General features: G+C 43.1%; 1 protein-coding gene and 2 pseudogenes across 1 annotated transcript; 1 reads left to right on the top strand and 2 right to left on the bottom strand.

Annotated features, from left to right (window-relative positions):
* Positions 1–7,969: 7,969 nt before the first annotated feature.
* LOC147451397 (uncharacterized) lies at positions 7,970–8,485 on the bottom strand (annotated as a pseudogene).
* Positions 8,486–8,527: 42 nt separating this feature from the next.
* On the bottom strand, positions 8,528–10,484 carry LOC147451396 (uncharacterized; annotated as a pseudogene).
* Positions 10,485–20,681: 10,197 nt separating this feature from the next.
* Positions 20,682–63,402, top strand: LOC147451395 (pyruvate kinase, cytosolic isozyme-like). The gene is made up of 3 exons (XM_086520319.1): positions 20,682–21,036; positions 61,070–61,531; positions 62,202–63,402. The coding sequence occupies exons 1-3, from the start codon at positions 20,791–20,793 to the stop codon at positions 63,012–63,014; spliced, it is 1,521 nt and encodes a 506-aa protein (XP_086376445.1). The 5' UTR covers positions 20,682–20,790; the 3' UTR covers positions 63,015–63,402.
* The last annotated feature ends 8,687 nt before the right edge of the window (positions 63,403–72,089 follow it).

The following is a 72,089-nucleotide window of genomic DNA, read 5'->3' as shown; positions in this document are numbered from 1 at the left end:
CACCATGGCGAGCTGTTTGGCAATACGACAAGCCATAAAGCTTGCCCACAATGCATATGCATTGTAAGCAAGATCTATGGCTTGTCGTATTGCCAAAAGGCTTGCCGTTGTGTTGTTTTTAGGGCCGCTTAGCTATTTTAGGATTTGAAAATTGCTTGCAGACATATAGAAAACACAATGGCGAGCCGTTTGGCAATACGTCAAGCCATAGAGCTTGCCCACAAATTGTGGGCAAGCTCTATGTCTTGCCGTATTGTCAAACGGCTCGCCATGGTGTTATTTTTAGGGCCTTTTAGCTATTTTAGGACTTGAAAACCACTCGCAGACATATAAACAACACAATGGCGAGCCGTTGGCAATACAGAAAGCCACAGATCTTGCCCACAATGCATATGCATTATGGGTAAGTTTTATGGCTTGCCATATTGACGAACGGATCGCCATTGTGTTGTTTTTAATATGCACTATGGGTAAGCTCTATGGCTTGCCGTATTGTCGAATGTAGCTTAACCTAACCTAACCTAACGTAGGTTAACTTAACCTAACCCAACGTATAAGATAACCTTACTTAACGTAGCTTAACCTAACACAACCTAACCTAACGTAGCTTAACTTAATCTAACATAACCTATAAGATAGCATAACCTAACATAACCTAACCTAATGTAGCTTAACTTACCGTAACCTAATGTATAAGATAACCTAACCTAATCTAACTTAACTTATAACCTAAACTTAACCTAAAACATAAACCCCATCAATTGCATAATTTCAAAAGGACATAATTCAAAACGAAATTTCTTCAAAACAAGATTTTTTCATAAACCAAAACAATTTTTTTTCATAATTTAAAATGAAATTACACATCATAAACCATAATTTCTTTTGAAGCATTCAAAGTTTAAAGCATGAAATTTTCTTTTATTAATATACAAATTAATTTTAATAAATTTAATATGCATTTAAAGGTTCGCGCACTCACATTCGTCCTATTTGAGCAATGAAAGTTGTTGTAAAAGTCTTGGAACCTGCAAAAACGCACACACAAACACAAAGTTAAACCCTAAACCCTACATCTACAAGTAAACATGAAAACAATCTCACGTTAGTGTTATGGGCTAACCCACAAGCAACATTAGCACGTCCGACAGCTTGTTTCACACCAGATCTATGAGAGATGAGGAAGAAGAGAGCTTGAGAAAACGCGCAAAAAGAAGAGAAATGCGTAGAGAAAGCCCGCAGTTTCGTTTTTTGCAGGTGCCGTCGGTACAAAAGTCAACTTAGGCATTGGAACAGCTGTCGAAGAAAGCGTCGAAAAGTGTATGCGCGTTGACGTCGGAATAGGTGCCGGAACAGGCGTCGAAAATTTGAAAATCAAATATTTTTTAAAACTTTATCTCCCTCCATGCATACACACACATATACCGGCACCCGTCAATGACGCCGGTAATGTGGCGCCAGAATTTAAGTGACCTCTTGTAGTGGCTCCAATGGTACTCCCAATCCCTGAGCTCTGATACTAGTTGAAGTGCGTGTATGGGAGCGTGTGTGAGTGTGTGCAATGATGGAGAAGAGAGGAGAAGAGGAGACCTTGTGTTTGCAGGGGCTAAAACTCAATCTCTACATGTGAGCCCCCTTATTCTATTATGTACATAATGAATAAGTATAGTGGGCGGGCACCTGGCCTAACCAGCCACATTGGGCTTTACCCCAACACTAAATCAAGGAGTTTCTTCTTGTTTTGTGCAAAGCTCACAATGGTGAGTGGGTTATATTGTCAAGAGCAAAACATACAACATTATGCCATAATTGTGCCGAACCATGACATCTTTAAAAGATAATAGTTAAACCGGCTAAAAGGGGTGCCACCCCATGACAAAGACAGGGCCTACAGCCTTGCATAGAAGGGTCAGTCATTGCTGTGCCACAAGCCCTATTCCACTCATTAGTGTTCATCTGTTTGCCAATGGCAATTATCGCCCCCAGCTTTCTTGATTTATCTCTATGAACTTGGCTATTTACATGATATTTTCAAAGACTAGACAATTTTTTGCCTTCCAGACAAGTTTGAAATAGCAAAATCTAACAATTTGAGTTACAATAAGAATCTCTTGGCTCTTTAGCACCTTCCTTCCCAAGAAAAGATTGTTTTTAAAGCTTCCTATCTTCCATGTCTTTTGACCCATATGAAAATCTTTCCCGCTAGGCCATAATAAAAAGGAATACAAGTTTTATTATAAACCCAGTATAGCTCTTGTTATATCATTAGTTTAGTGAGAACCTAGAAAGATGCTAAAGGTAAAGCAAGTGAAAAGTTAAAAGTGAAGCAAATGAAGAGGGAGAGGATTGAACGAGTCCAAAATGAGGTGTCAGTGATCAAGGAGGAAGGAACAATGGCACGGGGTTGATGTTTGAAAGGTAGCAAACAGATCAACGAGGAAGGAAAATGGCATGGGGTTGATGCTTGGAAGGTAGCAAACAGTGCAACGAAGCACAAGAGGTACATGTACAATTTTTTGTGTGTTGATTTAATCATGTGATTGAAAAGTGGCAACACAATTGACGCAGGCAAGCTTTGTTCGTACTCTATTTTCGAGAGCTATGAACTCATCATCTATTTCCTCTAAATTGGTATAAATATGTGTGTTCTTTTGTTTGCACATATGCTTATACATTTCAACAAAGCAATCAATAGTGCTATACTTCTAGCAATATTAAGTTATATTTTGCTCGATAGATTTGTAAGTAATTGTGTCCACTGTGCATGCACATTTCTTATCGACCAACATAAGATGGCAATCTAGTGATGCCAATCTGTGATTCAGAGTTGGACTGGAATGCCTGGAAATGGCCCAGAAGCAGTCTCTTGTGGAAACCCCATACTAAAAGCATCTATCAGATAATGATGAAAAAGAAGAATTGGTCTAGCCCCCTTAACAAGATATGGAAAAAGCAATGGCCAGAGGAAAGGTGGAAGCATGTAATGGAGAACATATGGAAGCCAAAGGTTCCGCAGTACATGCAGGTTTTCTTATGGAAGGTTATTTGGGGTGCTCTACCAACGGGGGTGAAGTTTCAGGAGAGAGGGATTGGGTCAGATCGATGCTTGGGGTGCAGGGTAGCCTGTGAAGATCTCGCCCACCTATTCATGGACTGCCCAGCTATCAAAGGCCTTGCAGGGAAAGTATGCAAGTGGGTCCAGAGAACATGGAAAATTATTTTTTTCAAGATTGACCTATTCCTTGGAGGTAAAAATTCAAGTAGTCTTGCACTCTTCGTCAACACTCAGATCGTCAGATACTTCTTCTTTCATAATGTATGGCAGACAAGGAACCGCCGCGTTTTTGAAGGAGGTTTTGAGGTGGCAAGCTTCACAGAAATTATACAAGAAAGCAAAGTGCTAATATGGGCACTCGGGCACAAGCATCACTCAGAGGATTGATCTAGGACTACTTGTGCCTTGTTGACAGCAGATGGAATGCCTAGGATGGGGGCAAATATTGGCCATTGGTAAATAAAAGCTTCAACTACAGGAGAAGCCCGAGTCAAATGTTGCAATTGCCACTGCAAAAGAAGCCAAATGTAGTAGGAGAAAGCTTCTTGAAGTAGAAGGGGCTGGTTCAGGGTCTACATCCAAGTGAACAACGGCCAGAACCTCGCAAGCATTGAGCGTCGGTCCTGTGAGTGCCTCTCTGACCCAGGTCTACATTTAGTCTCGGGCATGCCCAGGTTTATATTTGGGTTAACAAGGGTTGCCTACCATTTCTAAAGTTATGCAGGTATGTTCTTTTATACAGGTGCGAAGAGCAAGTTCATTGAAGTCATCCCGGCCATATGTAGAGCTTTATGTTGATAAGAAGCTCGTCCAGATGTGCCAAGCAGATCCGGCTTGCCCAAGTAGAAAAACATAGATGGACAAGCAACAACATATGGTGGACCACCTTCGTAAGCAACATGGGCTGAGGGTAGAGATTCCACATAGAGTGGGAGGGAGGGTGATTGGTGCTTCTTTAAACCCCATTCCAAAGTCTACGCAAAGAGATAGGTTATGTGCGTCAGAGCAATTTGAAGACATGGACCGCAAGTACGAGTTGAGTCACAAGGCTATTCAAGCAAGGACCCTCATTAGGGGCTTGGAAGCCTAGGATTGTATCAACAAGAAGAAAGTACGATGCACAAAAGATGACTTTCTCCTCGACTTCATGGCGGCTCGTATGCAAAAGGCTGATGTTGTGCAAGAGATGAAGAAAGATGCTATAATGAAGAAGACACGGGAAGGCTACGAATGCCATGTGAGTCTCTCTCTCTCTCTCTCTCTCTCTCTCTCTCTCTCTCTCTCTCTCTCTCTCTCTCTCTTTGTTGCCCATTAATGTCTGGGTCTACACTATCTCACATTGCATGGGTTTACATAACCTATTTGTGCAACAGCGGCGTGTTAGGAGCTTGAGTCCCATAAGTGAGGATGAAGAGATAGGGGAGGAAGATGATACCAATGATGGTGATGGTGGGGATGATGAAGAAGTTGATGATGACGAAGGGAGTGACGAAGAAGGTCAAGAGGATCATGAAGAAGGGGGAGATGGGGACGGGGTGACGAAGGGACTGAGGGCAGTGGGAATTATGGAGATAGTGCCGGGAGTGAGAGTGGTAAAAGCGACGATGATGGCGGGGATTATGGGGAGGATAGCAGGATGATGGAGACAGTGTAGATGGAAGTGATGAAGGGGATACTACTTGTGCTCAAGGCGAGGATGCATCAATGGATGGGGATATGCAAGGCGAGGCGAGAAGGTGTCAATGGATGAGGACTTGACATCACACCTGAGTGGAGATGGTGGCACCTCTGGGGCAGCAGTTGTCCTTGCATTGTTGAGGTCAGTTTAGGCCCGATGCATTGATGGAGCTTTTTTGTATTACATCTCTCAACTTATTGCTATGTAAATTTTGGATGACATGAGTGTTGCCATGTTTTGAATTTTAATGCCTTTGCCCCAATGTTGTACCTAACTATGTTGAAACTTCTAGCCAGCTAAGGAGTTTTTGTTAATGGATTTGGGTAAATCTCTCTCTCTCTCTCTCTCTCTCTCTCTCTCTCTCTCTCTCTCTCTCTCTCTCTCTCTCTCTCTCTCTCTCTCTCTCTCTCTCTCTAATGCCAGAAAATACTCTTGCCCAAAATTGCCTTGGTTTACACTATGCTAAACAATGCCTTAGAGCACACTTGCTCATGGTATACAAGGTCTCTCTCTCTCTCTCTCTCTCTCTCTCTCTCTCTCTCTCTCTCTCTCTCTCTCTCTCTCTCTCTCTCTCTCTCTCTCTCTCTCTCTCTCTCTCTCTCTCTCTCTCTCTCTCTCTCTCACACACACACACACACACATAACATGTCTTGGGTTCAACACTCCTCACCGAATAGATACTTAAGGTCGATTGGGATAGTGTCCTACGATGTTAAAACCCTCTTCTTCTTATACTACTACTTCTTTTTCTTCTTCTTCTTCTTCTTCTTCTTCTTCTTCTTCTTCTTCTCCTCTCTCTCTCTCTCTCTCTCTCTCTCTCTCTCTCTCTCTCTCTCTCTAAGATTGATAGGCAATGTTCTATAAATTTCAAGTTTAAATACTTCTTAGTTATGCTTGACAAGAGTGGCAAGATGTGTATTGCCCGCCTTTGTTTTATTTGTGCCCCCTTCTTCAAGACGGCATATAGCTAGCTTTTATATGAAAACTCGACAAGGTTTGTGGCAATGCCATTCTTCCCGATGTCCCAATGCTACCGAACATAGCTACTAGCTCTTGGCCTTGCATCTCCCTTTTCTTGCCCATCTATGAACATTCGAGATGAACTCTTTTCTAAGAACCTGGAAATGTACACACGGGCAGTAAATGAGAGGTAAATTGACCATATTTGAATTCTTTGGCACCAAATCTCTCTCTCTCTCTCTCTCTCTCTCTCTCTCTCTCTCTCTCTCTCTCTCTCTCTCTCTCTCTCTCTCTCTCTCTCTCCACCACCACCACTAATGCTTGGGTTTACTATTTCCCTTAACCACCTGGGCTTACAATAGGTTGTCTATGCCTTGGTTTACACTTGGATATGGTATACAAACTCTCTCTCTCTCTCTCTCTCTCTCTCTCTCTCTCTCTCTCTCTTTGCACATGTAGAAATGCCTTCATGAAAGGGAAAGTTCCAGCAGAAACATTTGTGCATGTAAACTTGAAGAAACTTTACATCTCTCAATTTTAGAAAATTGGGAGTTGTCCGACGGAACAAAACACCTAAACACAAAAAACCTAATTTTTAGAGAGAAGAATAGAGTAAAACTTGGGCTGATTCACATAAACTCGTGCTCCTTGTCGTGAAGCTAGTGGCAACAGTGCTTGGCACGTTTGGCACGAGTCCACACTCTTGGTCCACCAACAATCTACTGCCCCTTTGATGCTTCTTCCAAAGCATGCCCATTTTTGTCTAGGGTTAAGGCCTTCCAACAACAATGAATATGGTGAATCCAATGAAGTATAAACCTAGGCCTTGGCAGGCAAGACATAAACCTGGACACGAGCAAACCAGTTCACATTTCAATACAAAAGATATAAACTCAGGGACACAAAGCCTTATTAGGATAATCTCTCTCTCTCTCTCTCTCTCTCTCTCTCTCTCTCTCTCTCTCTCTCTCTCTCTCTCTCTCTCTCTCTCTCTCTCTCTCTCTCTCTCTCTCTCTCTCTCTGTGTGTTGGCATATGTACAATTGTTCACACAAAAGGGAAAGTTAAGGAAAAAACAAAAGTTTTTGGAAACATGGGTAACATTGCATCTTTTGGTTTCAAAAATCTACAATGTTTGTTTGAAAATTTACAAAAAACTTTAAAAATACCAATATTTAGATAAAATCACAGAGTGAAACTCGAGAAAGTTTAGAGTTTTTCACAAAAGTACAACGTGATGCCTTGATGCCCACACATTCTCAATGCTATGTCCAGTGGTGGCCAAGGTTAGTGTGAAAGCACGCTCTTCGTCCTTGTTTGAGCCGCGCTTTCGACCCCTTTGATGTTTCTTCCTAAGCTTGCCCGTTCCTCTCGAGGGTTGAATAGGCACCATTGCGATTGTCTCGTCATTTACAACTCTCTGTTGTCCATGCCCGAGTCCGTTGTCACATGACCTTGAACTTGTGAAATGCTTCCCTTTTGTGGCAATTCGATCTCCTTGGGAGCCCTTTCATATGTCAATGATTCTACTTGCACCTCATCACAAGATGGGATACGTTTCTCAATCTCATTTAACACACTCTTCAAATCTTTAATGCATTGGTTGAGGATATGCAATGAAAGGGATCGTTGCATGACCATGTCATTGAGAGGCTTATCGGGCCCTTCAATTATGGAGCCAATGTCCTCTTGTGTATTTCCATCGCCATTTCCCTAGCTGTGTCAATGATTAGGAGAATATGGCACGGATGAGGAAAGAAGTCTCTTACTACTAGTTGCATTCCATACAGGTGCTTGCACATGCTTGCCCAATCTGCACAATCACAATAAGAGGATTGCAAGCTGACATAATAGCACATCTTGTGGCATGACATACTCAACACCTTGAAAAGGAGGCCCACTTCCTCAATCACTTCAACGGTTGATGGGTCACTTACATATCTGCAAATCATTTGTTCTCCACCCGACAAGTGTTTCGTTTGTCCCTTGTCGTTCCCATACATGTTGTGTTTACATGAGTCAACTACAAAAGGAAAGGTAGTATAAAGACTCAGTTACTCGGGCTATAAACCCATGCAAGGACATAAACCAAAGACACAGTTACCTAGAATGCATGATAAAAATACTACTCAAAATGTAAACCCAGTCAAGGAACCAAACCAAGGACACAGTTACTCAAAATGCAGTATAAGGATACAGTTACTCAGAGTGTAAACCCAAACAAGGACGTAGACCAAAGACACAGATCCTCAAATTGTAGTATAAAGACACAGTTACTCAAAATGTAAACCCAGGCACATTCAAAAAAAGGACACAATTGCTCAGATTGCAGTATAAAGACACTATTACTCCAAATGTAAACCCAGGCAAAGGCAAAAGGTAAACCGTGGCATACAAAAAACAAAGGGGTATTACCTATCTCCTGTTTTTGTTTGAAGAACTCCACAGCAGTACCACCCATCCGGGTCCCTGTGATTGAATCGCCAATAAGGGCATGCAACAATTCCAAGGTTGATCAATTGATCCATGCATCCAACAAGGTGTACTTTATGTACTTCCAAAGTCTCTCCACCAAGTTCGTGGTGTCAACATGCCCATGAGGGAAGAGCCGACCAAACTTTGGCCAAAATCGACGCCAAGTGCATGTCTTTGCAGCCCATCCATTGCTAATGTATCTTAGAATGTTATCATGCTCCAAGCATTCCCGAGTGCGTTCTCTGTTCTTGAGTCAAATTCTTTCTCTGTCGAGCATTGCATCATACTCTCCATTGCCCCATACACATGGTCCTTCATTTCTTTGGGGACCTGCAAGAACATGTAAGGAGGAGGAGGAAATCATAAGCATGGAAAATGGAGAGGTGAAGAAACATAAGCAAGCCTTTGTCGCACCTGTGGAAGTAAATGCTCCACCCAAGCCTTCTTTGTGTGGAACCAGCATACTAGCACAATGCATGCAACTTGGGTGATACTACCATTTTCACCCACTTCCCAGCAAAATGAATCGGCATCAACCACTTTCTTGATGGCTTGTAGTGAAGTGATACACCAATCACCAACGCCTTTGGGCCCTTTGAGCGGATGTTGTTCATTGTTTGAAGGACTAGTTTCAAAGTAACCTTCAAGGCCACTTTTCCTGGATAGTTCCTACATCACATGTGCATAACATGAACCACACAGTTAAGCCAACACCATGCTAATTTTGTACCACCGCTGCATACAGGGGCATGCCAAATACATTTGTCTTAAAGGTTGAGTCTATTGCCCAGGAACTATTGCTTGAGAAACGCATACACATGCGAAGCGTCCAATCATCTTGGATAACTAGAATGAAGGGTCGGCCTCAGCCTGTCTCCTCAAGTGCATCAGGGTTATAGGACTGACATTGTAGCACCTTGTTCTGCTCTTTCAACTTAAGAGCCTCCCTGTATATTGATGACCAGTCATCACTTCCAAGCCTTCCTACAGTAATGAATATGGTTAACATAGGTAAGTGTAAACCCAGGCATGCAACATATAAACCCGGTCAAGTGTAAAACCAATTGCATTTCAGTTCACAAAAATTAAAACCACAAAAAGGTCACTACCTTCAACGCACAATTTGTAGGACATCATCTAGATTTCCTTTGGAATCATGAAGAATCTATAGGATACTTGCTCTACAAGAGATGCCATGTTGATGTGGACGGCTTCTTTAGATACACTCATCCTTGCAACATCAAACAAATCCTCCATGCATTGCTTCTTCACCATAGGATGCACAGGAAGATGATATAGGTCACTCCTCGACCCTGGAACATGCCCTTTGTGACCTCCAAATACCCGTATGGTGACCTTCTCTGTGTCATGTCTTCGAAAAACCACAAAAACCATGAAGGGGCATCCACACTTCTTGGATGTGCGGAGTTGCCGACGCTCCTCACCGTTTCTTCGCGCATTGCCCCATCGATGGCACACAAATTTTCATTTTGTTTGTACCGTCCAATTTAGTCTAACCAATCTCGCTTTGTGGTTGACAACTACACTATCTAATGTTTTTTGGACATCAACAAAGCCCACTATGAGCTGCTCAATACACACGTCACTCTTGCTAGCACTCTCACCCCTGTCTTGTAAACCCAGGCACTATGTCACATCTCGCGTCTACGGATGTCCATCCTCCAAAGTTGAAACTGTAGCACAAGAACAATGGTCAAGGACCTCCTTTCCAAATTCAAGTGAAATACCATGCATCTTAATGTTGGTGCACCATGTTTCTGCCATTGTTGTCCTGGTTGCGGTCCAATCCAGATGTTCACTTGTGTGGCATGAAAACACAATCCTTTCCCAATCCTCTATGCATGGAATCCTCTTTCGAGTGCTATTGACAAGATACATATCACCTTCGTCATCGGTGACCATGTGTAATGATGATTGGATTCTTCCCCATTTTCTCAAGTCCAAGAGGCCTCGTTTGTCCAACCACTACTTTGAGAGAATCTATGGTTGGTCCTTGCCCTTTTTGTATGGAAGAAATCATCAAGCTGTATGCTTGTCTATCAAAGGAAAAATACCGATTAGATGTAAATGCAAAAGCATCTAGGCATGGTTGTTGAGCCATTTCAAACAAATCTTGCATTTCATGGCTATCACTAGAGTCTCGCCCATCCATCTCCTTATCAGAGGTGCTATAAATTTGATACATATCAAGAGGACATTGTCGCTCAAGCATCAGGTTTGAAGAGTCTATCCACTGTGGCTGTTGCTTAATGGCTGGGAGTTCATTCAAATCCTAATGACAAGCCATCCCTTCCATTGTCGCCCTTATTCTTTGTCTTGCCCGGGTTTACAAAGACTTTTCCACCTCTCCCCAACTATCCAATCATGAAGCCATGGCAAGAAGATCCTCTGTCCTATTGATAGCATCAAATTTCTCCCATTTTTGCATTGCAATACCCACGGTATTGACATGATTGGTGTTGTTGGTACTCTTAACAAAAGGTACAAAGCAGAGTCAGCTATGGAGTGTATGTGTGCCATCTCATCAGCATCGTGAATTTTCTTCACGAGATGAGTCAACCCGATGAATGTGAGTTTGGCTATACCTACCTTCGATGGAGATCTGACATTATTGCGAGCCCCAATTTTTTTGACTCAGACAGTTGAGTTCGTGGTGCGCCAATGCAACCTCCAGTCCGCTCTTCTCTTCACATCTAGTTAAACATCTCCACAGTTTCGCTTTAATTAAGCTCTTGAAAAATGTTTAGTAAAATTTCACCCACTTACTTTGATACAAAAAGAAATTAAGTGAAAACTATACTCTTGTCTTTAGTCCATGTTCTTGCATGCACACACACCCCTTCCTTCCGTCCCCGGTCTTGCAAGCAAGCCCCTCCTATTTGTGACAACGATCCCCTCTAGCATGCTACACTCTTATCCCCTGCAAACAAATAAGAGGGAGAGAAACATGCATGGCCCCCCTTCCCTCTGGAGCAGGGGATGCCCATGCTTAGACGAGCAATGCCTGTTGCAGAAGAGGGTGCCTTCTTCCCCAAGTTTTTCTCTCCCCCTTTTTTATCCGGTGGTCCCCATGTTGTACACAAGCCGGCTCCACACAAGAACTCCCCTACAGACCAACAAGAGGTGTAGAGAAAAACATCCTGTGTGCCTACACCTACGAGCACGAATGTTCTTTTAATGTTGGGTTTAATAGATCTAATCTCTAAGGTCGTGTTTAAGTCATCGACAACTCTAGCCATTGCAAACCTCGGCGCCAACAGAAGGCCATGGGAAGCCGTGGAGATGACACCACGACAAAATGGTATTGGGAATGCATCGATAGGACATCAACAGCGTGGAGCAGTCTTGCCATGCCTCACCTTCCCTTTTGTATAAGAGTGTGTGGACGAAAAAAGAGTCCATTGGTTTGCACACACACAGAGCGATCGCGATACACGACACACAGAGCGATCGCAATCCATCTCTTCTCGCCACCTCCTCAACAATTAATCCATTGCGCACGCCATGTTTCGCCTTGCTTCCCTTGCCTTTTCTCTTCTATACCATATATAATGCAGCTTAAATTTTTCAAGGAAGGAAAGGGCCTCCATGTATCACTCATTAGTTCACTTCACATAAAACCTTACAAGACATCTAATCTAAAATGCAAAAGGGAGATTAAGATTGTAAGAAATAACAAACAACAGCTTTTGTCATAATATAAACACAAAAATCTTTTGTCAAAATGTAAAGTCAAAAGAATTTTCTTTTTTTTTAGTAGTAAGAACAAATGTATTGGTTTAAATGCACATAACAATAAAGAGATATATTCAATGGAGATTTTATTATTTAATGAGAATTTATTTTTTTAATATATATTTGGGTTTATCTTTTCAAGACGTTTTTTCAAAACCAATATTGACATTTTTTATAAAAAATTAAAAGTTTGTAGTTCTTTAAAGAGATTGAAAAAAATAAAAAAGCTCGTGTCGTATCGACTTGGGGTTGTTTCGCTTTGAGAAAATGCATGCAAATGAAGGAGTTGTTATCCATGTTATTGACCATGTGAGAGAGAGAGAGAGAGAGAGAGAGAGAGAGATTTTACTATTGAGCTTATAGGACTCAGTCTCACCAAGGACAACCTTCAAGCCCTTCAGATTTCCAAGAGATTATGGTTTTCTTGGAGCTACAATGTATTTTCAAAAGGGTAGCTAACTCTTTTCACCCATAGAGAATAAATAAGATGCCCAACAAAAATCAACCCTCACATTGGTTCCCCAAATTGGGAGAGAGATCACCCAGTTGACATACTTTTACCCGTTCTTAGATATTTTTTCCTTTTCATTTTTAAGACTTAAATTGTGGGCCGAGCTTAAAAGTCAATAAGTTCTCTAAATTTTGATAGGAAAAGGCTTCCATCAAAAATCAACCACACACACAACACACACACACACACACAAAGGAAATTTTTTTAGCGCCCAACAAATGATGCACCAAGGAGAAGGGAGAAGAGAGAACAAAATGTTTACGGGTGAAGGAACAATCTAAAAAGATGTTAAAATTACATAAGTCTATAACACTTGAATATCAATGGGAAGGGGGGGGGGGGGGGGGGGGGGGGGGGGGGGGGGGGCAGGAGAGAGAGAGAGAGAGAGAGGGGGGGGGGGGGAGAAGGAGCAGAAGAAGAAGAAAATTTGTAATCCCATAGGAACAATCCCAAAAGATATATCCGTCGACAGCTTGGGTGTGAATAAAGTTATTTTTGTTTCATCTTCTAGTTCTCTCTCTCTCTCTCTCTCTCTCTCTCTCTCTCTCTCTCTCTCTCTACGTCTTGAAAAAATAAGAATTTAAAATGTTGTAGGAGCGATCCAATGAGATCTCTCAAGTCCAAGACCTGAGAGAGAGAGAGAGAGAGAGAGAGAGAGAGAGATACCAATCATAGTCATCTATACTTTTCTTTAAAGATATTGAGAAAAAGGAGTTTGCTCATCCTTTTCACGCGTTGACTTGGGGTCATCACTTCAACCGCAACGCCAATTTGTCAACTACTATACAACAATGACAAGTCGTATGTGTATGCATACATGAGCTCCATGCAAACTGCTATCCACCTAACACGTGTGTGAATGTGTATATATATACTAATACACAGACACATACACACACACACACACACACACATATATATATATGTACGTATGTACTCGAGTAGGGTATGATACTCATACTCTCAAATTTTCAAGGAACCTAATGTGTACACAAAATGAGGTTGTCATGCACTGCCTCAATGTCCAATCTCACATTTAAGAGAGCAACAACTAGGTCAAATGGTTGGTATGGTGTAGATTGTGCGCAAGGAAACAGGCTCGAGCATGTAAATAGTTGAATACAATCTGCTCCCTCAAAGAGGAACATGCTTTTGTAATTAGAGGATAGAGGGAGATAAAGATCAATGACATGCATGATTATAGGTCACATCCTCAATTTTACTCCATGTCCTTCAGTTCAGCATAATGGCCAAACTCCTACAAAAATAAACAATTGAGCAACCTTATTTTGCTTTCATTTCTATCACATTTTAAGGTGCAAATGATGTGAAAGTGTACATGAACAAATAGTGTCCACCTTATCATGCTAAGCTACTTATGCATTGTTGTGATTAGGTAATGATGTAAACCATTACCATGCTTGTGAACATAGATAGAGATGCAAGTGAAGCATCTAGAGAGCAGTATATATGCAAGGGTCAATCACATTCTTAATATCAAAAGAAAGTCAACTGATCTCTTTGAAACTTGAGCTTTCTTGGTACATTGGAATATAACTCTACTTTTAGACATGAAAAGTTTTATAATTACATAGTGTAGCAATTATAAGCCTTCATCTTTAAAAACTCTCTCTCTTACCAAGTTTGTACTTCACAACTTGGTAGCATCTTTTTCAACCCTAGGTAGACCAAGGCAAATATTTTCTTCTTGCTATATAGGAGGTTATGATGGACACTTCTACCATGTCTTGCTCATAAGAAAGATGCAAGGATAGAAGCAAGTAAGAGAGTGGAGTAGAAACATTGAATCCAATTGTGCTCCTATTGTTGAAACCAATTCTAGAACCCACTCCATTTTCAAAAAAACTTTATCGTTACATTGATTTTAGTCGGCTTTCATCTCTCCACACCATGTTAATGACCTAATTTGTATAATCAACATTGGTAGCATTGCTAGACCAAGATACACAAGAAGGAGGACTCTCTCTCTCTCTCTCTCTCTCTCTCTCTCTCTCTCTCTCTACCAGAACAGAAGTAGAGCACTCCTAAGTTTGTTGAACAAGGGCTAGCGCCTCACGAAATCCAATGTCTATGAGAGGCTCCCAAGCTTGGTATCAAAGAATGCTTTGCAGCATCCGGCATATATTTATGTTTGTTAGAATCTTCAAGAGCTTTGTGTAGTGCATCACTTTTAGAAATGCAATATAATATACATGTAGGAAGAGAGTATTGATAGTGTTTCACTTGGAAGAGAAGATAGCCCTGCAAGAATAGAAGCGATGTTTCTTTGGCCGCAGCAAGCGGGTCACATACTAGTACCTCTTTAATTAAGCTTATGAGGACAGGCCTCTTGATTTTTTCATTTGTTCTCTTAAAATTTGTAAGTTATTTTCAAATTTGAAAAAATAGTCTCCTTGTGTATATATATTTTTGTGACTTTCAAGAACTTTAAATACCCTTCCGTTGAACTCACGTGATAGATTGCATTTTTCTTAGGTGACCTTCCCGACGCACCATACCCCCATTAGGAGATTTTGGAGGTCTTTTGGAGGGCTTTTTAGAAAAGAGAGGAAAAAGCGCTCCTCCAATGAAAGAAGAGCCTACGTTACATGGAAAAATAGATCGATATTAAGAAAAATATAAAGAAGGTGTCAGTGGCCCTTGAAAACGGTCGCCTTTTCATTCAATGCGAATGTCTTTCTCATGAGGTAGGCGACGCTCGTTTAATATGGCTTTCGTCATCATTGAAATTTAAAAAAATCACAAAACTATCAATTGGTGTTGGAATTTGAAGCTTTTGACACCACCAATGCGTTTAAAACGTCTAAAAACCTTAAAAATGCCTATCTACTTGCCTCAATCTGACACTCGGAGAGGGAGAAATCGCCAAAAATCCCCTAAAAAGGGGGATTTTGGATCATGGCGCGCGAGGGACCATTTGGAGAATTCTAGATGACCCTCTACGTGCCGTGATCCAACTTTTTTATTTTTTGCTTCACAGCGTGCGGAGGGCCATTTGGAATTTTCCAGATGCCCCCCCGCGCGCTGTGAGGCAAAATCTCCTTTTTAGGGGTATTTTGACAATTTCTCCCTCTCTGGGTGTCAGATTGAGACAAGTAGATAGACGTTTTTAAAGTTTTTGATCATTTTGGACGCATCTGCGGTGTCAAAAAATTTAAATTCTAACATCAACTGATAATTTTGTGATTTTTTAAATTTCAATGATGACGAAAGCTATATTGAATGAGCATCGTGTACTTCATGAAAACGACACACCTATTGAATGAAAAAGTGACCGTCTTCAAGGATTTTTGAAAAGTTAGGTTCACTTTTGAGAGTGTCCAATTGTCCTTTTGGACGTACACAACAAGTGTGTCATAATAATCAATATCTAATTCTCCTAAATGATTTTCTCATGTTAAACTGATCAATTAATATGGAAAGTGCCAGGGGAGAAAAAGCTAGAATATTGGTTAAGCTAGCAGACCGGCCAGAGTAGGGATCCAAAGAAGGGAAAATAGGGATCCAGAGGGGGGGCCATCTGAAAAAGAACAATGTAAAACAATGGGCTTAAAAGACCCTAAAGTTCATCCCATTAAGACTTCCAAAATGCTAAGGTTCCAAAATTCAAAGGTTGTGTCTTAAGGTCAAAAGCCTAGGGAAATTGGATGCTTTGTGTGTATCCCAAAAGTCTTTCTCAAGGCCTACAAAGGAGGGGGCGAGCCCAAGAAGTAGAGGATGAGAGAGAAACTCACACACACACACACACACAAGCTTCCTTTGTACACAAGGGGAAAGAGGGAAACATGTCAGCTTCCTAGCCCAGATGCCCACAAGGTGTATTCAAATCCTATCGGATGGCCTTGGAGGTGGACCAATGAGAATTAGGCTAGAGTAAATCTAGTTTAATCAATTTAAAAACACTTAATAAAAGAACAAATAAGAATTAAGCTCTCTAGAAGACTATTGGACAGTCTCCCAAGGGGTCAAATGAGCATTCAACAGCCCAATGGCTTGTCTAATTCCTATTGGCCAGGAGACAAAGGGGTCCAATGAGAGTTTAGTTGCATTAATTATTAGCAAAATCTCTCACAAAAGGGGAAAGGGGGACACATGTCAGAAGGCTATCACTTATGCTCTTGAAATCCTATTGGCTAAGCCTAGGGAGGTCCAATGGGGTGTCTGCATGAGCAAATAGCAAGAGGGGTCGACCAAGAGAGAGAGGGGGTTGATTTTTCAAAGGCATTATTGACTTACACACTCACACAATCTATGTGTGAAGCAAGAAGACTCTCTCTCTCCTTCTCAAGCTTTAATGGAAAGCTTATCACCTACTCCAAGCTTGTGAGAAGAGAGGCCTACACCAACAACTCTTGGCTTTGTGATGCAAATCCAACCAAGAGCCAAGCTTCAATGCATGATCATCTCCTCTACCATGCTAATTACTAAGCTAAGCTATGCTAATATGAGTGATTATGTGAGGAGATGTACATCTTTCTCGTAAGACTACTCCTCCTTCCTCTCAATCTACTCTCATACCTCACTAGCTCTCACCATCTTCGAAGGTGTGTAAGGTCTTGGGTCTGAGACCATGAGGGAATTGATGTTGTGTTTGATAAGTGTATTGCTTAGTGCTTGAAGTTTCCATCTTCATTGCACTAGCTAGTATTGAAGGAACACAAAGAATTGTATTGTAAAATGTCTCTCTTGATGGGAGAAACCATAATACAAAGCCTTTTGGAGGGGGGACCGGCTCCATGCAAATCCGGTCCTCAACTGTTGTCAATTGCTTAATTTCTCTCTCTTTTGAAGTATTGTTCATGCTATCTAACTAGGTGTTATGCTTTTTGTTGCTCTCTCCACCCAAGCACTCTTGTTATTCTCATTAAGAATCTATTCAAATGAAATGCTCACTATGTTCATGCTATTTTCCGCTACACACAAGTTACTAGACCATTAAATGTTACAAGTTCAAGTATATTTTAAGAACATTTTTTAGAGAGAGATAGAATTTCTTAGAAGGCCCTCCAAATGACCTCCGAAATCTCCTAATTCCTACTAGCACATTCTCCCTACTGGTAGCTCTTTATGTTTATTCCTTTCCCTTGCAAATTCCTCTTTGCACCTGCTAGCTTGAGGTCGTTGTCCTAAACACATTTCAAAATCAAGGATAGAGATTTGAACTCTTCCTATTCAACCTCATAGACCTGAGTCGACACTAAACTAGTACCACAAACACTCACGATGTCACATGCACTCCTCTGCAAACCCTCATCACCCCTACATACGCCTTCTCGTTCTCCTTACTCCCTACTCGACAACGATGACAACCTCGCTTTTTCTCCAAGCGACGAGGCTACAAGTTGATAAAAATAACAATGCCCACACCTCTGCCCCACCTCTTTCGCTTCTTGTTTGTGCACCCCCCCCCCCCCCCCCCCCCCCCCAAATAACTGGCACGCCCAAAAGTGAAGGGATCAACGACGGAGGTTTAATCCGATGTTGATGGACTTCCGTTGAATAAAAAATCAGGGTTCCATCGCATCGCAAATGCCCATTGAACCCCCAACCTCCCACTCCGCAGAGCAACACCCTATCCAACCCATCTAGCACACGTCGTTGCAAAGAATACGAGGCCTGAGATATAAAAACCTGCCCTCCTTGTGCATGGCGATCCCACGGTCCACATCGCCCACGTACTGTCGATAAAATAACGATCATTGATCCCTCCTCCCAGCTCTGTGATCTCGTGTTACTTATAAACTAGCGCCCCCCCCCCCCGCCTCTCAAACGCCAGCATCTCCTTTGGATTCTTCCGTTTTCCAATTATCCCTACTCGCACATACTCCCTACTTGAAGCACTTTATGTTTATTTCTTTCCCATGCAAATTCCTCTTTGCACCTACTAGCTTGAGATCTCTATCCTGAACACATTACAAAAGCAAGGATAGGGATTCGAACTCTTCCCATTCAGACTCACGGACCTGAGCGACACCTAAACTCCTTCTCCTTAATCCCTGCTCGACGACGCCATCGGCCTTGTTGTTTTTCTTCAAGCGATGAGGTTGCGAGTTGATTAAAAATAACAATGCTTGCACCACGCCTCCGCCTCACCTCTTTCACTTCCTGTTTGTGCGACCCTCCCGCCCCAATAAATGGCACATCCAAAAGTGAAGGGATCAATGGCGGAGGTTTAATTTGCCGTTGATGAACTTTCGTTGAATAAAAAAAATCAAGGTTCCATCACGTTGCAGATGCCCATTGAACCCCCGACCTCCCATTTTGCAGAGTAGAGCCTATCCAACCCAGCTAGCACGCATTGCTGCAGAGAATACGATGCCGGAGATATAAAAACCTGCTCTCCCTTTGCATGGTTATCCCACAGTCCACATCATCCGTGCCCCGCCGATAAATTGCCGCCATTGATCCCTCCTCTCAGCTCTGTGATCTCGTGTCACTTATACACTAGCCCCCCGCCCCCCCAAGGAAACGCCAACATCTCCTTTGGATTCTTCCCTTTTCCAGTTCCACCATACCCCCTACTAGCTCATACTCCCTACTGGCAGCTCTTTATGTTTATTCCTTTCACATGCAAATTCCCCTTTGCACCTACTAGCTTGAGGTTGCTGTCCTAAACACATTACAAAAGCAAGGAAAGAAATTTGAACTATTCCCATTCAAACCTACCCTCCCTTTGTGTGGCGATCCCATGGTCCACATCATTCGTGCCTCGTCGACAAATTGCTGCCGTTGATTCCTCCTCTCAGCTCTATGATCTCGTGTCTTTATTTAAGAGGGGGGGGGGGGGACAAAGCAGAAGGTAGAGGCGGACTAGGACGAAATAGGAGGTTGAGCGGTGGATGGTGGAGGAGGTAGTCTAGGGTGTCGGAGTGTGGGAGGAAACAACATCGTTGTTGATTCTCCTCTTTATTTCTTATTTTTAAATCATTGCCACACACTTTCCCATCAGTCACCCCCTACATACTACTGGGTCACCTTCAAATAAAATACAATATTTCCCCATACAAAAAAAATAAATACGCCTGCACCTTTGCTCATCTCCTTTGTCTGGCGCGCCCTCCCTCATGCAATAGTTCTCTGCTGTGCTCCACCATGCCCATACTGATGCACAAGAGCATGCATGATGGATTGTAGGAAAATAAAAATCCCCCCCCCCCCCCCCTCCTCACCCCCCGCTTAAAACACACACACACACACACACGTCTCCATACATATCGACCATAGTACCGCCAAGCATGATGCTTTCTCTAGGAGGCCTCGACTAGCAAATCATCTCCCTCCAATTTCCTCATGTAGTGAGCTCCTCTCTCCTCCAGTTCCCTACGTATACTGTTACTTCCTCCTTCTCCAACTTCCTCAACATGCAAGTGGAGAGAGAGAGAGAGAGAGAGAGAGAGAGAGAGAGAGAGAGTTCTCTTGCAAATGATAGATCTTCGTAGATTTCCACTATTTTTTAATTTTCTATCAGTTGATACCCCTAGGCGCGCTTTTGATCCCTCCGCCTTGCAACGCGTGGAGGACTTTGCCCTATTTCACCAACTATCGCATTGCATTTATCCTTGACTGTGTGCAACATGTCCGTTTTCAATTGCTACCAAGAAGATATCACCTGAGATTTTTATTTTTTTTTGGCTTTCTAAAAGAAGCCTGAGAAGAGTTGAGTTAGGCATACTTTCAATGTTTTCAGTGAAGATTGAGATCTACCTTAAATATTATTTTGGTTTTAAAATATTAATGGATGTTTTTATTTCATCTTTAATTTCAAATCCTCACATGGCTTGACTTTTAAAATATTAATCTATGTTTTTATTTCATCTTTCATTTCAAATCCTCACATGGCTTGACTTCTTTGGCATTCTATTGTTTTAGAATGCTAAAGTAAAGCTTGACTTTGCATAATTCTAATAAATTCTATACATACACACATGTATTTAAATATATAATTAATTTATATATACACATACATATATAAAAAATCTTGTAAATTTCAAAAAATTTGCTAGTACTTTTGATTTTCTTCTTTGCACCTTCTATAGACTAGTTAAACTCAATTAATGATTTTATCACTTTCTTATTGTTTTAGAAAGCCGCCGTGACCATTTTACTTATTTTTTTCGATTTCCCCCTAGCTAGTACCCCTACTTTCGCGTGTCTCTAAAAAAATAACCAAACTATTGGTGTGGGTGCCTGCTTTTCCACGAGTGGCCCACTTGCCCCTAAGGCCTAAGCGTTGAATTATTGGTGGCAGCTCCCGAGACACAGGCAAAGGTCAGCAACACCTTCGGTCCTTCGTTGAGCGCTCGCGAGAGAGAGAGAGAGAGAGAGAACGACAGAGATGGACGAGCTGCTCCACAGAGCGACCAAGAGCGATGGCGGCATACCCAAAACCAAAATTGTGTGCACCCTTGGCCCAAAGTCGCGTGATGTGGGTATTATCGAGCGTCTTTTGCGCGCCGGGATGAACATCGCCCGCTTCAACTTTTCCCATGGCTCGCACGAGTACCACCAGGAAACTCTCGACAATCTACACATAGCCCAGCAAAACACTCAAATCATGTGCGCTGTCATGCTTGACACAAAGGTACTCCCGGTGCTGTGTGTGTGTGTGTGTATGAATGAGAGAGAGAGAGAGAGAGAGAGAGAGAGAGAGAGCTGGCTCTTCTACAGTCGATGCATGTGTGTGTGTGGGTGTGTCAATTGAGAGTGTCATGAAATTCATGATTATTTCAGTCGGTAGGACTAAATTCTGTATTTGTTATTCTGACACAACTCATTAACATAAATGTGAGAGCTTGTCTGGTTAGGGTCCTAAAAGATGGAAGTCTTGAATGTAGCTGCTTGACATCGGTGTCGGTGTTTTGTTATCCATTGTTCAGAGCCTTTGAAGTGCAACAGTTAATTGTCTCAGGACACTTAAATGTCTTCATAATCTACACTCTCACAGTTCTTTAACATAGACTAGTTCTTTAACATAGACTATAGTTGCGTTCATCATTTCTATTCCAAGTTTGCAAGTACACCTTGCTCAAAAAACCCGTTGCTGGTTTAATTCTACAAGGCTGGCCTTTAGTGGAATGTTGATCATTAACGTGTCTGCTGCAACAATCAAGTTATCAAATGATAGTATACGCACATATATAGGAGTCACCAGGTAGAGTACCTTCAGTTTAGTACCTCCAAAGATGTGGAGGACATAATCTGTTGACTATTCTCAATGTGTGTTGGTTTGTGACAAGGGAGTGGAGTGAGTCTCCTTGTGCAACAGGCTCTACACTGGATCGGCGCACTCTTGGAGAGGTCGCTAACATAAAGGTCAATAGAAAGCCATTAGTAATATGCGCTGTATAGGCAATGAAAGAAGTGGTAACTTGTCACGGATCCTTGTTAGCCTTAAATGTGTGAGCATGTGTACATTAGAAAATTTATATATACACACACACACTTATATATATGTAACAAACTTGGACACCCCAAGTCAATTAAAACAGTTCACAAAAGACGACACGACCCGGCGTAGTTATGTGCCTAGAGGTATTGGCCCCAAAGTTTGGTGCCCCTTTCGGTATTTCTTTTTATATTAATCTGTGTGCAAAGTACAAGCGAGTCCTTCGGAACTCACACTCAGGCTGTCACAAGACGGGCACCACGTGCCAATAGAAAAGAACAGACTGTACAGACTTTAGCACTTCAATAACGACTGAACTGAAAGAGAGACGACACACGACACGGAGTGGCGGAATTCCACCCAAGAGAGTGGCCCCAAACCTTGGCGCCCCTTTCTTTATATTGCATCAACACAGTACAAGCCGGTACTCCAGACTCTGCACCTGCTTTATTTTAATCCTTTATGTCTCTTGGGCCCCATCGGACGGGGTTCCATAAGTTGGTAGGACTTCTTCTTCTGTTGTTGCTTGTTCTTCTTAGGGTTTAGGCCCCTCGGCCGTGATCTGCAGGTTGGCTCTGCTCTTTACTTGACACGTCAGCAGTTTGTGACACAGACTCTGCGTCCAGATGCTCTGAGCAATGAGGCCCAAAAGACCCTAGAGCCCCAAAAATATAAACTCAAAAGCTTATTAACACAAAAGCAATTATCCCCAAAAGCTTTGCTCAAAAATCGTTCGGACTGCCACGTGCCAGCCTGTCAGTGTGATTTCCAGCGAGTTTTTTGCTGCTGCCTGTCGACGCATTTCTCTGTGTCCGGGTGCCTGCCATCACACCAGTTTGTGACATAAGAATTGTAATCGCTCTCGATTACGCTTGCAAAACAAAGAGAGGCCATAAACTGTCTTAGTAAACATTGGTTGTTAGTACCGACGCACTAGACACGACACATCTAGCACTTGTACAAATTGACAATCGCATCACCGGACATCACATGACATCACATGACAAATCACATATAAATTCATTCCAAATCGTAGACCATGATTAATCGGCAACGTATTCAGTAATTGCATCTAGATCCAGTCTGGACCTCACAGATACCCGATTAACTAATCCTTATTGCAATCATGTCTATAGAGATTTATGAGACTGAAATGCCGCAGTCATTTCGTCTTTCAGTTCATGCACTCAAATAAGTCAAGTACAAATCAATCATGTTTATTTTCGGGAACTCCAGTTCATAAAGTCATATAGCATAATATTGTCAGTCCATCAGTATCCCTGAAACTCAAAGGGGGACCTCAGTGACTCTATTTAAAATCGGGGTAATTCGTTCACAAAGGAGTGGAGTGACTCCCCTCTTGTGCAAACCTGCTGCACTAGATTCACCCATGCTGAAATCGGGGTTTTATCGGAGTAGACTTTGCTAAACCGAATGCTTCAAGGTAAAGTTCCAAAATCTGAGGAGTATCTGCTAGGTCCTCCTCCTCCATCCACTTCGCATCCAATGCAGGATAGTTCTTGAACTTTACCAAGAACCGCCTAATCACTTTACCTTTAATCTTTCTGTCCTTGTGTGCCAATATGTGTTCTAGAACGATTATCTCCTTGCTTTCCGGTTGCTCATATGGCTCCCCATCATCGAGCACATCGCCTTTAAAAGGCTTCAATAGACTCACATGAAAAGCATTGTAAATCTTCCAAGTATCGGGCAACTTCAGTCTAAAGGAGACATCATTTATCTTTTCTTTTATCTGAAAAGGGCCATAATATCTCATGCTAATCTTCGGATAAAGTCGCTTCTTCCCCTTTTTCTTTCTTAGGTGTGCCTTCTCAAAATGTAAGAGCACCCAATCGTCTTCCTTTAATTTCAAATCGCGACGATGTCGATCTGCTGCCTTCTTGTGTCGTTCCTGAGATTTTGCTAAAGCCTCCCGGACCTTGGCAAATGTAGTGTCTAAGTCCCTTGTGTACTGGTCGGCTTCAAAAATCTTATCTTTCGTGCTAAGGAACGGTGGAACCTTTGGAGCACCTTCAATGATCTCAAATGGTGCCTTCCCCGTCGAAGAGTGTATCGTGTTATTGTAGGCAAATTCCACCAAGGGCAATTTTTTTTTCCATTGAGTCTTCTGATCAGAAATGTAAGACTTCAATAAATGTAAGACTTCAATAAATCCAGTACGACTGAATTTGCAATCTCAGATTGCCCATCTGTCTGTCTGTGGGTGGAATGATGACGAGAACTGCAACCCTGTGCCAATGTTCACCCAAATAGCCTTCCAAAACAAACTCGTGAATCGGGGATCTCTGTCAGAGACTATTGTCTCAGGCATGCCATGTAATCTGAAAATCTGTGCAATCACTAAATGATGCGGCTTGATTGTTTTCTTCATTGGAATGAAGTGAGCTTGCTTGCTAAATCTGTCGATGACAGTCCAAATGCCATCATGCCCGCACTGTGTCTTTGGGAGATCAAAAATGAAATCCATAGCAGTACTTTCCCAGGGGCGGGTGGGAATGGGTAAAGGCTGTAACAATTTCTGTGCTTTATGTCTGTCAAACTTGACCTTTTGGCATACCAAGCAACTGCATACAAAGTCGTCGACATCCTTCTTGAGTCTCGGCCAAAAGAAGTAACGCTCCACACCCTTCAAGGTGGTGTCGATGCCGCAATAACCCGTAAAAGGTGGACAATGGCATTCAGTCAGAACCTTTTCCCTCAACGGCTGTGTAACGCACAACATCGTTTTCTTCATTAAGTAGCCATTTCGTATGGAATATCCCGCTACTACCTCTTCATTCTGTATTCGAGTGAATACATCTGATGTCATGTGACACATCCAACCCTATGTGTCAATGGACAAGCTACAACATGATCAGGGTTCAGTCCAATCAGTCTAGATTTAGCAGTGATCTGGCATTTTTGTGAGTCTATTCGTAGACTGTGCATGCCCAGTCACTTAGCATAGATGCATATCCTCCGGTTGCACACAGCATGATCATCAGTATTCGCTTCAGAATCCATCAGATTCAGTTAGGGGAATTTTCCAGTGCATTTAGCCTATTTTCCCTATTTTTCACTTATTATTTTGAAGTGACTTTCCAACAAAAGTAGGTAGGGCAATTTTGCCAAGTTAATATATAAGCAAACCCAAGTTAGCACTTTCTGGCAGAAGAGGCAGCAGGAGCACATGCTCAACACGCACCTTCTCAGCAGAACCCCCGCAGAACCTCCAAGTGACCTAGCGTTTTTGCTCCCAAGCAACAGCCTAGCGTTTTTGGATCAGACCACCGTAGATCAGCCAGCGTTTTGCATTTGCAGAGCCACGGCGACAAGACCACAACAGATCAGCCTAGCGTTTTTGCATCTGTAGAATCCCAGTGACAGAAACACCAGAATTCAGCCCAAGCGTTTTTGGTTGGAGATCAGCCCTAGAGTTTTGCACCTTCATCGCGACGGAAAGTCAAGAACCACCAGCGTTTTCAGTATTCAGCCTTTAGACATCGCAGATCAAGTCCCGAACCTCGCAGATCTCACCTTCCCGCAGCAGTTCCTCGCCGCACGGTCAGTTTCCGCAAGGTTTACAGTTTCAGCCCAGAAAACGCAGATTTCAGCATCTGCATTTTCAGCCCGTCGTCATCGCATCATTGTCATCGACATAGAGTCAGAAGTCAGCAGATAGGACATTCGCAGATTTCAGCCCATAGCGTTTTTGGACAGCAGTAGAAAGATTGCAGATTTCAGCCATTAGGTCGACTTCGTCATCACTGTCGTCATCGTTGACATAGCCTAGACTTGCATCAGTCTCATGCATACCATTTGTACCAGATTGTGCAATCACAAGTAGACCATTCTCACCGACGAGAGTGGGGCCTTCGGAGGAGGGTTTTACAACATCTCTGGTGTCGTATCTCTCTTCTCTCTCTATCTCTCAGTCTCACACACTTGCACGCACAGTGTCCATTCGCTTTGTTTGTGATCATTGCACTTTCCATCAAGAACGGAAGGCTCTCCCTTCCATAAGAACTAAAAGGAACCTTGAGCACAGTTCGGAGCACTCATATAAAAGCAAAGCGCAAACAATCATTCCGCTGCACCTAACATCTGAAAAATCCGGATCTGTGGCGTACTGATCAACCATGTCCTCGAAGCTTCTATAATGAATCGCGGAAATAGCCAAGACTAGCAGCTTGTGAGACAAAGCATTTGCCACCAAGTTCTTCTGTCCATGAACATGGACAATCTGGAAGTGAAACTGTAACAAGATGTTAGCCCACCGTATCTGCTTTTTCGAAAGCTGCTTCTCTGACGAGAAGGAGCGTAAACTTTGATGATCAGTGAAAACTGTAAAATCGCCTCCGAGTAAGTAATGTCGCCACTGAGTAAGAGCATGGATCACTGCCAAAAGCTCTTTCTCATATATCTGTGCTGTCAATTCTGGCCTTGAAAACAATCGGCTTTTATAGGCAATCACATGGCCTTCTTGTATTAAGACGGCTCCCACACTACGACCACAAGCATCACAATATACTTCGAACGACTTTTGCAAATCCGGCAAACTCAATACTGGTCCAATAGTCAATTTCTCTTTCATTTTCTGAAAGGCTGTCACCTCTGTGGGTCCCCACGAGAAAGGGACTCCTTTCTGTGTCAGAATGTGCAAAGGGGAAACTTTCCAATGAACGGTCGGTAGTAAGAACATAAGCCCAAGAAGCTTCTAACTTCATGAACATTCTTCAAATCGGGCCAATCACGTATAGTCTCAATCTTGGCTGGGTCCATGTGTACTCCTGCTGTTGAGAGGATGTGTCCCAAAAAGTGTATCTCCCGCAAGAAAAATTGTCTCGTTTTGGCATTGATAACTAACTTGTGATCTCACAATGCTTGAGAGACGTGTAGCAGATGGTGTCCATGTTCTGCTTAATCCTTGGAGAAGACTATAATGTCATCAAAGAAAGTGCCGACAAATGATCTATACTCTCCGAAAATCCTATCCTTTATTTGGTTGAAAGTCGCTGGAGCATTGATAAGGCCAAAAGGCATCACCAAAAACTCATATAAACCAAAGCTCGTTCAAAAGGGTGTCTTGTAGACATCTCCCGGCTCGATTCGGATCTGATGATATCCGCTTTTCAAATCAATCCTGTTGAAACAAGAGGATCCCTGTAGTTGGTCAAGAATATCATCGATCCTTAAAATCAGAAATGTGTTCTTGATGGTGATTTTATTGAGAGCTCTGTAATCAACGCACATTCTCCAAGATCCGTCTTTCTTTAAAACCAACAACACCGGAGAGCAGTAGGGTGAAGTACTCGGCTGGATAAGACCCTTTTCTAGAAGGTCTTTCACTTAGTTCATAATCTCTTCATTCTGGGCTCGGCTAACACGGTAAGGTGCCGGTTTGGTGGTGTGCTTCCAGGTATCAGATCAATGGTATGATCCTCATGTCGAGATGAAGGCAAGTCGCCTGGCAGGCCCTCAGAGAAGCAATCGGCATGAGTGTGGAGAAAATCTTGGCTTTCTCTATCAAGTTCAAACATGTCCGTTCTGTGGTCATCATTTAACTCTTTCAAGTAGATCGAGTAAACAAAGAGGCTGGATTTCATTAATTTGGAAATGGCGGAAGCCGCCCTTCAGTTTTACATCAAGTACAATTTTTCGGCTCTTTTCATTTGTCAAAGTCACTTTCTTTGCCCGCTAGAATTGACCACGATGTTGTTCTTATGGTACCAAGGGACTCCTAGGAGGACGTCATAACCTTCCAAGGGCATTATGTAAAAGTCCTCGTGTCCCAATACCCCTGACAATGCAACCGAAATTTGCCAATGACAAGTGTAATGGCTATGTCCCATCCGGGTGCCGCTAGAATTGCCTCTGTTGGTGGTCCCATCCTATTGAGTGTAATCTCAAGCCGTGCCGCCAATTCGGGTGAAATGAAGTTGGCCTTGGCTCCTCCATCGAAGAAAATCAGGGCTTCTTGATCTTTCACTTTGCCCCAAGCTCGTCAAAGTTATGTACTTTCATCAATCAGGCTTGGGTCAATACCCATGCAATCTGGAACCAGTCCTGCTTTCATCTGGCCTGTCTTCATTTTGTTCTGCTGTGCCTTTTTGGGACACTTTGCGGAGACGTGCACATGTTCCCCGCAACCAAAACACTTCCCTTCTTTGATGTAATGGGCCCTCTCTTGAAGAGTGAGCGAGGGTCGTGTATCCTTATCTTTCTTTTCTTGGGAATTCTTTCTGGAACCAGTCCTACTTTCATCTGGCCTTGGCTCCTCCATCGAAGAAAATCAGGGCTTCTTGATCTTTCACTTTGCCCCAAGCTCGTCAAAGTTATGTACTTTCATCAATCAGGCTTGGGTCAATACCCATGCAATTTGGAACCAGTCCTGCTTTCTCTGGCCTGTCTTCATTTTGTTCTGCTGTGCCTTTTTGGGACACTTTGCGGAGACGCGCACATGTTCCCCGCAACCAAAACACTTCCCTTCTTTGATGTAATGGGCCCTCTCTCGAAGAGTGAGCGAGGGTCGTGTATCCTTATCTTTCTTTTCTTGGGAATTCTTTCTCTTTCTACTTTCATTGTTAGAGGTTTGTTGGGTTCTCTGAGTCAAGATCTCATTAGTGGGGTAAGTCAAATTTCCCGAATATATCGCAAAACCCCGCTTCGCATGACCCATCAATTCTTGAATAGAATTCGAGTTTTGTTCTAGGCAGTAGTCTCGGATCTCTGTAGGGAGTCCGCAGCAAAACCGCTCAATCTGTTCATTAAAAGAGACCTTCTGTCACGAGGACGTGGCAATTGCTAACCTTAGTTGGTTTCTTTCCAATGATTTTTGTTTAATTTTTGAGACCCTCTTTTTGAAGTTGCAAATGGTTGGACATTGTATGGCAGTGTGAACGGTAGTTTCACCCGTAGACGGGAAGTTGGTCGACATTGGAATTCGTATAGTAAGGGGATGTCTGGGCTCAGTTCAAGATCATGTAGGTCCCCTCTTGCACTTAGCAAGTTGGTGGATACTAGGAAGTGAACTCAATAAAGGCATAAAGTCAAGGTGGGGTCACCCAGAGAAAATCACCCGAGAACTGGGCTACATTGCATTTTTGGACGTGGTCCCAATGGTGAAAGATGGTCAGATGACCAGTGAGTCCAATGGAAGCATTCTCTAAAATTTAGGGAACTGCTATTTTGGGCCATGAAATCTATTCGCGTCATTAGCTTCAGAATGACAAGGGGAACATTTTATTACTTTGTTGCAAAGTCAACTGATGCACCAGTTGAGAGATTTTTAAGCAGGAAGCCCAATGCGGAGAAATTGCATGCATGAGTGCCCAGTGGTACTTTTTGGCCAATTTACCAAGTTTGGTAGAAGAGAACTCGTAACTGACTTTTTGGAGTAGTTTTTGGAGGCTGATTACTCTGATTTCCAGCCATTTCTCTCCATTTTTGAGCTTCCCATGACTTTACCTAGGACCGAGGAGCTCATTTTCAACATTGGAAGGCATCAGATGCGTGTATACATGGCTGTTTTGCTGCGTTTTCAGCGATTCGCAGGTTTTGGTAGCCATGGAAATCTTCCCCTTTTGCATCTATTTGTTCACAGATGCATTACAGGTCAAGCACAGAAGAGGGGACACTCGATTTATGCTGGGGGGATGCTTCATTGAGAACCTGTCAAGGTTAAGAGCTATGAAGTGCTTTCTTTCCCTCTCATGTATAGTGTGGTGCTAGGAGTGATGCCCTGCACACTACACACTGCTGTCTCTCTCCCCTACGTGTAGTTATGTGATGCCCCACAAGAGGGCTCTTCATGTGACTGATGTACAGCTGTGTGGTTTCATGCTTTTGTGCTGAGGCAAGAGCCTCCTTGAGCAGGAACAGGGGACTAACTGCTACTCCAAAGCAAGCACTGGTGAGGGTCATAACCTCACCGTACAGGTGCGTTTTCAGTGCTGTGTATGCACTGTTTTTGGACTGTTTTGCAGCTGCCATGGTGTCGGAATCATTGGGGACCGTGCCCCACTGTTAGACAACAGTTCGGGGACTGTTTAGGGTTGAAAACAGGGCAAAAACCAGTAAATACAGCGTGCTGAATTTACTGTTTTTGGGCAAGAATCAGAGGGTTTATGCCAGTGGAAGTGAGTTCTAGCAGGCGTATGCTCGGAGCACTCTAGCTTCTAGGTCGTGTGTGTGCTTAAATGTTAATTCCGGTTGCAGGTTTCCTTTGCACGTTCTCTGTGTGTGTGTGTCTAAAGTAAAGAATTCTGGGTGAAAGCCAAAGCCTACCGCCCTATGGGCTGGTTTCAAGGTTCCATCGCTGGGATATCAATCACTTTTTCCTCAAGAAGTGAGCTTCGATTGTTTTGGGTAAAGACAGAGAGTACAGGAACGCGGAAGTATACTATGGCCGACAATATGGAAGAGGGTTCCTCTTCACAGGACAGACAAGAAATTCCGCATGTTTGCCCTGCCAAAAAGTGGTCAAATTAGGGCCGATTTTTTGCTGCGTTTATTGGGTTTGCAAGTATGAACCAAGGTGAGATAGGGAGAGGTCTCACGGTGGTAGATTGGCCACTAGATCTCCTGCGGGAGTGATGTTGGCTTGCCAGGTGGCACGCTGCTCGCCGATTCTCTGAGGCGATTGCTTGGATTCTTTGACGCATTGGTAAATCATCTTGAAATTTGAGCCTACTTGGTCGTGGGTAGTACGTTACAGTGTTGTGGAATTATACTCGTTTGCAGAGGCAAGAGCCTCTTGCACATGTAAAAGTTAAGGGACAGGTTGCAAGATGCTATGTGGTGAAGTTCAAGAACTATCCACCTATGGATGGAAAGTGGATGGAAGAGCATGAACTGTCAGAGTCACCAAATGTATTGCAGCTTTACCTTGAGGCCTTTGGGTTACAACCTACTTATGCCCCAACCCAACATGTGCAAAGGAGGGGTAATGATAGAGCTAGCATATTATATGTACATATGAATTCAGTGTAATAGATGGAAATGACAAAAGTATGAAGGTCTCATTAAGTCATTTGTATATAAAAGAGTGCTAACAACACAAGATCATCAGTGGCATGTATTGTCACAAGACGGGCACCACATGCCAATAGAAAAGAACAGACTTTTAACACTTCAATAACAACTGAACTGAAAGAGAGAGACCACATGCGATACGGAGTGGCGGAATTCCACTCCAAAGAGTATTGGCCCCAAACCTTGGCGCCCCTTTTGGTATTTCTTTATATTGCATCAACACAGTACAAGCTGGTACCCTAGACTTTACACCTTCTCTAGGAAGCATGCCAGAGAATGAGCCCTAACCTCATATTTAAAGGCCCTTGGCTTGAAAAGCAGTTACAGTAAAAAGCCTTTAAAACTCAAAAGCTTCTGGTTCAAAAAGCAATGCCAAGAGCTGCCAGCGTAATTTACGAAAATCCGTACAGCTTGCCACATCATCAGCCAGCGCAAAACGCGGAATTTCGTACAGCTTGCCACGTCATCATGTTAGCGCAATTTTCGAAAATCTGCCACGTCATCAATTTGCGCAGTCTTGAGAGTCTAGCTTTATTTAAATCCTTTATGTCACTCGGGGCCCCATCGGACGGGGTCCCCATAAGTTGGTAGGACTTCTTCTTCTGTTACTTGTTCTTCTTAGGGTTTAGGCCCCTGGCCGACATCTGCAAGTTGGCTCCAATCTTCAGGGTTTTGACACGTCAGTAGTTTGTTACATGTATTTATGGTATGCAATCGAGGACGTTTGCGATTTCAAGGGGGGGGGTATGTCACGAGGATGTGGCAACTGCTAACCTTAGTTGTTGGTTTCTTTCCAATGATTTTTGTTTAATTTTTGAGACCCTCTTTTTGAAGTTGCAAATGGTTGGACATTGTATGGCAGTGTGAACGGTAGTTTCACCCGTAGACGGAAAGTTGGTTGTGTCACCAGGAGGTGTAATTTTCCTGTTGCCTTCCGTAAATAAGTACTAGATATTTTTATTTATTTTTATTTTTACTTGTTTTCCCCGGAACCCTTGAAACGGTGCAAGTGGACATTGCATGGCCAGTGTGAAACGGCTGCAGCCAAATGGGTTTCTCACATCGGGAATCGAGGCCGGTCAGACAGGGACTGCCCGGGCCAGTTAGCACTGAATTCTGATGAGTATGGAAGCTCGTGTGCGCCAAGCTGGAATTTGGGCCACTAGTCAAGTCACTGCAACTTTATAAGTTGAAAGGGGCTAGTAAATTAACCCACATTGTAGATGTTGGTCAAATGGTAGTCTTCAATGATGGTCAGGAGACCGATAGGGACGCCATGGAAGCATCTCCTAAAATTTAGGGAACTGCTATTTTTGACCGGAAAATGTGTTCGCGTCATTAGCTCTGGAATGACAAGGGGAACATTTTATTGCTTTGTTGCCAAGTCAATTGACGCACCAGTTGAGATATTTTTAGCAAGGAAAGCCCAAACTCGGAAACTGGGCGACGTGTCAGTCTCTGAGCGATTCTGCCACGTTGGGAGGCAAAAACGAGCTGCATATCAACAAAGGGGACGCCATTTTCAGCCTCAGGTGGATTGTAGCAGGTACAGAAGCTATGGAATGCTTACCTTGCCCTCTATGCACAGTATGGTGACGGGAGTGATGCCCCGCACGCTACATACTGCTCTCTTTCTCCCCTACGTACAGTATGTTATGCCCCACTAGTGGGCTTCTCATTTGACCTATGTACAGCTGCGGAGAAATATGCTTTCATGCCGAGGCAAGAGCCTCTTTGCACAGGAACCGGTGTAGCTAGCTGCTGCACCAAAGCAGGTCTACGAGAGGGTGATAACCTCTCGATTGCGCAGTAAATTCAGCACTGTTTGCTTGCTGTTTTTACTGTGTTTTGAAACTGTTTTGTGTCCGGGATGCTTCCAGAATCAAGGGGCACCAAGCCCAAGGTGCAGGGAACAGTGTAGGGACCGTCGTGTGCCCAAATCAGGTCAAAAACAGGACTGAACCAGAAATTATAGCGACATGGAATTTACTGTTTTGTGCTCCCGACTGAGGGATAACGCTAGTGGGATAGAGTCCTGAGCTTGGAAACTGATTCGGATTAATTTCGGTACTGTTATGGTGTCGAAATTCTGCCGAATCTGGAGCGTACTAGCTGGATGCAGGTGTTATCTTCCAGGGACTTTCTTTTTGTAATTCTCTCTCTCTAAATTAAAGAAATACGAAAAGGGGCGCCAGTCTTTGGGGCCTACAGGGTGTCGGTCTCGTGTGCGCAGTGACATTCTAGTCGCTGGACGCAACTGTGTTCTCTTCCCTTCTGAGTGCTCTGTGTAAAGTTAACAGGTAATTGAAATAGTACCGCCCTCTACGTTGTATAGGCAGGTTATATGGTTCCATCGGCGGGATAGTCACTTTTTCTTCAAAAAGGGCAGCGTGGATTGTTGTGGGTGAAAGCAACACAGAGCTTGTCGATATGGCAGAGAAGAGAGACCAAGTACCTGAAGAGGGATCTTCCTCACATGGCACAGAGAAAATTCCTTCAACTCTTCAAGAAGAGGACAGGTTGTTTAGAACTCAATTGCGTTGTTGCATGGACATGTTTCAGCAGTTGGCTAACAACCCAAGGATGTAGGAATTCTTACAGGCTCCGACACAGGGTTTTCAGCCTCCTACACAGGGCATGACTGAGCCGTTGCAGGAAAAGGAGATTTCCAATGCGCAGAGGACTCATCATGCTCGAGGGAAAGCCCATGTGGTTGAGCAACTAGCGGTGTCCAATGATCCAAAGCAACTTGCTTTAGCTGGACAGGAACCGTTTGTGAATGGTCAAGGGAGCAATGAACAGGCTATGTGTCAGACCCTTCCATTACCTAATACTTATCCTGGTTATTTTGGAGGTGGTTCAGTGTTTCAAGCTATGGTTGGACCTTCCACAGGTTATATGCCAGGGAATGTGTTCGGGACAATGCAAACAGGCATGGGTAACCCTATGTACGCGAACATGGGTGTCCAACCGGGTTTTCAGGGTGCCTACGGCCAGTTTCGAGTGCCTGGAACACAATTTGGTATGGCTGGTTTTTCACAGCCATACGTACAAAATGCAGATATGACAGGTAAAACAGTTGATGTGAGTGCTGGAATGAACAATCATGGAGCACCACTGTTACAGGCACCTGTTTATGATAATGTGGCTCCTTTGAGTCAGCTTAAGGATTACAAGGAAGGTGGGTAGGGAGTGAAGTTTGAAACTTTCAGAGGAACTGAGGATCAATTGAAGGCTTTGACCTTCATACAACAGTTCGATCAGCTTATGCTGGAGGAAACTTCACTGAATCTTCAAAGATATGCAAGGCTGCCACTTTCTTGAAAGGGAATGCGCTTCAATGGTGGACCGCATTGTTGAACCAGGGTCAAGCCCCAACAACGTGGGTCCAATTCAAACAGCTTTTTGTGCCTGCATGGTTGACGAACACTTTTGAAGTGGATGTGATGACAGAATGGCACGAGTTGAATGCTAAACAGTGTGCGAACTTGGAAGAGTACAATAAACAGTTTTGGGCCGCACTGTTGTCAGTCACCTCTTACAGGTTTGTGCCATTGTCAGAACAAATTGAGAAGTACTGTTGCGGATTGTTGAAGAAAATCAGGGACTATTGCACAAAGACTACTGTCATGAATATGTTTTAGTTGATAGAGAATGCAAGAGTGGCCAGCAATCTGTCAAAGGGAGATTCCGATGGATTTAATAGCCACAAGAAAGGGTCCCAGGGCAAACAGTTTTCAGCCAAGGGCAATGTTGCAGCAAAGCCTTCTGAGCCTCCCACAAAGAAGCCCTCCACTGAAGAAGGTGATACGTCCAAGAAGCAGTCTAAGTCTTCTTCGGGACGAGGACAAGGACAAAAGAGACATTTTTCTGGCAAAACTTTTGAAGAACGGAAAGCTCTTAGGGAGGCCAAGAAATGCTACATTTGTGAACAAGAAGGACATTTTGCAAATGAATGCCCACAGAAGAAGTCACAGGATAAGGATGAGAAGTGAGACCATAAAGGGAAGAAGCCAAAGCCAAGTGCAGGACTCGTTCCAGATTTGGTTGGAGACCAGCCAAACACAGATGCCACGGAGCTGTGCAGAGCTTGGGGCAAAGTTAGAGACCAGACAGTGCTGGTTTTCTTCGATCCAGGAGCCCGTGCAAATTTCATATCACCAGAATTGGCATCAAAGTTGGGCATTCGTGCAGAGGAGATGGGTATAACAGGCGAAGCAGGTTTGGCATGCCCAGGACATTCAGAGCCTGTTACTCCCATTCTGGGAAAGCTTCGTTTGCACATTCAGAGCTATGTGGATGCGGAAGAATTTCATATTATGCCGCTTGAGGGCTGTGATGTGTTATTGGGTATCCCATGGTGTTACAGGTTGCATGCTATGGTGGATACTTACAACAAAAAGATTACCCTTGTACATATAGGAAAGACTCATGTCCTTGATGTAAAGCTTAAAGGCGAGTCTGTTCCAGTTGTTTCTGCTTCTGAAATATGCTTCTGCTATTTCATCTGTAATAAAGAATCATCTTTCTGCGTACTTGATCTTTGCAAAAGAAGTACCTCAAGTTGTATCTAATTTGTCTACCTTAGATAAAGACAAGTCAACTTTTTTGAGTGGTTTCAGCCAGGGGAGTTACCTCCTGAGAGACCTGAGGATCATACTATAGATCTTGTGCCAGGTTCTAGTCCACCGAATAGACCACCATACAGGGTTAGTGCAGCCCAGCAGAAAGAGATTATGGGTCAGGTCAACGAGCTTTTAGAGAAGGGGCTGATTCAGCCCAATTCATCCCCTTTTTGTTCGCCTGTACTCTTAGTGCAGAAGAAGGATGGTTCATGGCGCATGTGCATTGACTATCGCGCCTTGAATAAGAATACCATCAAGAACAGGTTCCCCATACCGAGGATAGATGACATTCTTGATCGGCTTGAGGGAGCGTCATTGTTTACAAGAATAGACCTAAAGAGCGGGTACCATCAGATACGCATTAGACCAGAAGATGTCCATGAGACTGTGTTCAGGACAACATTTGGTCTCTATGAGTTTCTTGTCATGCCATTTGGTCTCACAAATGCTCCTGCCACATTTAATAGAATGATGGATAGAATTTTTAGACCACATAGAAACTTCGTGGGTACCTTCTTTGATGACATGATTGTCTACTCAAAGTCTGAAGAGGAGCATAGGGATCACTTGACCGCAGTTTTCAATGAGCTACGCAAGAATAGGCTACTCATTAATGCAAAGAAAAGTGAGTTCTTTTTGCAAGAGATTCACTTCCTTGGGCACATTGTTTCAAAGGATGGGGTACGCATGGATCCCGCTAAAGTGGAAGCAATTAGGTCATGGCCAGACTTGAAGTCCGTACATGACATTCGAAGCTTTCTAGGCTTATGTTCCTATTACAGGAGGTTCATTCGAAAATTTGCTGAGATTGCTTCTCCACTCCATGCACTGCAAGGAAAAGGAGTTACTTTCAAGTGGACAGCCAAGGAAATTTTAGCGTTCAAACACTTGAAAGAGAAGCTTACTTCAGATCCGGTAATTATTTTGCCAGATCTTTCTAAACCTTTTGTGGTTCAATGTGATGCGTGTGGCCATAGTCTTGGTGCAGTTCTAATGCAGAATGGCCGAGTAGTCGCATATGAGAGCAGAATTCTTTTGAAGATTGAAAGGAACTTGCAAGTCTATGAGAAAGAATTGCTGGCAGTAATTCATGCTCTCACTAGTTGGAAACACTATTTGCTAGGGGCTGATTTTTTTGTCCAAACGGATCATCAAACCTTGCGATATTTTCTTACACAGACGAAGTTGTCTGAGAAGCACATGCGATGGGCAAACATCTTGTCAATGTTCCATTTTTAGATTGTGCATGTGCCAGGGAAAAAGAACGTGGTGGCTGATGCGTTGTCACGAAAGCCCCAAATTTCAGCAATGTCAATTCCGTACCATTGTGAACTAGACGAAATGAAGACACAATATGCTGAAGATTCAGATTTTGCAAGGATCTATGACCAGCTTGTTGATGGGCAACATCATGAGCACTATATGCTTAAGAATGACTTTCTCATGATGCATGGAAAGTTATGCGTTACTAAACAGTTACAGCCAAAGATTTTGATGGAAAGTCATGCTCCACCTTATGCTGGGCATCGTGGAATTGATGCGACAGTGAAAGGGGTTGAGGCATTCTTCTATTGGCCAGCTTTGCGTCAAGATGTTGACACATTTGTAAGATCATGCTTAGTATGCCAAAAAGTCAAATTTGACAGACAAAAGCAACCGGGATTGTTGCAGCCATTGCCGATCCCTGATAGGCCATGGGAAAGTATAGGAATGGACTTTATCTTTGATCTTCCAAGGACGCAAACAAGAAATGATGGGATTTGGACTATCATTTGTAGGTTCAGTAAGCAGGCCCATTTCATTCCTGTTAGGAAGAAGATAAAGCCAGAACACATGGTCAAGATATTCATGAGCAATATCTTTAAATATCATGGGATGCCTCAGTCAATTGTCAGTGATAGGGATCCACGTATGACGAGTCTTTTTTGGAAGGCATTGTTTGAGAACATGGGCACTACGCTCAAGTTCTCTTCTTCGTTTCATCCGCAAACTGATGGACAGCAGAAGAGGCAAATTCTACTGTCTTGGACCTGCTCAAATGTTATGTGTCAGAGCACAAGGCAACTTGGGAACACCATCTTCCATTGGTTGAATATGCTTACAATAATACTGTGCATACATCAACAGGTAAGGCACCATTTGAGATAGTGGAAGGAGGGAAGAAAGTCCCGTCCATTTTGCAGACTAAGGACAAGATATTTGAGGCAGACAAGTATGTGCAAGATATGGATGAAACATACAGGAAGATAAAGATTGCTCTTGAGAAGACTCAGGCTAAGCAAAAGAAAGCTGCTGATCGTCACCGTCGTGAACTTGTATTTTCACTTGGTGATTGGGTACTTTTGCGTTTTGAAAAGGCCAGGTTAAGGAAAAGGAAAGGCAAGGAACGCTTGTTTCCTAAGCTCAGTATGCGATATTATGGTCCTTTTCAGATTTCAGAAAAGATCAGTGATGTAGCTTACAGGTTAAAGCTACCAGAAGGCTGGAAAATACATAATGCTTTTCATGTCAACCTTCTAAGGCCCTTTGTTGGTGATGTGCCAGAGAATATGCTTGATGAGGAACAACCCGAAGTGGAAGAATTGGATGAAATCCTTGTTCCTGAACAGATATTGGCACATAAAGAAAGAAAGGTTAGAGGAAAAGTTGCAAGACGCTATTTGGTGAAGTTCAAGAACTATCCATCGTTAGATGCCAAATGGATGGAAGAGTCTGAATTGGTTGATTCACCTCAGCTATTGCAATTGTATCTTGAAGCCTTTCAGAGGGAACCCACAGTGACTTGATGCAACCTTTTTGGAGCAAGGCAAGAGCATGGTTCATGATGCTCAAGAGAGTAGTTAAGCAATTGTATCTACTCTTTCCATACAGAATTTACCTAGAGAAGTTTGTGCTCAAGAGTACACTAGAAGACTTCTATGCCTGATATATGTGTCGTAGCCAGGTTGGTGGGATTGTTTAATCGTCCAACGCTACATTTCTGGAAGCATGTATATCTTGGATTCCCCTCATAGAATATATGTGATATCAGGAGATATCCGCATGTATTATTGGCATGCAAGCGAGGTCGCTTGCAGTATTTCAAGGGTGGGGTGTGTCACTAGGAGGTGTATTTTTCCTATTGCCTTCCGTAAATAAGTACTAGATATTTTTATTTATTTTTATTTTTACTTGTTTTCCCCGGAACCCTTGAAAAGGTGCAAGTGGACATTGCATGGCCAGTGTGAAACGGCTGCAGCCAAATGGGTTCCTCACATCGGGGATCTAGGCCGGTCAGACAGGGACTGCCCGGGCCAGTTAGCACTGAATTCTGATGAGTATGGAAGCTCGTGTGCGCCAAACTGGAATTTGGGCCACTAGTCAAGTCACTGCAACTTTATAAGTTGAAAGGGGCTAGTAAATTAACCCACATTGTAGATGTTGGTCAAATGGTAGTCTTCAATGATGGTCAGGAGACCGATAGGGACGCCATGGAAGCATCTCCTAAAATTTAGGGAACTGCTATTTTTGACCGGAAAATGTGTTCGCGTCATTAGCTCTGGAATGACAAGGGGAACATTTTATTGCTTTGTTGCCAAGTCAATTGACGCACCAGTTGAGATATTTTTAGCAAGGAAAGCCCAAACTCGGAAACTGGGCGACGTGTCAGCCTGTGAGCGATTTTGCCACTCTGGGAGGCAAAAACGAGCTGCATATCAACAAAGGGGGCGCCATTTTCAGCCTCAGGTGGATTGTAGCAGGTACAGAAGCTATGGAATGCTTACCTTGCCCTCTATGCACAGTATGGTGACGGGAGTGATGCCCCGCACGCTACATACTGCTCTCTTTCTCCCCTACGTACAGTATGTCATGCCCCACTAGTGGGCTTCTCATTTGACCTATGTACAGCTGTGGGGAAATATGCTTTCATGCCGAGGCAAGAGCCTCTTTGCACAGGAACCGGTGTAGCTAGCTGTTGCACCAAAGCAGGTCCACGAGAGGGTGATAACCTCTCGATTGCGCAGTAAATTCAGCACTGTTTGCTTGCTGTTTTTACTGTGTTTTGAGACTGTTTTGTGTCCGGGATGCTTCCAGAATCAAGGGGCACCAAGCCCAAGGTGCAGGGAACAGTGTAGGGACCGTCGTGTGCCCAAATCAGGTCAAAAACAAGACTGAACCAGAAATTACAGCGACCTGGAATTTATTGTTTTGTGCTCCCGATTGAGGGATAACGCCAGTGGGATAGAGTCCTGAGCTTGGAAACTGATTCGGATTAATTTCGGTACTGTTATGTTGTCGAAATTTTGCCGAATCTGGAGCGTACTAGCTGGATGCAGGTGTTATCTTCCAGGGACTCTCTTTTTGTAATTCCCTCTCTCTAAATTAAAGAAATACCGAAAGGGGCGCCAATCTTTGGGGCCTACAAGGTGTCGGTCTCGTGTGCGCAGTGACATTCTAGTCGCTGGACGTAACTGTGTTCTCTTCCCTTCTCAGTGCTCTGTGTAAAGTTAACAGGTAATTGAAATAGTACCGCCCTCTACGTTGTATAGGTTGACATTGGATTCAGCCATTTCTCTCCATTTTTGAGCTTCCCACGACTTTACCTAGGACCAAGCAGCTCATTTTCAACATTGGAAGGCATCAGATGCGTGTTTACAGGGCTGTTTTGCTGCGTTTTCAGCGATACGCAGGTTTGGCAGCCATGGAAATCTTCCCCTTTTGCATCTATTTGTTCACAGATGCATTACAGGTCAAGCGCAGAAGAGAGGATGTCATTTATGTTGGGGGGATGCTTCATTGAGAACCTGTCCTCACAGGTTAAGAGCTATGAAGTGCTTTCTTTCCCTCTCATGTACAGTGTGGTGCTAGGAGTGATGCCTTGCACACTACACACTGCTCTCTCTCCCCCCTACGTGCAGTTATGTGATGCCCCACAAGAGGGCTCTTCATTTGACTGATGTACAGCTGTGTGGTTTCATGCTTTTGTGCTGAGGCAAGAGCCTCCTTGAGCAGGAACAGGGGTAGCTAACTGCTACTCCAAAGCAAGCACCGGTGAGGGTCATAACTTCACCATACAGGTGCGTTTTCAGTGCTGTGTACCCGCTGTTTTTGGACTGTTTCGCAGCCGCCATGATGCCGGAATCATTGGGAACCGTGCCCCACTGTTAGACGACCGTTCGGGGACTGTTTAGGGCTGAAAACAGAGCAAAAACCAGTAAATACAGCGTGCTGAATTTACTGTTTTTGGGCAAGAATCAAAGGGTTTATGCCAGTGGAAGTGAGTTCTAGCAGGGGAATTGGTTTCGTGCAAGTTTTGGGGCTGTTATGCTACCGAAATTTGGCCAAAACAGTTGGTATCTAACTGGATACAGGTAAAGAATTCCCAAGACTCTACTTTGTAATTATTCTCTCAAAGTATAAAGAAATGAAAGGGGCGCCAATTTTGGGGCCTATAGGTTGTCGGTGTCTGCTCGGAGCACTCTAGCTTCTGGGCCGTGTGTGCTTAAGTGTTAATTCCCGTTGCAGGTTTCCTTTGCACGTTCTTTCTGTGTGTGTCTAAAGTAAAGAATTTTGGGTGAAAGCCAAAGCCTACCGCCCCACGGGCCGGTTTCACCTTCTTAAATGAAGAGGTTGGTAGAAAAGAGTTCCAAAATCTGTCGCAATAAGCGTCCAAAAAATCTCCGTTGGTCATCCGAAGATGATTCCAAGCGGTTCGTATATCTTGTTCGTACTCCCGAGTCAGCCAAGAAGAAATAATGAGTCTTTTGAATTTCACCCACTTGACTGGAGCTTCTTTTCTCAGAAGAAGAGTGGATGTAAGGTGCAGTGGAAATGAACGTTGTTCTTGCTCAAGATGAGTGCTCCGTTTGTGCTCAAGGTTCCTTTTACTTACGGAAGGGAGAGCCTTCCGGTGCTTTAATGAGAGAGAGTGAGTGATCACAAACAAGTGGTAGACACTGTGCATGAAGGTGTTGAGACTGAGAGATAGAGAAAGAAGAATACGACACCAGAAAGTTGTCAAACCCTCCTCCAAGGGCCCCTCTCTTGATGGCGAGAGAGGTCTATGCTATTGATTGCACAATCTGAGAGGGAGAGGGAGATGCCTGCTGCAAGTGGCTTTGCGTGTGCACTTTCCTCTTCTTCTGCGAGAAATGCTAGCGCGAGGGTTTGCTTATATATTTCCTTGGCTAATTTGCCCTACCCAGTTTCCCAACAAAAGTCACTTAAATTAATAAGTGAAAAATGGCTAAAATAGGGAAAATAGGTTTAATCCACTGGAAAATGTTCCTGATGGATTCTGATGGAAATGCTGATGATCATGCTGTGTGCAACCAGAGGATATGCATCTAATCTAAGTGCCTGGACATGCACGGTCTGCGAACAGACTCACAAAAATGCCAGATCACTTCCTATTCTAAATGAATTGAACCCATGTCATGAAGTAGCTTGTCCACGTACACATAGGGTTAGATGTGCACGTGACATTCCCTCCTTTTCAAAGTGAGGTACTGGTACCAAACTGTATGGCGTCGAGGGAGATTGCCAACAGGGTCTGAAATCCTGGAAAAGACTCTTCGTTGGCCTACTCTGATGCGTGGGTCATGCGATACTATCATACTTGAACTTCATAAAGGTCTGCAATGCTTGCTTCTTTGGGCCGCGCCGAAAGCGACAAAGTCTTCTGTGTCTCCTTCCATGCTTCAACTTCGTCTAAAGTCATGCGTCTACCGTCTTCAAGAATCTCCGAGGATGAAAATTCGTGAAGCCACTTCCAACATGAACATACCCATTCCATGTAAAGTGACTGGAAAAATACTATTCCTTCGAACAAACTGTGCATGCGATGCAAATGAACAAAGCGACGGAGTGCCAAACCGTTCATCAAACACACGCAAACAATGGGGTCGAATCTTGACTTCTGATCTAAATCAATCAACTGCGGCACAACACAATGGAAATGCCTATCCTTGATGCTCAATCTTTCTTGTGCTCTTTCTACGACTGTGTCATGCCAAGGAAGAGACATGGAATGTGACTTCCTTGAATGCATACTTTTCAGCTTTTCATGAGAAATCCGCATATATCCGTGCTCATTCATGAGTGAATCGTGCTCAACGTACAATATGGCATGCCTATGAAAAGGGATCACATAAAGACGCTGACTAAAATATAGGAAACGATCACGAATGAAACACTCGAACAATGCGTGGTGACTAACCATTCGAACACGGGTTCTTTGGACCTCGACTCGAGAGCCAAGATCGATCCTTCGTGATCGAATGAATTTGCAATGAGGTTAGCGTCACTAGAAAAAGTGGCAACTAAACCATCATCCTTGTGAACAATCACATCATCTTCCTACAAATCATCATGCTTATCATTATGCTTGTCATTAGCATGCAAATCATGGAATTCCTGTGTGTCGTGCTTTGGAGAAGACGAGACTGAGAGAGAGTCCTTCTCCTGAATCCTTTCAATCTTCGCCTGCACATTAGAAATGAGAGATGAAGAATGAACAACTTGCTCTCCACGAATGACAAGGGGAGAGTCACTTTTGGCATTGAAAATGAACGTATTTTCCGCCCAATCAATGAGAGGGTTATGCTCACGAAACCATCGAATGCCCAAAAGCATATCACATCCTGGAAGAGAAGAGACTACAAATTTTCTTTGGAAGGACACTTGTTGAACAGTGAACAAAACATCAAGGCACTCTTGCGTGATGAGAGAGTCCATACCGGGAGAGAAGCCTGACATGCAAACCTCCAAGCGGGCTCTTTCGACAAGAGAGTCACTAATAAAATCATGCATACTTTCTAGGTCAAACGATATGACAAAACGTTGACCATTCACATGACCATAACACTTAATGAGAGACTCATCAATGGGAGGATCATGAGAGACTTGGGTCACACTTGTGTTCTCATTTATTGCATTGACAGAGGAAGTGGGTTCTGTGGGTTCTTTAGATTCATTCGATTCAAGCTTAGACATGTTCTTATTATGTGACCCTTGATGTGACAATGAAAACAACGACCTTCGAATAAGTGCTTTGCTCTTCCGACGTGATGTATCCTCCTAAAATTCCTTGTTCTACCTTTTCATCTGGAGTGAGCTGAGGTTTAGCAATTGTGTTAGTCTTACCCTTAGGTTCATTTGGAGAGTTCTTTTCTGAGAGACTATTGGAAGATTGGTTAGAAGCGTTACCATTCTTACCGTTCTGAGGGTTCTACGAAGTCTGAGAGGTACTTGTTGAAGTCTTGTTTCCCTTAGGCTTTCCCTTGTTGTGCTTCATCTCCTGTGTGAGAGCAATCGCTACCGCCTTGTTGAGATCAATTGGGCCGAGGACTTCGACATGAAACCTGGTATAGTCGTCCAACCCGAAAATGAAAGCCTCTTTGTGCTCATCATCCGACTTGCGCAATTGGGTGCCGAGCTGCAAAACAAGATTAGAGAAAAACATAGCTGGCATATCATTTTTCTTGAGACTGCGCCAATCGTCTTTCAATCATGCTGGGTACTGAGGGGGCATAAACCGCGCCTTGAGCTTGTCTTGGAAGTCGGCCCAATTGAAGGAAAGGGGCGCGAATTCGTCGGCTTCCTCTAGGCGCGCGGCCAACTGTGCCTCTTGCCATGCGTGGTACCAATTGATGGCATCACCGGCAAGGTATATAGCTGCCGTCAAAACCTTGCTATTCTCTGTCTTCTTAGTTGTCGCAAAATAAGCATTAAATTGATGCAACCAAGAATGAATAGCACTAGCATCCATCTTACCATCATACTTACTGAACGTGACCTCTGTGACGGGGTTGTTGGAGTCCGAATCGCGGCTTGTGCCACCTGAAGAGCCACAAACATCTTTGGCAGGCTCGGGTTTCGAGGTGAGAACATGTCGTACCAACTCTTGCATGCGTCGTTCACTCAGTGTCGCACGCTCTGCCTGTCTTTCTTCAGCCGCCAAGCGCGCTTGATCACGCTCACGCTCCAAGGCAACACGATTTGCTTCTTGTGCCAATCATGTCCATCGTTGACTTAATCAAAGCCTCCATAGGATCTGGTAAATCCGTGGCGTAGATGGGGAAGGAGGAGGGTCAGAAAAACCTCTTTGGTGGTGAGATTCTTCTTCGCTACTGTCATGCCTATCACCTCCATGCGAAGTATCCATTCCGCTTCGGGTGATGACCATGCACTGAAGGAGTGGGTTCTTAAGTTTACGAGGAACTTGGGTTCTTGTGGGTCTTGGTTCTTGAGGTCTTGAGGTTTTTGGGGGTCTTGAGGTTCTTCTTTAGCTTGCAATCTGTTTTAGAGAAGGATCTTCTCTTTACCCGAGTTCTGCTCTTTTCCGCGGTTGCACCCCTTGGCGGCCTTGCGCTCACACCAAGGTTGCTTTTTTACACCTCACGTCGATTGGCCGGCCATTAAGTGCACGGTTCGCTCTTAATGAGTGGAAAGAGGCACAAGGGGAGGCTGGACAAGCCCTTCTTTCTTGGGTTTCCTGTCACTCTCGATTAGGAATCGACACGCCCAAGAAGACTTGGGTTACGTGCGATCGCAACAAGCAAAAAAATTCTTGTGGTTCTTTCCTTGAGTGATACAGAACACTGCCAAAGCTCTGATACCAATGTAAGGTGCTACGGAAATGAATGTTGTTCTTTCTCAAGGTGAGTGCTCCTTTTGTGCTCAAGGTTCCTTTTACTTACGGAAGGGAGAGCCTTCCGGTCCTTTAATGAGAGAGTGCAAGTGATCACAAACAAGTGGTAGACATTGTGCGTGAAGGTGCTGAGACTGAGCGATAGAGAGAGAAGAATACGACACCAGAAAGTTGTCAAACCCTCATCCAAGGGCCCCTCTCTCGATGGCGAGAGAGGTCTATGCTATTGATTGCACAATCTGATACAAGGGCTTGATGCAATGAGTCTAAGTGCTGCTATGTCGAAGTCGACGGTGCGGACGATGATGATGAAGCTAAGGCTGAAAACTGAATGCTGTGAGTGGGTTCTTGTCGCACCGAGTCGGGGCTGATCTGTATGCTTAGTGCTCGGTATTTCTTTTTATATTAATCTGTGTGCAAAGTACAAGGGAGTCCCCGGAAACTCACACTCAGACTCTGCGTCTAGATGCTCTGAATAATGAGGCCCAAAAGACCTGTTTATTGTTACAAGGGTTGTCTCAAAAGCAGAGCCCCAAAAATATAAACTCAAAAGCTTATTATCCCAAAAGCAATTATCCCCAAAAGCTTTGCTCCAAAATCTGCCAGCGTAAAAACAACGAGCGCAAATTACAAAGAATCGTACAGATTGCCATGTCATCAGCACGTCTTACGGAAATTGTACAGACTGCCACGTGCCAGCCTGTCAGCGTGATTTCCGGCGGGTTTTTCGCTATAGCCTGTGGGCGCATTTCTCTGCGTACCCGGGGGCCTGCTGCGTCTTGTGACTATATATATATATATATATATATATATATATATATATATATATATATATATATATATATATATATATATATATATATATATATATATATATATATATATATATATATATATAGAGAGAGAGAGAGAGAGAGAGAGAGAGAGAGAGAGAGAGACTCTCGATGGGGTCCCAACCAAGCCTCTCAAGGGCCCCCCCACACTGTTGGCGATGCGGTATTTTCTTTTGACACATGCAATACCTCAAGCACATGCTCTATTGACTCGAATGGGAATGTCGATGCGGTAACTCTTCAAGATTAAGCACCTCTGGGCTTTGGATCCGTATTGATGTGGGTTTACTGATGGCCACCAAGGGGTAGATCTGGGGCTGATTTAGGAAAGCTAGCTGCAAGAACACAGTTCTGGTTGCAAAAGTGCAGCTGATCCGCTCCGTAAAGCAAAGCTGAAAATGCAGATGATGATGATGCGAATAATGGACAACAATGGGAGCACTCGATGCGGTGATGGAATGACTGAGAAGAGGCTCAATGGGCTGCCAAAGTACCGGGTTGCAATGCAGAGGCTAGCGTTAGTCGATCCGGGCTGGTTCCGGCGAGGGAAAGGGCTGAAAATTGAAAATGCTGGGCTGAGTTGCTTGCGTTAGGGCTGAGCTGTGATCTAGGAGCAAAAATGCCAAGGCATGCAAAAAGGTTGGGGCTAGATCTGGCACTCGCTCATCTGATCCAAAACGTTGCTCTACTACTCCCTTTATAGGGCAAGATACTGGTTGTAAATTTTTCAAGACTTAGGTAGGGCAAGTTTGGAAGACAAAGTTATAAAAATAAATCATTAAAATGATTTATTAATAAACTTAACTTCGGCAAAGTTTCTTGGTGAAATTGTTGCACATTTGCCCACTTGGGAATCCGATTGACGTGGGGAATGGCTTGTTGGATTCCTCCAACCTAAAACTACATGCACGTCATGCGAGATGCTCATTGTAGTGTAACAACCCGTCAAAACGCTTGTACAATCTATTTATGCAATAGGGTTCCAAAATTGGAAAACCTAATCTAATGGACTCGTCCGGACTTGCAAGTTTTGCGAATTGGTTCACAAGATTGCCGGTACTAATTCCCCTAGGATTCTAGACACTATGAAACCGGCTCGTAGGGCAGTAGACTTTAGCTTTCTCCCGAAACTTTACTTGATAAACTTTATGACAATCTCGGATGGAGCGGTCTCCTCTTGCAAACTTTGAAGGGCTTGTAAGATAGCAGCGTTAGCTTCTTCCATAAGCAAACAAAGCGATGCTCAGGCAAATGTGCACACAAGCAACTATAAGCAGTAGTAGCGTAGGGGTGAGGATCAAGCCAAAGCTCTGTCACCACTGTAAGAGCCCCGTACAACTAAGAGTGCTTAATGCTTAAAGAACTTGACAAAATATTAATCACAACACTTCAAAGAGACAAGAGGCAGAATGAGGGTTGAAGATGGGCAACCCCCTCGAAGGAAATAGATTTCTACTCAACCCAAGTACCTTAGGATTGAGCTCAATTACAATCAATCCGAGAGTGAGTTTAAGTAGACTCACACTCGTAGATCATGCAAGATGCCATGTGCACATGCAAAAAAGTAAACACAAGTAGACTTCTCAAACATATGTACAAAGATAAAATTCTCGCTGTTGCATGCTAGAGAAGAGAGATGCAGTGTCTTGGTTGCTTGTAGGACGAATAGAAGAGCGCAAAACTGAAGGGAAAAAGCTGAATTTTCAGATTTATAAGTTGGCTGTCCGGTAACAAATGGTGAGGGGAAAGAGCTTGGAAATTCAAGATGAAAGCTGAAATTTCAGATTTACAGATGTGTTGCGTGGAAAAATAGCAAGCTAGAGAGAGAGAGAGAGAGAGAGAGAGAGAGAGAGAGAGAGAGAGAGAGAGAGATGGCTTCTTGAGGATGAAGGAATAGTAAATGTAGAGAGAGACGGTGATGGTAATGAAGGGGGTTTTTTGGGTTGATGGTAGAGGAAAATTCAGCAACTAGGAGATGATGAAATGAGAGGGAAAGAGGCTTTATTTATAGGGAAGTTGCCTCAAGAGAAAAGGGAAAAGTTGAAGAGGATTGTGACAAGTGTCCACACACTTGTCTCTTCCTTTATAAGCTTTTTGGTAAGTATCCACACACTTGTCTCTTCCTTTGAAAGCTTTTTGACAAGTGTCTCATCTTTTGGAAAGTTAGTGACAAGTGTCCCGTCATGATGTGTCTTCCTTTTGTAACCTTTCTTCTAAAATCTCCCTTCTAGAATCTTCCAGAAGCCTCCATCTTGGAACTGGTAAAAACACATATCAATATGGGTATCAAATGAAAGCTCTTTTCGAGTACAATACGGTTTTTGCTTCAAAACATGGATTTAACATATCTATGAGGAGATAAAAGCATTCAATGCATTCAGCCGACATTTGCATAATGAGGAATCTTCATAATCATGCCATCTTATTGATTGTAACTGTCTTCTCTAGCGGATCTAGCCCACACTCCAAGGCGTCAACCCTTCCTATGTGCAAGTATGATCCCGATATGCACGAGTTACAAGTCACAGGCGCCCTGTTGGTTTATCTAGGTGGGATGTTCTAACCCATTGCATGGATCCACCATAACTTGTGACTACTCATTGGTGATCATACTAAGGTGCATTGTTTTAGCTATCTTGTTTTACAAAAGGAAAACACACTTGTAAAATTTAAGATTAACAGAAGAAGGATACAAGTTCTTTTCGATTGAGGTGTGACAGAAGAGGAACCCTCTTCCTTGGCGTCATTTGTCGTGTCAGCCATAGTGTAATTCCAAGTTCTAAGCTTTGCGTCTTCGCCGAAACCTACCACAGCTCACTTCTTGAGGAAAAAGTGATTCTGTCGCGGCAACGGAACCATGAAACCGGCCCATAGGGCGGTAGACTTTAGCTTTCACCAAAATCTTTACTTGATAAACTTTACGACACAAAGGAACTTTACGAATAAGACTGTGATTAGAACACTTCAAAACAAAACACGGCTTGGCAGCTAGGGCGCTTCCAAGCAGACGACGACACTTGTTCTTTCGGTATTTCTTTATTCTTATTACACTTGAGAAAAACCTTTAAACTTGTACAAGCTGTCCCACTTTTACCGGGATGTAATTCCCCTACTCTAACCTAATTTCGGCAGCATAACCACAGTAGAAGTCTCCACGGACAAAATCCCAAGTAAACAGTGACTTTCCATGCACTTTAGAGCACTTTACAAAACCTGACGAGAAATTACAGTACGTTGAAATCTCAATTTTTGGCCTCCAATTTACACCAAAACACCTATTCGGCGACTCCCTAGCTTCCTCGAAGCTCTTGGGACCTGCAGGCATCAAAACTGGTCAAAACCTCAAAAATTTACAGCAAGCTTTAATTCCCTGTTTTGCGCTCCGATTCGCGTGCCGATCACTCCTGTGGGTAGCTCTCGAGCTCCCACACCTGTAGAGTCACTTGCCCTTTGAATTAGACAAGATTCCTCGCGGGAATTCTCTCTAAATTGTCCTGTACAAGCACCCAAGGCTTTCGAAAGGCTCCTTTAGCGTCACCTTGTAGTTTAGGTGGGAAACCCTAAACTTGCAAAAAAACACAGCATACTGTAATTTTCTGTTTCGCGTCATTTTAGCGGAGCAAACACGTTTACGCGTGTCTCAGAGACTCCTGCATGCAATGGGACAATTCCAATTCCCTTGTAAATTGGACAAGTTTTCACGCGAGAAAACTCTCCATTTTTTCATTCCTTCGTGATGGAACTGTGTGTACGTGTAGGGGATTAACAATTAGCTAATTAGGTTCCTGGTATATAAGGCCCTTGCCTTGGCAAACACGCATAAAATCCCTGTCACTGTACACGGTCATCTAAGAAGTCCAAAACGCTGGCTGAACTGGAGCGCTTGTAGAATTTGGCGAGGAGAAACTGTCGTAGATGGTGTGGTATCGCGAGGGATGGGGTTGAACTGCCGGCGAAATGGCCAAATGCTAAAAACGCTGGGCTGAGGTCTTCAAAAACGTTGTCCTTGCTGAAAACGTTGGATTGCTGCTAAGAAAACGCTAGAGGGCAATGTGCACTCGAAGGCCTGTGCTCTCTTCTGTCTTCTGACTTTTCCATGCGCTCAAGGGTACTCCCCACAAACTTGAGCGAGCAGTTCTTAGCCAGTCCCCACGATTTATTCATTCAAAAGTCCCTTGATAAGTCACTTAACAATAAGTGACTTATAAGAGGAGGTTCATATGCAATGCACTTTGAGTTTATGCAATGGCAAAAAATGCTCATGCTAAGTGTGCAATTAGAGGGTATGCAACTATGCTAAGTACCTGGACATGAACGGCCGGCGTACAGATTCACAAGGTTGCCAGAACACTTCCTAGGCCTCCTAAACCCTAGAAGTAGGAAGAGCTTGTCCACATGCACATAGGTTTAGATGTGCATGTGACATCTGCTCCTTTTCAAGGTGAGGTACTGGTACCGAGCTGCATGGCTTGTTTGTAGTCCGCCAACAACTCAAGAAAATGCGCTTCATCAACCCACACTGCCTCGTGGGTTCCTCGATCTTTGAACTTCAAAAGCTATTGTCGTGCTTGCTTCTTGGATCCATGGCGAAACTGATGCAACAAAATTTGCTCCGGTTCCATGACTTCTGCTTCATCAATGATCTCGGGTTCTTCTTTCGCAAATGTCCTTTGGTGGGTCTCCCTGAAACCACTTCAACCAAGAAACATGGAAAACGTTGTGCATCGACCATGAGTTAGGCAACTGTAATTTCATAGAAACTTCATTTATCTTTTTAATGACTAGAAAAGGACCATACATATGAAAAGACAACTTTGGACACTTATTTCCTACTTGTTTGAGACATTGCTTCATGATCCTAAGATAGACCCAATGATGATGGTTCTGATGATGAGGAGGAGGAAAATGACGAGCCTCAAAGAGCTTGGGACGATCTTCTACCAAATTGGATTCTTGTATATTGCAAGTAAGAATCTCTACTCTTCTACCCAATCAAGTTTTTGTATATGATTAGTAAGAATCTCTACCTCAGGTGTAGTAATGTGATGCTTGTCACAAGCGATGCTCGGCAAAAAACTTAAGAAGTTCACAGTGTTAAAATGTGGAGACCTGCTATAACCGGCCCGTACAACGTAGAGGGCGGTACTATTTCAATTACCTGTTAACTTTACACAGAGCACTGAGAAGGGAAGAGAACACAGTTGCGTCCAGCGACTAGATTGTCACTGCGCACACGAGATCGACACCCTGTAGGCCCCAAAGACTGGCGCCCCTTTCGGTATTTCTTTATTCAAATTAAGGTAGACGATCCGACCACTTAGCACAAGCTTTGACAAAGCTGTCCAAACCTGGCGAGGGCTGAAAACGCAGGTTTTGACCGGATTTCGACAGCATAACGGCACAAAAACCCTTGTAGGCCAAAAACACCTGTCTAGGACAGATTCCCTCGATATCTGGAAGCTTTCTGGTGAGCTGTCACAGAAATTCAGCGGACTGTAATTCTCTGTTTTTCACTGCCGGGAGCCCAAAAGCCTGTACACGCATCCCAAGGCTCTCACGAGGCTCCCCCGATGTTCCCTTGCAGTTTAGGTGCAAAACCCTAAACCTGCAGAAAAACACAGCAGGCTGTAATTCCCTGTTTCGGATCGTTTTTAGCGGAGCGAACATGCCTATGCGTGTCCCAAGGGCTCCCACACGCAATGGGACAGTTCCCCTGTGAATTGGATGAGTTTTCACGCGAGAAAACTCTCCAAACTCGCAATCTTTCGTGATGGAACTGTACGTACCTGTGGGGGATTAGCAATTAGCTAATCCGATTCTTGTTCTGAAGGCTCTTGCCTTGGCAAACGCGCATAAACCCCCAGAACTGTACATAGGTCAAATGAGAAGCCCACTAGTGGGGCATAACATACTGTACGTAGGGGAGAAAGAGAGCAGTATGTAGCGTGCGGGGCATCACTCCCGTCACCACACTGTGCATAGAGGGCAAGGTAAGCATTCCATAGCTTCTGTACTTGCTACAATCCACCTGAGGCTGAAAATGGCGCCCCCTTTGTTGATATGCAGCTCGTTTTTGCCTCCCAGAGTGGCAGAATCGCTCACAGGCTGCCCAGTTTCCGAGTTTGGGCTTTCCCTGCTAAAAATATCTCAACTGGTGCGTCAGTTGACTTGGTAGTAGAGCAATAGAATGTTCCCCTTGTCATTCCAGAGCTAATGACGAGAACACATTTTCCGGTCAAAAATAGCAGTTCCCTAAATTTTAGGAGATGCTTCCATGGCGTCCCTATCGGTCTCCTAACCATCATTGAAGACTACCATTTGACCAACATCTACAATGTGGGTTAATTTACTGGCCCCTTCCAACTTATAAAGTTGCAGTGACTCGACGAGTGGCCCAAATTCCAGTTTGGCGCACACGAGCTTCCATACTCGTCAGAATTCAGTGCTAACTGGCCCGGGCAGTCCCTGTCTGACCGACCTAGATCCCCGATGTGAGAAACCCATTTGGCTGCAGCCGTTTCACACTGGCCATGCAATGTCCACTTGCACCTTTTCAAGGGTTTTGGGACAAACAAGTAAAAATAAAATAAATATATCTAATACTTATTTACGGAAGGCAACAGGAAAAATACACCTCCTGGTGACACCTGCAGTAAGGTTATTTGGAGGTTTGATGTCTGCTACAAGCTGTGCTTTGCAAAAACTTAAGAAGTTCAAACTTCTAGTATTCTGCTGAAACAAGAGGATCCGTGAAGTCTATCGAGAATATCATCGATCCTTGGGATAGGGAATCTGTTCTTGATGGCTAACTCGATAAGGTGGTTGGTTTGGTGGGATACTTCCAGGAATCAAATCAGTTGTATGGTCCTCAAGACGAGATGGAGGTAAGTCGCCTGGTAGGCCTTCAGAGAAGCAATCAGCTTGTATGTGCAGAAATTCTTGTCGTTCTTTATTCAATTCAAACGTATTGGTTTTTTGTTCATCATTCAATTCTTTGAAGTAGATCGAGTAAACAAAAAACCGGATTTCATTGATTTCGAAATGGCCAAAGCCGATACAGTAGGGACGGACTTGCCCTTCAAATTTTACATCAAGCACAATTTTCTTGCCCTTTTCATTCGTCAAAGTCACTTTCTTAGCCCAATAGTCAACCACGGCATTGTTCTTTTGGTACCAAGGGATTCCTAGGAGGACGTCACACCCTTCCAAAGGTATGTAAAACTCCTCGTCCCCTAAATACCTCTGACAATGCGAACGAAGTTCGCCAATGACAGGTGTAATGGCAACATCCCGTCCGGGTGTTGCTAGAAGTGCCTCCGCCTGTGGCTCCATCCTGTCGGGCGTAATTCCAAGTTGACCTACCAATTCAGGTGAAATGAAGTTGGCCTTGGATCCTCTGTCAAAGGAGATGAGGGCTTCTTGATCTCTTGCTCTGCCCCATGGGCGGCAAAGTTCTTTGCTTTTGTCCATCTGATTCGGGTCGGTCCCCATACAATCTGGTACTAGTCGTGCTTTCATCTTTCCTTTTTTGCCACGTTCTTCAGCCGCTCTGGAACTCTCTGGCCAGTCTTCCGATTGTCCTCGTTGTGCCTTTTGGGGGCACCTTGCAGAGATGTGTCCTGGTTCTCCGTAGTCAAAACACTTCCCTTCCTTGAGGTAGTCTGTCCTCTGTTCCTCGGTCAACCGGGGTCGTGCATGTTAGGTGCAGCGGAATGAATGTTTGCGCTTTGCTCAAGATGAGTGCTCCGAACTGTGCTCAAGGTTCCTTTTGTTCTTATGGAAGGTAGAGCCTTCCGTTCTTAATGAGAGAGTGCTATGATCACAAACAAGTGAATGGACACTGTGCGTGCAAGTGTATGAGACTGAGAGATAGAGAAGAGAATACGACACCAGAGATGTTGTAAAACCCTCCTCCGAAGGCCCCACTCTTGTCGGCGAGAGTGGTCTACTTATGATTGCACAATCTGGTACAAATGGAATGCATGTGACTGATGCAAGTCTAGGCTATGTCGACGATGACGACGGGGATGACGAAGTCAACCTAAGGGCTGAAATCTGCAATCTTTCTACTGCTGTCCAAAAACGCTAGGGGCTGAAATCTGCTGCGGGTCCAAAAACGCTGATTTTTGGGTCTGTTTCTGTGGGTCTTTGTCGCTGAAATTCTGCTGGTTTAGGGCTGAAAACAGAGGTTCCCCAAGGCTGAAAACTGAGGTTCTTACCGGGCTGAATCTGCTACCTTTTAGGGCTGTTTTCTGCTGGTCTTCATTGCTTGGAATTGGCGATGTCTGCAATCGATGGGGTCTTCAAAACGCTAGGCTGATGTGTTTATGAAAAACGCTAGGAGAGGCTCCTCAAAAACGCTAGCTGGTTGGGTCTGCTGGAGATGATGCTAATACAAAAACTCTATGCAATGGGACTTGCTGGCGATGGTGTGATGATGCAAAATGCCAAGTGCTGGGGTCTTCCGTCGCGGTGATCTGCTGATGAGAAAACGCTAGGGCTGATTCTTCTTGCTTGGTGGGAGAAACCGCCAAGGTCTTGTTGAGAAGTTGCCTGCTGAGCTTGGCTCCTGTTGCCTCTTCTGCCAAATAGTGCTAGCTCCAGTTTGCTTATATACAAACTTAGCAAAATTGCCCTACCTACTTTCCAACAAAGTCACTTAAATTAATAAGTGAAAAATGTCAAAAATAGGTAAAATAGGCTAAATGCACCGGAAAATTCCCCTGATTGATTCTGATGGGAATGCTTATGATCATGCTGTGTGCAACCAGAGGATATGCATCTACACTAAGTGACTGGGCATGCACGGTCTACGAATAGACTCACAAAAGTGCGAGATCACTTCTAATCTAGATTGATTGGACTGATTGAACCCTGATCATGCTGTAGCTTGTCCACGGACACATAGGGTTGGATGTGTCACGTGACATCCCCTCCTTTTCAAAGGGAGGTACTGCTACCGAACTGTATGGCGTCGAGGGAGATCGCGAATAACATCAGGAATCCTGGAAGGGACTCTTCGCCGGCCCACTCGGATGTGTGGGTCGTGCGGTACTTGAACTTCATAAAGGTCTACAACGCTTGCTTCTTTGGGCCGCGCCGAAAGCGACACAAAGTCTTTTGTGGCTCCTTCGATGCTTCGACTTTGGCTATGGATGTAGGTCCATAGAATCTCCGAGGCTGAAAATTCCTGAAACCACTTCCAACACAAAAACATGAACATACCTATTCCGTGTAAAGTGACTAGAAAAAATCTTGTCTTCTTTAAAGACTGTATATGCAATGTAGATGAACATAGAGACGGAGTGATAAACCGTTCACCAAACATATGCAAACAATGAGATCGAATCTTTCTCTTCTGATCTAAATCAATCAATTGTGGCAATTCACAATGGAAATGCCCATGCTTGGTGCTCATACTTTCATGTGCTCTTTCTACGAATGTGTCATGCCAAGGAAGAGACATGGAATGTGACTTCCGTGAATGCATACTTTTGAGCTTTTCATAAAAAATCCGCATATATTCGTGCTTATTCATGAGGGAAACGTGCTCAACGTACAATATGTCATGCCTAGTAAAAGGGATCACATAAAGACGCTGACTAAAATATAGGAAACGATCATGAATGAAACACTCGACCAATGCTTGCGTATCAATCATGCGAACACATAATACTTCTTGTGAGGGTTCTTTGGACCTAGGCTCGAGAGCCAAGATGGCTTCTTCGGGATCTATCGAATCTTCTTGTTGGGTGTCTGTGGACCTCGACTCGAAAGCCAAGATCGATTCTTCGTGATTGATCGAATCTGTAACGAGGTTAGCTTCGCTAGAAAAAGCATCAACTAACACCTAATCCTTGTGAACCATCACATCTTCTTCATGCAACTCATCATGCTTGTGCGAATTCACATCTTGATCATGCAAATTATCATGCTCGTGAGAAATCACATCTTGATCATGCAAATCATCATGCTTGTCTTTATCATTCAAATCATCATGTTGATCATTGTCAATCAAATCATCATCATGCAAATCATTGTCATTCAAATCATCATGCTTATCATCATCATTCAAATCATCATGCTTCTCACAATCATGCAAATCCTGTGTGTCATGCTTTGGAGAAGAAGAGACTGAGAGAGTCTCCGTCTCCTGAATCTCTTGCATCTGTGCTGGCACTTGAGAAAAGAGTCGCAAGAACTCTTGCATGTGTCGCTTGCGTTGTTCTTGTCTTGCTTTTCTTCTGCTTCTCTTCTTGCTTTGTCTTCTGCGTGCTTGCGATCCATTTTTGCTTTTATTTCTGCGTGTCTGCGATTCATTTCTGCTATTCTTTCTGCATTTCTTGCTTCGCGTTCTAAGTTCCTTTCCATAAACATCAGCTCTAAAGCCTCCATAGGAGTTAGTGCAATCCTTGATGTAGATGGGAAAGGGGGAGGGTCAAAAAAACCTCCTGGTGAGGAAAATTCTTCTTCGTCTCTCTCATGCTCATCACCTCTAAGCGAAGTATCCATTCCGCTTCGAGTGAGGACCATTTTGAAGTCGTGGGTTCTTGTAGGTTCTTGTGGTATTGGGTTCTTAAGTCTACGAGGAACTTGGGTTCTTGGGTTCTGGGGGGTCTTGGTTCTTGAGGGTCTTGAGGTTTTCTTTCGCTTGCAATCTGTGTTTGAGAAGGATCTTCTCTTCACCCGAGTTCTACTCCTTTCCGCGGGCGAACCTCTTGGCGGCCTTGCGCTCACACCAAGGTTGCTTTTTCCCACCTCACGTCGATTGGCCGGCTGCTAAGTGCACGGTCCGCTCTCGATGAGTGAAAAGAGACACAAGGGGAAGCTGGACAACCCCTTCTTTCTTGGGATTCTTGTCACTCTTCAAAAACACGATTAGGAATCGACACGCCCAAGCGAACTTGGGTTCGTGCGACCTCAACAAGCAAAAAAAATTCTTGTGATTCTTGTGGTTCTTTCCTTGAGTGATACAGAACACTGCCAGAGCTCTGATACCAATGTTAGGTGCAGCGGAATGAATGTTTGCGCTTTGCTCAAGATGAGTGCTCCGAACTGTGCTCAAGGTTCCTTTTGTTCATATGGAAGGTAGAGCCTTCCATTCTTCATGAGAGAGTGCTATGATCACAAACAAGTGAATGGACACTGTGCGTGCAAGTTATGAGACTGAGAGATAGAGGAGAGAATACGACACCAGAGACGTTGTAAAACCCTCCTCCGAAGGCCCCACTCTCGTCGGCGAGAGTGGTCTACTTATGATTGCACAATCTGGTCCAAATGGAATGCATGTGACTGATGCAAGTCTAGGCTATGTCGACGATGACAACGGGGATGACGAAGTCGACCTAAGGGTTGAAGTTTGTAATCTTTCTACTGCTGTCCAAAAACGCTAGGGGCTGAAATCTGTTGCGGGTCCAAAAACGCTGATTTTTGGGCCTGTTTCTGTGGGTCTTTGTCGCTGAAATTCTGCTGGTTTAGGGCTGAAAACAGAGGTTCTTCAAGGCTGAAAACTGAGGTTCTTACCGGGCTGAATCTGCTACCTTTTAGGGCTGTTTTCTGCTGGTCTTCATTGCTTGGAATTGGCGATGTCTTCAATCAATGGGGTCTTCAAAACGCTAGGCTGATGTGTTTATGAAAAATGCTAGGAAAAGGTCCTCAAAAACGCTAGCTGGTTGGGTCTGCTCGAGATGATGCTGATACAAAAGCGCTATGCAATGGGACTTGCTGGCGATGGTGTGATGATGCAAAATGCCAAGTGCTAGGGTCTTCCGTCGCGGTGATTTGCTGATGAGAAAACGCTAGGTCTGATTCTTCTTGCTTGGTGGGGGAAACCGCCAAGGTCTTGTTGAGAAGTTGCCTGTTGAGCTTGGCTCCTGTTGCCTCTTCTGCCAAATAGTGCTAGCTCTAGTTTGCTTATATACAAACTTAGCAAAATTGCCCTACCTACTTTCCAACAAAAGTCACTTAAGTTAATAAGTGAAAAATGTCAAAAATAGATAAAATAGGCTAAATGCACTGGAAAATTCCCTTGACTGATTCTGATGGATTTTGATGGGAATGCTTATGATCATACTGTGTGCAACCAGAGGATATGCATCTACACTAAGTGACTGGGCATGCACGGTCTACGAATAGACTCACAAAAGTGCCAGATCACTTCTAATCTAGACTGACTGGACTGACTGAACCCCAATCATGTTGTAGCTTGTCCACGGACACACAGGGTTGGATGTGTCACGTGACAGTGCATCCTTCTTTTTCTGAACCTTCCTCCCCCTCCTATTATCATTTGTTGAATTTTGTTCCGTCCTTGGTGTCGAAACTTGATCAGTGGGGTAAGTCAGGTTACCCAAATGCATAGCAAATCCCCGCTTAGCACGTCCCATCAATTGTATGGACTCGGACTTCTGCTCAAGGCAGTAATCTCGGATCTCTTTGGGAATTCCATAGAAAAACCGCTCAATTTGCTGCTTAAAAGTGACCTTGAAAGAAGAGGCTGGTAGAAAACCATCCCAAATCCTCTCACAATAAGCATCCTAAGTGTAAGCCTTGGTCATTTGAAGATGGTTCCAAGGGGTCATCACATCTCGTTCGTACTCTTGAGTCAGCCAAGAAGAAATAAAGAGCCGTTTGAATTTTAACTACTTGGCAGGGCCTTCTTTTCGTAAAAAAAGAGTGGACCACCACGTTCGGACATTTCCTTTTAAGAATGATGCTGCCCTCCTGATTTTCGAGTGCTTTGAATAGCGTCCTCTAAAGAATGTTATATCAAACTGCTGAATAAAGGCTAAAGTCTTGGGAGCTTCTCTGAATCCTGAAAACGATTCAAACTTTACTGATTGTCCACCTTCGTTAAATTCCTTGATCTTTTTGCTTTTGTTCTTGAGAAAATCATATTGATTGGCTCTGTGAAAGCGTTTCTTCTTTGAATAGAACATGTGATCATCAGAGTCCGAACTCTCAGAGGAGGATGAATCTTCAGTAGAACTGTCAAAAAAACAGGCCGGCCTTCTTGTTCTTTCAAAAACTTTGATTCTTTCTTCGTTTCTTGCCCTTTCTGTCCTCTTCGCTCGAATCGAAAGAGAAAGAGTTATCGGAATTGTCAGAAGAGGATGAACCAGACTGTTCTTTGAAACGTACATGCTTCTTTTGTTTTCTTGCACTTGCAAAAGAAGATTGACGGCCCAAATAACCGGGGTAGTCAGTCCCTTTGTTGCGTTTCTTCGATTGTTTCTTCATCCCCAAAAGTTGGTTGACTCGCATTTCGACGATGTCATCAAGTTCTTCTTCAATGAACATCCTTGGAGTAGGAGGTGTCTTGCACTTGCAAAAGAAGATTGACGGCCCAAATAACCGGGGTAGTCAGCCCCTTTGTTGCGTTTCTTCGATTGTTTCTTCATCCCCAAAAGTTGGTTGACTCGCCTTTCGACGATGTCATCAAGTTCTTCTTCAATGAACATCCTTGGAGTAGGAGGTGTCTTGAGGGCCGATTTTATTGGTGAGTCAATGACTTTCTGCCAATGTGTATGCACTTTGTCAATTGGGTGTCGGGTCAAAAATTTGCGTATTGTGGATCCTTTGCAAACTAGAGCATCTGCTTTGCGCACTCATCAAGCTGCTGTTGACGTTGCATCTCCATTAGCTGATACTGCATAGACCGAGGTGGCCCGTATTCGTGATCTGCTAATCCATTCGAATTTTCTGTGGTGCCTCCTGTCCCTGAGGTGGCAGGAGGAGTCATCTGATTCTTGCCTGAAACCATGTGTCGCGAGAAAAGGGATCGGATTTCGCTGTAGAAGAGAAATCGATAGAGCTTTGATACCACTGGAACAAACTTGGACACCCAAGTTTGGAATCTAACACGGCACACGAGAGATGAAGTGCGTACACATTGGCAGAAAGCCATTGACTCACCAATAAAATCGGCCAGAGAGATTGGCCCCAAAGACTGGCACCCCTTTCGGTATTCCTTTTTGTATTAATGCTTGAGCAAAGTACAGTTGCCCTTGGGTCTCCTCTGCTCACCGGCTCGTCAGCACATAATGAGCCAGAGAGAGCCCAAGGGACTTATTTAAAGGCCCTTGGCCTTGGGGAAAAGCAGTACATGAAAAGCTTCTAAATTCAAAAGCAATAGGCTCTCAAAAGTAGCCAATGCAAAAAGTGGAATTCCGTACAGCTTGCCACGTCAGCACATCAACAGCGGAAATCCGTACGGCCAGCCATGTCAGCAGTTGGGCGTGAATTGTGGAAATTTCGTACAGCCAGCCCTTCGCCTTTTCTTTTATTCCTAGGTGTCCCAAGGCCCTGTCAGCAGGTGCCCTAAGTTGGGACAACCTATAGCATGCCACGTCATAAGTTTGTGACACGCCCGCATAAAGAACTCTCGTCTTTCATTAATAATAAGCCTGCGGTCCAGCAATGCTCTAAACACCTGTGCTAGGTGCTCTTAATGCTCGGCCTCGGCCTTGGAAAAAACAATAATATCATCAAAGAATGTGCCCACATACTACCTGTGATCAAGAAATCCTTCCTGTTGTGTTGGGCTAACTCTCGGGGGTTTGTTAGAAGGTGAACTCCCTAGAATCAAATCATCTTTCAGTTGCTTAGGAGGAAGTTCCTTGGGAAGGCTTTCCGGAAATCGATCTTCACGAGACTCGTGAAAATTCAAGCGTTCTCTTGCTCCAATTTCTCTCTCTAATAAGGATCATGTAAGTGGAAATGTGTGTGCTCATTACTTTAGAAAGGGCACAGGTTCGTGTTTATGTTTTACATCTATCACAAGATCCTTGCCCGATTATTCAACTGGAGTTTTCTTCCTGATCTCGTACCTTGCCCACCCTTTGCAAAGCTCAGTAATCTCAGTATCTTGTAGGTTAGAGTAAAATGAATAAATTTTGTCAGCAATGTGCTTTTTTTCTACATCATACTTAACTGTTGTGTGTCTCTGGATCGATTTGAATTAAATTATTTGCTTAAAAGGTTTGCACATTTAGGTGATGCAGTGATCTTACTGTTCATGTTTGAATGCTACTTTGCCTTCTTTCCTTAATGTGATGCACCAGTTGTCTTGCTGCAAGAGGGTTCACACTAAAGTATGCTCTTGACAGGGCCCTGAGATACGAACTGGCTTTTTGGAGGAGGGTAAGCCAATCCAGCTTGTAGAGGGGCAAGAATTGGTCATTTCAACTGATTACAGCATCAAAGGGAACTCAAAGATGATTTCTATGAGCTACAAAAAATTACCCCAAGACTTGGAACCTGGCAGCACTATTCTGTGTTCAGATGGAACCATTACATTGACGGTATTATCATGTGACCCAGCCGCTGGCACAGTAATTGTAAGATGTGAGAATACAGCAGTGCTTGGGGAAAGAAAAAATGTGAACCTTCCTGGAGTTGTTGTAGATCTTCCCACTTTAACCGAAAAAGACAAAGAGGACATCATGCAATGGGGTGTGCCCAACAAAATTGATTTGATTGCCCTTTCATTTGTGCGCAAAGGTTCAGACCTTGTAACTGTCAGAGAATTGCTCGGAGAGCATTCAAGGAGCATCAAGCTGATGTCAAAGGTAGTTGCTTTTCTTGGCTTTTATTTCTGTTGTATTGCTTAATTGTTTATGAGCCTACATCTCAGGGGTTTTGCATATGGGTTATTCAAAGTTCCTCAAGAAAACACTTATACTGCTTGTTAGAGATTTGGCAAAAGAATTTTGGTAGAGCATTTTAGTTATGCATTGTTTTAGAGAAGGGATGTTGAAAAGGTGCTCACGTTCTTGACTTGCAGAGGAGCACTCTGCCATTGTAAACATAACTGAGTATACTGTTGAGCACAATTTAGACAGGTGCAAAATGAAAACAAATTTGATAGGATCACAACAAAATTTTTAAACTTGATCATCTTCAAGAAATTCTCGGTTTTTACTCTTCTTTCTTAGCTGCTTGTGTCGTGGTAGGTACCTGTTTCACCACTTTAGGCATCGGCATTGTAACATTCAACTTGAATGGGTTTAACTCCAACCAATCCATGGCTGACAGCCAAGGTCGCATTATAAGCACCTGGGCTGACCTAGGTATGGAAGTCAAGCATGAACATGACGCCCATAACTTCTGAAAATCAATCTCGTAACGAGCTCACAGATTTTGTAATTATGTTTTCATTTTGCTTAAGGGTATCTGTACTTAATAAAGTTATGTCTACGGATGTGTATGCTGCTGTTAATGACTATTGTACTCTTGCAGATTGAGAATCAGGAGGGCCTCATCAATTTTGACGATGTTCTTGCTGAATCAGATGCAATCATGGTTGCTCGAGGCGATCTTGGCATGGAAATTCCTGTGGAGAAAATATTTTTGGCACAGAAGATGATGATATACAAGTGTAATGTGGTAGGAAAGCCCATTGTGACAGCAACCCAAATGCTTGAATCAATGATCAAATCACCTCGTCCAACCCGAGCAGAAGCTACAGATGTAGCAAATGCTGTGCTTGATGGAACTGATGCTGTGATGCTGAGTGGGGAGAGTGCTGCCGGTGCTTATCCTGAACTTGCGGTAAAGACCATGGCACAGATTTGTCTGGAGGCAGAGACGTCTCTAGATTATAACGCAATTTTTAAGCAGCTCATAATGTCAGCTCCCTTGCCAATGAGCCCATTGGAGAGTCTTGCTTCCTCTGCCGTTCGCACCGCAAACAATGTCAATGCTGCACTAATTATAGTGCTCACTAGAGGAGGAACCACTGCAAAGTTTGTTGCAAAGTACCGCCCTTCGGTGCCAATATTATTAGTGGCAGTGCCCGTCTTAACCTCAGATGGGCTAACTTGGTTTTGCAGCGAGGAGTCACCCGCTAGACACTGTCTGATGTATAGAGGGATGTTGCCCATTCTTGCAGAAGGCTCTGCAAGGGCCACTGATGCAGAGTCTACGGATGAGATTCTGAATTCTTCTTTGAATGTAGCCATGAGTAAGAAGCTGTGCAGGAAGGGTGATGCGGTTGTAGTGATTCACAGAATCGGAGAATCTAGTTTGATTAAGATCATGGATGTAAAGTGATCTCAATGTGCAAGAGAAGCTTGTAATCACGTGGTTTTAGTAATCCATTTCCAGAGACATTTTTCCGCTTCACCAATAAAAGCGTCTTTTTGATTGCCGATTCCCTCAGAAGGCAGCAGGTATTTGGTGGCTGTATTCTATAAGATGTATTTTTGGTACTTCAGAGAAGTATTACCTATTTTTAGGCTTTCCATGTGATTGCCGTATATTTGCAAGCCCATCTTTGTAAGTGCTTGCATGAAGCTCTTCAGGACACTATTCCTTGAAAGACCTTTTTTGAGTGGCCAGTGACCACTATAAATGGCTCCTTTAGCTCAGATGTATAGCTTTACCAAAAGTGCTGTATAGCTTTTTATCCAAAGTCCTGAAGCATAAAAATTTCTTTGTATATCATATCTAAGTGCTCTACTGAAGTGATGGCTGCTTTCTGGTGAGCCATCATCTTTTTTAATTACACTTTGAGCTTAAGAAAGCAATGTGCATTTTCATGGTCAGTATCTTTCATAAATGGATTCACCAGATTACAATGTTTCATGCTGATCAGGAAGTTGGGTATTTTCCTGATTCTTGCATCTTATCCTTGGGTTGTCAATGCCCCAATTGGCAAGTGCCTGAGCATCCATCATGGGTATGGGTCGTAGAGGCTCTGTATGCAAGCTATCATGCATTTGCATTAAGTAATAGCTGATCTATGGAGATCTGCTACTCCAGAAGTACAAAAGAAAGCTCGATTATGGGCACTATTTTTTAACTCATGAGCTTGCCTACTATGCACAAGACTACTTTTTGGACCAGCATGTAAATTTGAGGTGAACATAGCATCATGATTCTGTGTAGCGTCACTTCAGCCCTGCAAAGAAAATTGCACATAATGAAAATAATGTTGTGGCTGATTTTGACCCCACTATTGCATCCAAAACACCTCAAAATCCTGAAAACAATTATCTATATGCCTCTATCTGACACCCAGAGAGGAAGAAAAAAGCAATTTTCGTCTTTAAAAACTTTCTATATCGGCACGGACAAATCCTAAAAGCTCCAACCAAAAAGCCTTGTGCAAAATCAGCAACGCAAATCACGTAAATCCATACAAAAGTGCCATGAGGCAGCCAGCGCAATTTATGTTTGACTGGTGGTTTTCATTAATCTTGTAGATGAGAGCTATAATGGGCAGCTTACCAATGGAAGACGCATGGAGAGACCACCGTAATGTGACATGTTGGAAATCAGGACAAGACCATCAAGTATGTCCCAAAGAATGTTGACATTGTGCACCATAACCTTATGGAATACAACACTTTGACAGACAATGGGAACCTTTTATTCCAAATGGAAATTTCTTGACCCCAATGTTGCACAGGTATGATTTCACAATAAGCTCTTTAAGCCTTTGTTACTATGGCCTTCATCAAATTGCCTCATAGCCAAAATTTTTGCAATTTTTGGAGGAACAAAAGTTTCTAAGATGTCTCACAAATGCTATATAAAGGACCATGAAATTTTTTATAATATTGTTTTCTTTGTCATACTCATTACACCTTTTGGAGTGCAAACTTTATGCATAAAATTAAATCGCAAGGCAATTTGGAAATTTTGGTTCTCTACAAATGTGGATAACCTAGAGGGCTTCGTCTTCATGATCGTGAACCCTGGCTATGAACTCTTAAGCTTCAACCATGTGCTTTTGACATGCGGATATTGGGTGCTTAATCTTGAGGGCCTCATGCAAAATTGACCCGAGTCTAGGGTGACCAAAAGTATTGTAGTAGGGTAAGGACATTGTTGTGTTGAAGGCTCATCCCACATTGTATGATCGAGTAGAGGACTAGTCCAATGATTGCATACTAATAGAAGGAATCATGGACATTGTCTCCAAAGCTCTATGGTTGGGGAAGCGTGTCTCAACTTACAACTCCACCACATAGAAATAAAAAAATGTCACATGAGAGAAAAGCACAAAGGAATAGTGTCTAAATTAGCAAAAGTCACGTAATTTAAGAAGATATATTTGTTAGAGTATATGGAGGGTTAATTAGACTAGCATTCAGAATTAGGTGAGCACATAATGATGCCACATATGCTACAAATCACTCCACATGACTAGCACATGCTTATCTATCACCTACATTCCATGTAGGGAGGATATGGTATACACCAAAATAACACGAAACCAAGAGAGGATAGGACAAGGCTCACATACTCAACGACCCCTTGGGAGTTTGGACTATGACAATAGAAGAAAATCTAATATAATTCAAGAGCAAAAGGGAATGAATCCAATCTAGGAGAAAAACTTTTGATCCAAGAAAAAGCTGCCAATATCTAATCCAAGAGAAGAAAGGCCACCTCCAATCTAGGAGAAAGAACCTCCCCTCAAGCATAATAATGACGATAGGGACCAAGCTCACCTAGAAATGGCTCTATTGGAAGAAAGAGAAAAATTCAACATTTTATCAGAGAATATCATTGAATATACATGGTTGTTGCTGCTCATCTCTTCTTCTTTTGATTCTTCTACCACATGCGAACGCCTTGCTCTTACTACTACCATTGTTTTTCAAGTAACATTTGGAAGGAGGATCACCCTTCCTTCCACAATGAATGCATGGTTAAGTGAGAAAAAAAATTCTTTGCAATGTGTCTGTATCTCCCACACTCACTTGAAGCAAGACTTGACACTATTATTCAATGATGAAGATGAACTTGGTATGGTTACGCCCCTTGATTTTGACATGCCCTCTTTTTGTGCTTCCTTTCCTCAGCTTGTAAAGAGTTCACTACATCCTACATGTCTAGTATTCGATCTTTCTCTTCTAGGATTGTGACTAGATGGTCAAGCTCCCCAAAGCATAGTATTTTTTTCCTCTTTAGGCACCTCACATTTTTAGTTTGTAAAACTCCTCCTTTAAGTTAATAAATCCTCTTCTTTCTTTTAGCTCCAAATTTTTTCTCTAGCACCACTATGGCGTGTGTTGAGGTCTTGTATTCATCAAGGAAGTGCACATAGTTACTACATAGTGAAGTTATGCCTAGCACTCATGGCTCTAGTTTTTATACTTTCCCTAGATGATCGATCACACCAGGAGATTTGACTATAGACAATACATGTTTAAATACCTAATGAATTGTGTTTGCCGAGTATGAAACCCCTCATTCTTGAAATTCTCAATCCCTTTCTTTCTCATAGTGCTTATGAACAGTCTTATCCTTGGAGACTCTCCAAGATAGGGTCTACCTTCTCCTAGATAACTAAATATAACATTCAAATCCACTTTGATGTTGTTCTTAAATGCATAGTTTCATTGATATTAATTGGGGAGAGAGAGAGAGAGAGAGAGAGAGAGAGAGAGAGAGAGAGAGAGAGAGAGAGAGAGAGAGAGAGAGAGAGAGAGAGAGAGAGAGAGAGAGAGAGAGAGAGAGAGAGAGAGATTTCCCTTTCAGAAAATATGATCTATCCTTGCTTCTCGGTGGCCAATTGGTATCTATATTGTGAACCTTCTTTTGAAGACTTATTACCACCATGAAGGGCCTCTTGATAAGGCTTAGCACCGAGGTTGCAGTGGGAATCTCCCATTATGGACCTACCAACAAAAATAAATTTGTGTTGAATACCTAATTGACATGTGGCTAGTTGTCCTAGTGCTCTCTTGGTTTGAACAATCACTAGAGGACCACATGTTGAATACCTAATTGAAATGTGGCTAGTTGTCCTAGTGCTCTCTCAGTTTGAACAATCACTAGTGGACCGACGTGGGGCTTATCAAGAGGATTTGATCAATAAACTTTCATCCACCCACATTCCCCTAGCCATAAAAATAGGGTGCTCTCTCTCTCTCTCTCTCTCTCTCTCACACACACACACACACACACACACACACACACACACACACACACACACACACACACACACACACACACACACACACAAACAAACAGAGACACCACCGGCTAGCCAAGTTGGCTTGCTCTTTTGGGTCTTATGTTTGATTCAAATAACCTTCATGCTAAAAAGACTCGTATATTTAAATGGTTTAAGCATAGGTGAGTACTCCTAATTGATGCTCTTAATGATTTCTATAGAGGACAAGCTATGGTTGATAGAAATCAAACAAGAGAGGCTTCAAAAACACACTGCTAATGTGTCAATTAAGCACTTTGACAATGGATTAAATGGAGTGGAAAATTGAAGGGAAAAACACATAAGTTTAAATAATTTGGAACAAAGATAGTTCTAAATTTATGACCAATGGCAACCAAGCAACAATCCATTGAACATGATCAACATGGACCCAATTATTAGTTCAATTGAGAATTGAAATGAAATTGGACTAGAGCTTATTGGATGCTTAGGCTAGAAGAGGGAAATCATAAATGCACTAATGCAAATCTAAACTCTTCTAATCACAACCCGCTAATCAAGAAGGGCACTACTCATTGGTATTGCCAACAACATGCCCAATCTATTGACTAGAGAGAGATATTCTAAGGATTAGTGCTAATTAACTAAGATAAATTAATTCCCTTCAAGCTCTAATACCACGTGTTGGAGTCTATGGAGATTAATTAGACTAGAATTCATAATTAATAGAGGATACAATGACATAAATGATGTAGAACAAAATAATTAACTTTACATTCGGAGAAAGATTTCTCCATATCGAGGAGAGAGATGACACCTAGGGCTAGTAGAAAATGCAAAGGTCAAGAGAATAATCGCCCTAAAATCATGAGTTAAACCCCTCATGTACAGCTAGGAGATGCCACATATGCTACACATCTTTCCACATGACTAGCACATGCTTATTTTTCACATAGGCTCCATGGAGACAAGAGACCATACTCATTAAGGTACAACTAGGATAGCCAAGAGAGGGGTCATAAAACAAAGCACATATATCCAACATTATGATTAACCTTTGAAAATATCTTAATCAAAACCTTCAAAGGGAGAGGTGTGTGTTTAGGAAAATGTATTTTGACATAGTAGTATACCTAGCCAAGGTAGAATTGAAGTCGATTCCAAGTTTTTGCATTACTCCAAAGGAAATCCCTACCTCAAGCATTGTGTGATGCGTTTTCATGGTAGAATCATGCCATCTTATAACTATTTGGTTCTAATCTCTCCATATGCACCCCTCATGACCAAAAGGCGCGTTAGAAAAGTTAGATTCTCTCGAAGATGCCATTATGATTTTTAGGTACTTAAAAGCATAGGGTTTTCTAAGGTGCAACATCTAGGTGGAGGGCCTCCTTGACACTATCTCGCACGGGCATGCTCAAATGGGATGGATGGCTCAGATGCACATTTATAAATTCGGGGAGAAAAGTAAATTCGGATAGGCTTGTAAATTCGGGTCAATCCGCACCCCATGTCTTGTACCCCCGAGACAAAGCCGTGTGTTGCTTTTCATGCATTGCAACAATGACAAATTTGGCTCGTTTGCATACTGGGAGTCCACCAAGCTCCCTTACGTGCAATTTTGTGGTGGTCACCCTACACACCTTGTGTTTACAAGGATAGTTTCTCATGCTCATCCGCCTTCAAGATCTCGTGCTTCCTTGTCTTCTTCTGCACGACGTCACCCACCACGCCTTGCATGCATGGAAATCACCCACCACACCTTGTATGCATGCAAAATCCCCAAAAATCTAATTAAAGCTCTCATACCAGTGGGAGGCCAGATGGTAGGGAAATCCATGCTCCAACTAATTGTCCTGCCTCTATAGATAGGAAACTCCCATGGCGGTTTCCCTCTAGCCCTTGGCCTCACGCTACTATAGGCACAAGCACAAGCACAAGCACAAGCTAACCAACCATGATTAGAGACTCCTAGAGATGCCTCTTGGCCGCTTATATGCCATTGGATGCTTAGATTAGCTGTCTCTAGCCCGTTAGATCATAGTCATTGAAAAGTAACTCATAGTAGTGGACTGCAATATGCAATAAAAATCGCTATGAGACATTTATCAATTTGGAAAAAGAAACTCATAGCAGCTGATTGTAGTATGCAGTGCAAATTACTAGAGACATTTATCAATTTAGTTGGAAAATATCCAAGCCCATCAATGTGCTTTGTTTGAAGAAATCTTACATGCTTTTGGATCGGTGACGATAAGAAAGATCTAAGACTTGGGTCTCAAACTTATCTATACTGTGTTTGAACACACCATACATTTTAAGTTGAACATTCCACTAGAATGACCATTGTGGTGACTAAGTAGTTCATGAATATCATGTATGCTACTGATTTCATTTAAACTTAATGTAAGTCCTTTATGTTTGCCTCTAATCTTGACCTCATGCCCTCTGTGCGAGAGCAAATATTCACTACATTTGACATGCTTTGCAAATCAGACAATGAAAACCTCTCCAAAGTGACAAGCAAAGCTTTAAGACAATAATTCATAAATGTCCGTCATTAGTATCCAAATTTTAAGGTGTATGCATTTGCTTGGACCAATAGACTATGGGGCAAGGCACGACTTTTAATCTTTATAATTCTTGGAGAGACAAAGGGCCAACTTTCCACCATACTTTTGTATGGGGGTGTTAAAGAAGGGAGCTTTAACTTAAAGATTTTCCATAAATCATATAGATTTTTGATTTTTTTTTTGGAGCCTTTTTGGCAAGTCACTTGATTCTAGCTAAATTTTTAGAGTAAACTCTAACCATACATACAAGGCACATTAAACAATCTAAACATTCTAGAGAGAGAGAGAGAGCACACAAAATCTTGAGAGAGAAATACACAATGTACGATGAAGACAAGACGAGTTGATGTGAGAAAAACCTTTTCTAGTAAACAATCTTAATAGATGTACAAAGAGGACTTCAAAAAAGCTCTCTAAGAGATGGGTGTATAACATAATAATAACCCAATTTTGATCTGAGACACTTCCAAACTCCAAAGCCAACTTTGGGAAACAAAAAAAGTTAGAAGACTTCTCAACCAATAGAGTGCACATTCTACTACGAACTCTCCTCTTTTAAATTCCTCCCATTTGAAGGTTGCATTAAGCGTGGCTGATTTAAAATAAAATGTAGATCTTGAACTTGTAGTGTTGGATGATGCATAGTCATATGTTGATGATGATGAAGACCAATCACCCGAATGTATATGAAATAGAGATGCTTGCAACCCAAGAGCTGTCTCCCATTTTCTTCCCTGTTTTGAAAGTCCGAGCATGAGCAAGATGGCTCACTCTTCATGTGAACATAATAGTAATCTTTTGTTAATATATGGATTTGCATGTACTCATCTCTTTTCACACAAGTTTCCTCTATAAATATTGCATGTAATTCTCTAACCTTAGCTATCTTTTTCTCAACCACTTTTGATATACTATGTCTCCATTTTTTGGTTCTCTTGCTAGAGGGAGCCTTAATTTCCCTTGTATCTTCAATATGGACCTATTCTGCATTTTGGAGCTTTGTATGTAATACTATATCAGTCTGCAATGTAAAACCTACCCTGTGCAATTATTCTGATTCAAAGATAGTTATATTTGTGCCTTCTACAATAGGCCAAATTTGAGGTAATTGAGGAACAAGTTTCACCTATTTGTCCACATTCCATGTGTGCTCAAAATCATGGTTGCAAAACCACATCCATTGAGATATTTGTTTTCCATTGTACTTTCTTGCTACCCAAAAAGAAGGTGCGGCATCACCTGAAGATTTTCTTTCTATGTAAGCTGGACACTTTTGATTGTTCACCAAACCAAAGCATTTTTGTTTAATGTAAGGGAATTCTTCTGATAGTGCACCATGGATTTAAGAATGGTTTTCTCCAATACATTATGGGGACCAGGCTGTCCTCCAACTGCATATGTAGCATTTGGGTGTTGAGGCTCCTCAAGAATAGTACAAGAATTTTTTTAATTTGAAAATGAAAAATCTTCTTCATCAGCACCATGTTTTGGCACAAAATTATTCCTTGGTCTACCTCTTTGCTTTCTCTGTCTTGACTCCATTACAAAATCGGGGCTTGTGAGAGCTAGTTGCATTACTCCCTCTCTTTTTCCTTTTCACTGTCTCATTGTCTCCATGAACAATTGGTTGCTCAAAAAAGGGGGTGCGAACTACAACAACTTGCACAACATTCCCAACAAAAGTGGGTGTTGCAGTGTCTCCTAGAGATGTTTTTCAAAATCTTTTCCATATCTAGCCCATTACCAATGTATCTTCTAGTATCAAACCCAAGATACTTTGCACATTGCATGTATCTTCTAGTATCAAACCCAAGATACTTTGCACATTGCATGTAAGCATTGATAACTTTTGTAACACAAGCATCAAAGAGAGAAATCTTGCGAGCTCCTCCTTCTCTTGCTAACCAACTTGCATGCACACTCTCTGATAGATTGGTATTAGGCGTATGAGCTCTTTCCCATGGGGTATAAGAGTCTTGAAAAGTTTTTTTATATTAATTACCAACTTGAACTAAAGTAAATATTATAACTTGACAAGCACAAACTATGAGTTAGGAGTAGATATGCATACCTTATATAGAGTTCCCTCATTCAAATAGATGATAGCGTAAAGTGGAAAGAGGATATGCAATCTGAGTATAACTCAATCTTGGCAAATGAAACTTGGGAATTGATAGAGTTAACAACGGGTAAAAACAGGCATTGCCATGCAAATGCGTGTACAAGAAGAAGTATACCACAGATGATCCCGTGTCTAAGTATAAGGCTAGATTGCTTGCTAAAGGGTTCAAGCAAATGAAAGGTGTGGCTTTTGATGAAATATTTTCTCCAATGGTCAAGATGACCACACATCTTATGCTTGGTCTAGCTGATGAGTGTGCGTGTGCGGCGCAAATGCGTGCGTGCATGCGCGGTGTGGTGCATGCGGGGAAGGGGAGAAGACCAGCTGATGTGGGTGGAGCAACCTCACAATACTAAAGATGAGGAGCTCCTTATTCTCATATGTAATGAAGAATAAGGGTATGTACACACGTGGGCGGGCGGTCGGACACTGGACGTCCGAGTGGGCGAAAGGCGGAGCGTCTTTACCCCAACAATCTCCCACTTAAAGGCGATGCATCGATAAGTGAGGCCTACTAGCCC

Source organism: Adiantum capillus-veneris, chromosome 9 (genome assembly GCF_014529385.1).
Source record: "Adiantum capillus-veneris isolate H3 chromosome 9, ASM1452938v2, whole genome shotgun sequence".
NCBI classification, from domain to species: Eukaryota; Viridiplantae; Streptophyta; class Polypodiopsida; order Polypodiales; family Pteridaceae; genus Adiantum; species Adiantum capillus-veneris.
The sequence above is the reverse complement of the archived record's forward strand: the minus strand, read 5'-3'. Positions and strand labels throughout refer to the sequence as shown.

What these genes read in the sequence shown, in the direction of transcription:
- LOC147451395 (XM_086520319.1), top strand. Translation starts at nt 20,791, where the DNA reads ATGGACGAGCTGCTCCACAGAGCGACCAAGAGCGATGGCGGCATACCC. An exon ending in CTGTCATGCTTGACACAAAG is followed by an intron (nt 21,037 to 61,069) that starts GTACTCCCGGTG and finishes TGCTCTTGACAG; the next exon opens with GGCCCTGAGATACGAACTGG. An exon ending in GCATCAAGCTGATGTCAAAG is followed by an intron (nt 61,532 to 62,201) that starts GTAGTTGCTTTT and finishes GTACTCTTGCAG; the next exon opens with ATTGAGAATCAGGAGGGCCT.